The sequence below is a fragment of the Pleuronectes platessa genome, chromosome 6, assembly GCF_947347685.1.
Source record: "Pleuronectes platessa chromosome 6, fPlePla1.1, whole genome shotgun sequence".
Taxonomy (NCBI): domain Eukaryota; kingdom Metazoa; phylum Chordata; class Actinopteri; order Pleuronectiformes; family Pleuronectidae; genus Pleuronectes; species Pleuronectes platessa.
In genome coordinates, this window is record NC_070631.1 from 9,661,117 (window position 1) to 9,720,433 (window position 59,317).

A 59,317-nucleotide genomic window follows, 5' to 3' on the forward strand; every position below is an offset into this window, starting at 1 on the left:
GTGGTGGCTGATCTACATTTAGTGGCTTCTAGATATATAGGCCATCAACCCTAAACATATTTCCTCGCCACCATCATCCATAGTGAACCTACATGTCAGTTTGGGGCTGTATGTGCTGGAACACTGTCATGTCGGCATGGAACAGAGTCTGATAGATGAAGGATGACAATCGCTAATTGTGCAAAGTGGGACTGATTACGATCCGACATGCTTTCTCTTAGCACACATTCATGTCACTCCCATAATGAACTACAGAAGCACACAAAGGGTCACTAGGTGGGGGCCCCTCTGTGTTTGCTCACACACCATAATATTCACTGTACATCCAGTTATGACTGCTCATCGGTCACAGTGATTATGTGCACACAGTTTTTTTTTACAAGTCGTTAAAAAATTTGACATTAAGAGACATGTGATGAGATCGCTGCACGTTGCAAAGAGATTGCACACAATAATAGACGCCTTCCTTCCCTTTGCCTGGATTATGTGTCAGAGTGTGAAGAGAGGCAGCATTTAACAAGTTGAACAAATGTGAGAACGATGAAAACAGAGTATAAGGCCTGTCTGCTGAATTATCACTGGTAATCAAACGTTAGCTTAGGGCTGGGCACTATGGCCAAAGATGTCCAAAATGATCAGGACAAACGTTACAAGTTTAAAGCAAGACATTTTACAAATTTGAGGTAAATCAACTTTGCATTATAACTCCTAGTTGTGTTTACAAATGCATAAGCATTGTATCGATAAATGTTGTACATTTGTGTTACTGTGTTGCTTTTGATGAAAAGGTTATTGCAATAATTATTGATATGGTTTATTGCTTACAGCCGAACTTCAGCTTACTTTAAGAGAAACAGCATGACTTAACAATTCCTTTGATATTGTTGTAGGCTGATACTTTTTAGACAAGCCCTCAGTTTCACAAGAAAATATAACATTGCCGCTGGTGTTTTCATAAAAGATTAATTCCACTACAGCAACCTACAGTAACTACATTACCATATATTTCCGCTACACACTACAAAATATGCTAAACTTTTGTAATAAAGCTGTTGATGAAAATCGTTCTGGGATCATTTCTTTAGCTCACTTTAAAGAAAATCGTACTTCAATTGACACATTTTGTCTATGAAATGCGTTTTTATTTAATGTTAGAACTTTTAAGTAGACACTTTTAGATTAGCCCTCAGTTTGAAAATGTTTACATTGCAGCTGGTTTTTTCATTAAAGATTTATTCTACTACAGCTACCTACAGAAACCACATTACCATACATTTTTGCTAGACACAACAAAACCTGCTGACACCCACTCACATCATCACCCTCATACAATGTGCTGACAGAACAACGTGGAAATAAGTATTTTAGCTCCGCACGTGGCACACTGCCACACTGTGTGTGTGTATGTGTGTCGGTGTGTGTTTGTGTGGTGGCTGGTCTTTCTATAGTTATGAGTGCCAATTATGTTGCATTACCATCATTGCGAGGACATTTTGGGCTGTTGTTTGAGGGTTGAGATTTGCTTTTAGGATTAGGGTTACAATGAGGGTTAGGTTAGGGTTAGGCATTAAGCTGTGTTGGTAAAGGTTGGGGTAAGGGGCTAGAGAAAGCATTACGACACTGATTGTCCTAACAGCTAAAGTAACACACGGGTGCGAGTGCTGGTCTTTCTATTGTTATTAGTGCCAATTATGGTTAAATTCCATCATTGTGAGGACATTTTGGCCAGTGCTCACAAATTCAAAGGGTTGTTTGAGGGTTAGGATTTCCTTTTAGGATTAGGGTTAGAATTAGAGTTAGGTTAGGGTTAGGCATTTACTTGTGATGGTTAAGGTTAAGGTAAGGGGCTAGGGAATGCATTATACCAATGAATTCCCCCAGAACTACAGAAACACGTGTGTGTGTGTGTGTGTGTGTGTGTGTGTGTGTGTGTGTGTGTGTGTGTGTGTGTGTGTGTGTGTGTGTGTGTGTGTGCATACTACAACAAGGTTACAGAGTTCTCTATTTGTGTGGTAAAGAAAAAAAGAAAAGAAAAGCGAGAGTGCTCCACTTTCTCCCCCCTGCTCGGCCACACCTACCTGAACTGTCGGACAGTCCCCCGGCTCTGTGGGGCCCGGTGGCCCCGGGTCACCTCCCACGTGAGGGCGGGAGGTTGGGGGTCAGGAGACGGGCACCTGAGTGGGCGTTTGTCTTCTCCTCCAGCGGTGTGGTGTCACATCTCAATCCCACCTGCTGTGCGTCAAGGAGCGGTCACACCGGGGCAGCCGGTGGCGGAGGGGGGACAGAGAGGAAGTGGACAGCCGTCACCGTCGCCCTGTCCCCCCCCCCTCCACCTCCTCCCGCTCCTGCCCACTCGACGAGGTGGAGGATGAAGGAAGGAAAAAGAGAAATGTCGTCCACGCATGAACAGAAAATCCCGGAGAGTTTTCACCTTATTCCCAGTTTCCAGTCGGCTCGCCCCCTCTGCTCCTCTCCCGCATTAACACGCAACCACCAAAAAAAACCACGAGGTACTTCTTCTTCTCCTTCCTCCTCCTCTTCGTCACCCTCCTCAGTCAGTCTCCTCAAACACTAATGGCCAGAAATCAGCTGGAAACAGCCCCGCGACTCCTTCGGTGGGGGGGTGGAGGGGGGGAATAAAAAAATATTAGAATACGGGACGGTTTATACAGGCAGTGAAGCAAAATGGCGACTTTATTACGAAGGAGGAGTAGTAGTCGGGGGAGAGAGAGCGAGAGAGAGAGAGGAAGAAGAAAAAAAATCCTTGCGCTGGCTGGATCTAAAGGCGGCACGAAGACATGTGAAGTGCGGTCATGTCGACGGCGGACGAGCGGACGGCTGCTCCGAGGCACCGCGGAGGAAGCGAAGGGGGGAATACAAATCCGAAGAGACGCCAGCACACATCCCGCCCGGGTCCGCCTCGGCTCCTCACCTCCGGATTATTTTTTCTTTTTTTTAATACGGATATTATCTCGGCGGCCGTGTACAGTATTACAGTAATGTGTGTTGGGCCGTGCGCGTCATCCACTCCACCTTTGACAGTTGCAACTACAGTCTTTCTGGAGGCAACTTGCAAACTCTCGCGTTATTATTATCGATATGGAGCAGATTAATATTGAGGAGAAGAGGGAGGGAGGAAGGGGGGGGGCTGTCTAATAACCGCTGGCTCCTGTAGAAAGAGGGAGGGGGGGGGGGGATAAAGGGGGTCAGGGTTAAAATTAATTTAGATCAAGTGTTTTAATCTAGTTGATGCTAGGAAAAGACAAAGTCATGCAGATTTAGTAGAGATAACACATAAAGGAAGTTGTCATCCTGGTTGTCAATGCATTACTGTCCAGGCCCCCGCTGTCCTAATATATAAAATCAATGCAATGACAAATATTCCCTAAAATAAATGTCTGCACAACTGAGTGTGCAGCAGCATCACACACACACACACACACACACACACACACACACACACACACACACACAGGCCTAATCCTAACCATGGAGGAAGTTATCATCTTTTTCTTTACTGGTTGTCTTTGCATTACTGCCCAGGCCATAGGCTGTATATAGTATAAACACAATGCAATGACAAATATTCACAGAGATCACACAAAGAGGGAAGTTGTCATCCCGGCTGTCATTGCATTACTGTCCAGCCCCCCCCCCCCGCTGTCCTCATGAATAAAAACAATGACAAATATTCCGAAAGAAAAAGTGCACAGCTGAATGTGCAGCAGCATCACACACACAGGCTCAATAAACAGATTCAGACTTTTGTGATCATGCAAATTCAAGGTCAATACCAAGACACTGTGGATTCCTCCTGTTGATGTCATGGCCAACACAGGGCTTTTAAATTTCTGTAGCTTCTGTAGGTGAACACTGGCTGTGTCCCCACCATAGCTAATAATACATGTTTCACACATGATGTGAAGCCTGCGACTATCTTGTGTCACAGCTCAGTTAATGAATAACCACTGCCACCTCACTCATCCGAGTAGAATCAACACAGGGCCTCTCTCAGTCTTTGATTGGTGCCAGTCATCGTGACCTAATATTTTCCATTAGTGGGAATCATCTGAAACCATGATGTCATGTAAAAAACAAACAGAGCTGTTTTTAACTCTGCCAGTGGAGGGCAGCAGAGCCTCAGATTTATACTGACTTCACTGTGATGTATCAGCCCACAGTAACACAGAGGCTTACAGTTTTTTTCGATTGCTTAAGCACGATTTTCAAAACAGGGCCCGGCGTTTCAAACACTAAACACAATCAGCACAACCACACACCCAATCAGCAGAACACCTCAGATCCTTTGCAAAACTAAACACTCTTGTAAAAACTATACACTTATTTATCAAAACCATATTTTTTTGCCATATGAAACACACACGCTTCATATTACTTAATTCTGCTTTAGCCAGTTAAACACTGCTGTTGCTAACCTTAAACACTTTGAGCAATTCCAGTTCTCAGTGATTAGAGTTCTATAAGTGAAGTACTCTGAGAAAGTGCAAATATACAATAAATTCACCAAACACTACACAAGACCAATGCTGCAGTCCCAGGAAAATTGAATTTATTTCTCTCCATATCCCCAAATCAGTCAACATGTCAACATGGAGAATCACAACAAAACATGTCCCAGTTTTCATGCTACTACAGGAGTGTGCATAACACTGTAAGCTCGACAAATATCAGACAAGCAGAAAATTCTGTATCCAGTACAGTTTCAATGAGGGGTACCTGAGCCTGGGGCCGGAGATCGTAAACCCTCCATCACCATGCCGAGAAAAACTCTTTGATTGGGTTTAGAGACGGAGAGTATGGTGGAAGGTATGGTACTGTAAACTGTGGATGGTGTTGAAACCAGTTCTGGACCAGAGCAGAGCGGTGGAATGACACATTGTCCCAGATGACAATGGATTGCATCTGGTGCCTGTGGTTTACTGCTGTGACGATGTTGTGTAATCGGTCCAAACATTTGAGAATGTGAGGTGTGTTGTAAGGGCCCATGTTGGCGTGACGGAGGAGGACCCCATTCTGTGTAGTGGCAGCACAAAGGGTGATGTCCCCCTCTCACCCTCACTCTTCTTCTTTTTTGAGCTCAAGCTCCGTTTTGGTTGAAAACCGGTGAGCTCAGCTGATGCATTTGTAAAGTGCTTAAACCTGATTGGTGTGTCTACAATTAAGCAATCATGTGTTTGAACACCTGATGGCGTTTAACCAATTGTTTTACCAATTGGCCCATAGGGATGGTCATTTGACAGGCAGTGCTTAGGAATTGCAAGGAAGTGACATCTTGATATACTTCTGTGTTTAATGTATACAAGTGTGTTTAGTGTTTTGCAGATCACTGTGTGTATTGTTATGCAAAAAGTGTGACGCTGACATTGTGCTTATAGTGGTGCAGATCTGGGCCCATGTTTTGCTCGTTGAGTGTCATGTTTGATAATTGTGTTATACTTTTTGTGTTGATTGTACTGAAATTACTGTAAAAAAAAGAAACAATTAATTATTTTTATTATTATTATTATTATTATTACTACCTTCATACTAACTGTATGTAGGTGCTAACATAAAGACTCTCAACATAGGTAAAGAAAAAAAACCTGAAATCTCCAATTACTGAGTTACATCCGAATAAGCCTTCTAGATGAGAGGTGAAGCGTCTTCAAGAAACACAAGTAAGTCCAGTTTCCTTCGTTCTCTTGTAGATGGCTGAAGATCCCTTCAAATAATTGTAATGTCTACTTAAGGTTTGTCTGCATTCGCCTTCCATAAGGGGGCAGTGCTGTTCTGCGCTTGGTGAGGAGCCACTCATAAACCATATGGACACATACAGGGCCCTGCAGCATCTTTGTCACTAATTATATTTGTGTGTTTGTTTTTCATGGCAATGTGGAGCGTGTTGGTACGGACACATGGAGACTGGAGGGGGCACTCAGCTGGTTTATGGCTCTCTGGGCCTGAGGGGTGTTTTCTCCCTCGACTGACTGACAGCCGCCTGTTTCTCCTCAACATTATGTTCCAGCTGGTTAGACTGAAATCTGTGTTCTGCTTTCTTTAATGGCTGCTGATGAGTGGTTCACGTGGGGGCTTGTCTGACCCGTAATTAATCCTTTTACCGTGGCAGTGATTTATGTTCCCACTCCTCCTCTGCTGAGTGAGCAAAAGGCCACTTAATGGTTTTTAAAGCGGGCCAGGTGAAGTGGTGCGTGCCCTAAACGGCTCTCCAAGAGTCCATCCAGCGGCCGATGGTGTCATTTATCTGTTGACCTTTTCAGTGAAAGTTGAGTGAGCACATATGCACTTTTATCATACTGATGTCCTTTGCAGTGGATTGCTGAATATTCATATTTGGGTGCTGGCCAGAAAAATTACAGATTTTAACGGTTTACGCCAGTGAGCAGCTCCAGTGAAGCAGCTGCTGCAGCGAGCTTCTTGATGGGATTGTGTTTCTCATTCAGCTTCAGTGCTGTCAGAGGACTGAGATCCAGATGATCAAAGCCACGGGCACATAACGATAAACAAGCCGGATGGGGAGGCTCGGGTGTTTCACAGAGTAATGACGAAAGACAAGCTTTCAAAAGATGATTTGCGCATCTCCGGACGTCACAGAGAGAGAGAACAGACACTTAACAGTAAACAGTACCCAATTAACTGCACCATCCTTCACGCCATCTGCTCCACGGAGTTCTGGTTCGAGAGGGCCACTGTTCACTGAATCTGCTCATCATACGTGGGCCTTGTTACTAACAGGTGAGATGCTTCATGTCTCCCGGTAATTGGATCACAGTGTGTGTATGTGAGCAGGAGAGCGACAGTGTGTATGTGTGTGTGTGTGTCTCTAGGCAGCCGCCACTGTTTTGCATTCACAGCCTGAGTCGTGACTCTCGGCTCTGACTGATGGGTCAGAGTGCAGCAGGTGCACGTTTGAGACGTACTCACAGACAAGGAGCGTGTATAAACGGGAGCTATAAAATGAAATGAATAAATGAATAGATTCATGGATGAATTGAAAGAAGAATAAATGAGAGAGAGCAAGGGATGGGAGAAACTAAGCGAGGAACAAACATTATGAGGAAAGTGGTAAAGAAGGAAAGAAATCCACAAGAGCTTTGCAGTAATTCTTTATTATGGCCAGATAAAAGATATCTGGCTTCACTCTGGGCCACATAGGTGAATCACTCTTGCACAACTTAAATCAAGGAAGTTGGGTCTCTGTGTTAGTGTGTGTGTGTCAGTGTGTATGTTTGTCATTTTTCTCTCCTCTTTAAGACCTTTTCCAGCATAAACACTGACCTTTTCAGGACCAGCAGACCTTGTGGGGACCAAAGCTTGGTCCTAATCAGGCAAAACATCAATGAGGTTAAGTTTAGGAGTAACATGTGAATTGTTGTTAGGTTAGCAGAAAGGTTTGGCATGAGATGATTTTGGCTAAGGTTAGAGTGAATGTTTTGGTTAGGCTGTGCACAATAAATGGAAGTCAATGCAAAGTGCTAATAAGGATAGGAGTCCTAATAAGCCTGTTCGTGGTTCAGGTATTATTCATGTTGTGGGGACCTAAATCTGTTAACACAGTTACATTATGGGGAGTTGTCTTCCTTATAGGGATAAAAAGCAAGTCCCCATAATGTAAATCATCACATTTTTGGTGACAGGGTAAGTGTAAAGATAAGGAAAGTAGAGTCTCCAGGAAATCAATGTAAGCCAGTGTAAGGTCCTCTAAAGTCATGGAGACACAACTAAGTGTGTGACCTTGTAGTATTTCTGAATACTGTTTTATACCAAAATTGTGAATCCAAAGGTTTCTGTTTCCACATTGTGTGTCAAAGAAGCACAGAAATAAGAAATCAATGATGTTTTGCTGAAGTGGGTATGGGAGTCAGTATTAAACCGAAACTCACACATGCTCTGTAAAGACTGGAACAGCTTAATACCAGTTCAACTTTAAAGTTTTTTTTTTTACTTTGGTCCTGTTTCCAAACAATGCATTCCTTAGTGTTAACTGAAGAATCAACGCAAAACTAAAGACAAAACCCGGACTTTGTTCTCATGTTCAAATTGCCAATGTATATAATCAAATCCTCCACCCCCACAGAAACAGGCTATATTTAGATGTGCAGAGGACGTTTCATCACTTCCTTCTCTTATGGAATCAGCTTTGGGGATGAGACCACACACACATGTATTCTCTCATCAACCCTTCCATCTTCTTCACAAAGAGGTAATAATAACACCATTTTTGATGTGAGAATTCTTCTACAATACCCTCATATTAGATACAGTAGGGATGACTTTTAGTTGCTTTAAATTGAGCTGAGATTCAGATACGACTTGATTCTGGTGTCTTTTTTTAAATGTATTTTTATTTCCTTCTCTATTACTCAATTCTTATTTCATGTTGTTGCTTTCATATTATCTTTGTAATCGTGGATCCGCACCAACATTTAGTGGGTTATTCCTTGACCCATATTACTTTTATATTACTTATCCTTCCATCAAGTTTCATGTCATTTTTCTCACAAACAAACCAACAAGCAAATGGACAAAGTGAAAACATAACCTCCTTGGCACATGGAAAAAATGAAATCAATTCAAGAAATCAGGAGCAAAGCTTAATCTCAGTTAGTTTATTCTAAAAAGACAACTTTCATCATACTCCATACCACATGTCTTCATATCTGTAAAGCAAATAAATATTTTTCTTTCTTTTTTTGCATTTCAAACAGTTCATCAATCATTTGACAAAATGAACTAAAAGTGTGTATATACAGTACATCAGATAATCCCTCAAAACATGTGTTTTACTCCCTCTAACAGTCACTTACTCACTTTAGCCAAAGATTCCTCTTCAAGGGAGAGACAGGAGGATGCTGGGGGGGTTAGGAGTTTATTTATGTATGTAGGCGTTTATTCATTTATTTATGTGACTTTAACGTTGTCATCGTAGATAGCTGTCTGCTGCTGTCGAGGGTGACATCTCAGGTGCTCAATTGAGTCCCGCTGGGAAACTGCGTCACTATCATAGTGTCTTGATTTCGGAGCATTTGAAAATCACAGTGTCACATCAGGGACGGAAACCAGGAGGAATACAACAGAGGCTTGTCCCCTCTCTCCACATATCTGCGTGTGACAGATGACATACACGGTACAGCACACAGAGAAGACAGAAGCTTTGAGGGTTGCCAAATGCTACCACTGTAACAGGAGCAAATCTACAGTATACGTTTCCCTCAGCAGGCTCCATCCCAACGGTGTAAAAAAAAGCGTCCTTGATATTTATCCAAGACAGTGCTATTCCTTTAAGGATTGCAATTATTGCTTTGTCAAGCATCGATAGTCAGTGATTATCACATTAACTCTGTGCCCTCTGGATCAATTTCATTAACAAAAGACTACTGTTACATACACAGATTGAATTCTATGTTATTCTACAACGCTCATACTGTATATATATGTGTGTGTATATTTCCAAACCCCTCACTGACAGCAGATCAGTCACGATACAAAAAGATTGATTGTGGGAATGACATTCAGCTTCAAGCGTTATTGTTGATCCCTCTGAACCCACAGTTCCAAAACTAAAGTCCTGAGGAGAAAATGTAGCGTGAGCGGTGGCCGAGGACTTGATTAGACCGGCATCACTCCAATCCATTTAAGACCAGCTGTAATTTCTTCTGAACAGGCTCCGCGGAGATCGATCCGGTGGTCCAGCGGTGGCACTGCATGTGTATGTGTTTAATCCAAAGAGTCTTCTACGTGGGTTCACAGTCTTGAACCCATACTAAAGAATTATTCATATAATAACCTTTACAGGGGAGAAAAAGAACCCAAAAATTGTGAATCCTCCTTGTGCATGTGTGAAGCTGGTGTCAAAAATAAACCTGCACGCATCCACCAGGTTTCTGATTAAATCGCCCAATCAGTCCAGTCCGACTGAGGCAAGAAACCAAAAGGAGATTTGCCGTGATCAGGCACATACCAGTGACAGGTCTACATCATCACTAGGGTTGTAAATCTTACACATTATCACTATGTTACAGTGGAGTACGTCGGCCGGGAGCTTTGCGGCTTTGTCTCTGTGTCAGTGTCTGTAAACCAGATTGGCTGTGTTGAATGAGAATCCTCCAGACTGGCTGGCATGTCGTCTGTGAGGTTTGTCCTCTCCCCCCCACCCCACCCCTCCCCGTTCACTCATTGATTCTCCGCTCACATATCTTAAGACGGCAGCTCTTCCATGGCTCCTACTGTGACATGGGATGGGGGAGAGGGCTGCCAAATGGATCCAGGGATGAGCTAAGAGAAGTTTCCAAAGGAGGCTGCAGAGAGAGGGGAGAGGAGGGAGAGCATAATTAGGGAGAGCATGGATAGAAAATGGAGCGTTGAGAGTGCAGCGAAAGTTTGTTCTAACAAACCTCTGTGCATCGTTAAAAATTCAGTACATTCCTCTATATTGGTCTTTATTTCTTAATGCATCATGAAGTTGTTTGTCCTTTGTGCTGCGTCTTAAAAACACACTAGTTTCAAAGATCCAGCAAAGCTCAACTATTGGGTTCAAAGCCCCTCTGAATCCGTATGAAACCCCTGACTCCTCCAGACCTACTCTGACCGGTGTGGCCGAGCTCTCACCATGTAACACACGGTATCAATCACAGCACAACAACCTGCAACAAACAATAATTTAGTATGAGGCTCCGGCTGAATTAATAAGTAAGAGGATAATTGCAGTGCATGACAATTACTGCAAAGAGACGAGAACAATGATTTACAAGCTCTGATTAATGAGCAAAGGAGAAAAAAAGGAAATATTCAAAATAACCTAGTTCTAAGTTTTTGTGAGACTTTAAAGTTGGATATCATGAAAACTCCTCAAAAGTAATGCCAAATCATCTCGCAGTATAATATCTGCCTTCACCATGTAAGATCAAGAGCAAAAGAGCAAGATGGCAGCACCTGTATCCGGATTATGTTAGCTTAATATTTCTGAAACAGGAGGAAGTGGGGACGTGTTGTCCATCCTTAAATACAGTCTACAGTTGCAGCGAGTACATTTTCAAATATAAATATATTTTACTATAATATACTTACTCAAATATTACACTGTGGAGCAAGCAGCTATATAAGTCATATATCAAAATGATGACATTAGGTAAAACAGCATGTAATGAGAAGCCTGTTTTCCTTAATGTCATTATCTTTCTCTCTCGCTCTCTCTCTCGAAACAACAGATGTGGCCAGATGGTTTCCCTGACAACTAGCCATCCTGAAATGACACCATGTGTCAGTGGAGGAGCAGACGTTCCTCTGTCAGACTGTTTTCAGCTCTAAAGGCCTCATTTTCTGATCGCCAAAGAAGACACACCACCTGTCTCTAGACACAGACAGACGTAGCGTGGCATCGGAGTGACCCTGGACCAGCAAATGACAGAGAGGCATTGATATGACCAGAAGCTTGTACAGCCAAAGAGGGAACCACCCCTTTGATAGAAGTAATTTTAAATGAGCTCCCTTTGTAGCCTTCAGCGTTAAAGAGATAGTTCACAGAAAAATTAAAGCTCACTCATCATCTACTCACCACTATGCTGATAGAGGGGTGGGTGAAGTGTTTGATTCCAGAAAACCCTTAAGGAGTCTCAGGGGTAAACTTGTGGCAGCCAAATCTGATACAATTGAAGTAATTGAGGCTTAAAACACGGTGTAAATGATGCAGTTTTGATTCCAATATGAATATTGGGGCTTGTGGACACTTGGATGACACCACACGAGCAGTTTGGAGGCATGTTATGTTCTTTCTGTTGTTTTGTTACGTCTGAAGGTAAAGTCGCCGGGTACTTCAATTGTATCGGATTTGGCTGCAACCTAAGTTTACCCCTGAGACTCCTAAAGTGTTTTTTACGGACTCAAACAATTCACCCTTCCCTCCATCGGCATAGTGGTGGGTAGATAATGAGTGAATTTTCATAATTCGGTGAACCATCCCTTTCAGGGCTGATGGGACGAAGGGACAGCTAGAACAGGACAAATTTGTGCTGAACAAAAAATGACATGTTCCTCACGTTGCTCTCTCTGTTACACACAGAGTTTCATTCATATTGTAACTCAAAGCTACGGTTCAGCTGGCGGGCATCACACAGAGCCCTGAATAAAGCTTTTCAAGGGTGGGCACCATCACAAGAGAGTTTCATAGTTGCTAACCAGGCTTACCAAGACAGTGTACCAGGGCAGCCAAAGTGTTGCTGACAAAAGGATGACATTTAATTTCAAGGCTTTCAGGCAGAAAGGTTTTCCCTGGCCTCACCTTTCAGTTGCAGGTTTTGTCTGGTTGAGGCAGGTTTCAGAAAAGGTAATAGTTTGGGTTAAAATAGACCCTTTCAGGAGGCTGAAGGCTTTGAAGCTACACTTCTCCCATGTGTGCTACCTCTTAGAGTCTGAAACCTGGCAGCTTCACAATTGCATTGACCAACTTTGATGAAGTTTCGGTGTGTAGTGAAGGACAGTTTATTATAAATATATACTAACAACCAGCGGCTGACAGGGAAGAGGGCACATCTAAAATCTCCCTCCACAAAGCTCTGCAGATGTTATAACAAACCCCTGCAACCCCTGAGAGAGCTATGGCTCTGGGCTGTGGAAGACATCATCTTTACCTTTCACAGATAACACAGCCTGCTGGAAAAAACATCAAAAATACTGTCGTGTCTAAAAAATACAAGATGTATGTGCTGCACCTTTCCCAAACGTAACAGGGTTGTGTACAAGAGGCATTTTTAACAGACTGAAGTAATGCAATGCACAATAGTGATGGATGAAGATGTGGATGGGACTACATGTATGAACCCTACATGTATGAGTTTTCATTTAACTTTGGAGCTCTGATTTAAATTTCTACACTGTGTGAATTTTTTACTTTACCTCAGGTTGACCCCCCCCCCCCCCCATTCATTCATTCAATATTAAGCAGAAATTAAGTTTTTCTACAGGAATAACTTTGAAAATATTCAGCAGACATGGAGCACACATGCAGAGCGGATTATGCTGCAGGTGCGTAGTTCTTTATCCTTTTTGTTCCACCATGAAACTAACTGTATTTATTGGAGCCCATTTGATCCAACAGGAATTTCACCTCACCACACTCTCTGCTCATGAAGGATGAAAAAGAGTCGAGTGGAGTGTTGAGCATGACTAACTGGTTTTCGTAACCCAGTTTGATGTAACAAAATGTTACCCTTTGCTCAGCACTTTATACAGAAAACATGAGAAAATCATATCAAATTTGTGATAGCTGTGTTATTCCACAGTTGTGGTTTATGTTAATCTATTCAGCTCCTATGTTCATTGAATAAACTGCATTCTTGTACAACATTATTTCACTGCTCTGACTTTCTGAATCAGATTTTTCTGTACTGCGTGTTATAATTCTTCCACAGTAAGCAAAGTAAGAGGAATCTCACTATATATTATAACCTACATGTACAAAAATAAAATGATGGTTATTTATTTATTAACCTCAAGTTCAATGAAAATCTATTTAAGTGTTTTCTGTCATGTTGAGTTACTGTGAATAAATCAAATCACTTGAGAGTTAATCGATTAAATAAATTGTGTGTATGATGTAAATATTTATGTATAACTTGTCTTGAACTTTATTCAACTGAAAAACCAAAACCACGTCACTGTGGAAGTCACCACAGTTAACTCTATCATATAAATTCAGTTCCACTGTTAAATATCTTGAAATGATTTTCTATAAATTGTCAACTTAATGGAATAAATAAAAAGAAACCAAGCTGGAAGCACAACACTGATGCGTTATCACCTCTGAACCTGATATCGTGATGTTGTGGAGAAATGGAGCAACATTAGCATGTATAGGCTCTTTAGCGACTAAATGCAGTATTCACATGATACAATGAGTAAATACTTTTCCAATTCGTATGTTTTTCTATGGACATATCTTGCTTATTGTGTGAACAACAGCATTTTCAACAGTGATTTGCAAACGAAGTAATGTGATTCCATGTTGAGTGTGAAATGTTATTATGGGGCTTTGAGTCTGCCGCAGACAGATTAGCCTGGTGCAGACAGTGGGGCCCCACAGCCAAGGAGTAAACCTGTTACCAGTCCAAGCTTTGTTTCACTCTTTTCAACTCTCATTTCTTTATCTGTGATCTGTAGATTTTATCCACAGTATTTTTAATGCCAGTGACGTCTGGGGCCGGAGGTGTAATGTTTCTGGGTTGTCCGTCCATACGTCCATCTCATTATTTTGAAGCTGATATCTTGGGAGTGCAGTATGTAGATTTCTTGAAATTTGACACAAATGTTCGCTTGTGCTCAAAGAAGAACTGATAACATTTTGTTGGTTGAAGGTTAAAGGTTACTGTGACCACATCCGTTACCTTTTAGTTTTTTTAATTCACCAGTACTTTGCTATCAACATTGCACTTAAGTTATTACAATCATCATAGTTGACTGCTGTTTGCAAGTATGTATTTGGTTTTAATATGTTTAATAATTTGTAATCTGTATATAAATCTTTAAATGTGTGACTTATCCGTGAAGAACGGCATAACAAAACTTTTTCTCGAGAAGTCTTACGCTCATTATGACAACTACCTAAAAAGATGAAATTAAGTTTTACATTCAAAGGTCAAAGGTCAACTTCCCTGTTGTACCACAAAGCTCTGCAAAGACAGTTTACTGGGTATCATTTAATGACACATCACAGGAACAGGAGGGGGTGAAGACTGTTACCATATTTCCTGTTGGCGGACGAGATAAGTCTAGCTTCGTATCTGTGAAGGATCTCAGCTCCCGTCTCAGTTGTCCGTCCTCATCTTTATTACATGTCAGTCGTTCTTTTCTCCACTCTGTCTTTGTCCTTTTAATTATCTCTGTTATCTTAAGATCTTGAGACTTAAAGAACCCACTGGCTTTAAAGGTTTAAGAAATCCCTAATGTGACTAATGTGAGGCTGGCCTTGAGCCAATCACCTGTAGGCTGACAACGTTTAAAATGTTGTCTCCCACTCCTGTCATCAGCTGTCAGTGACCCGCCTCCATCCCTGCACCACCTCAACTGACCGGGTCATCGCCCTTCATCATGCGTCCATGTTTCATTCCTCAGAACCACAACCACGTTCTAGGCTCTGGGGAGGAAAGCTCCTTCTGTCCAAAGCACCTAATTCACAACAACCACCTCCACGGTGCTCTACTTCCTTCTGGGGTCTATAGTATATTCCAACTGTTGACAATATATCTATTTTACTCATTCTCATTTGTTTCTCTTTAAGTCCTTTCTCATTGAACTAGAGCCACCAGCTTGCATTATTAAAATCATGTTTGTAATGCGTGACGTGTTTGGAGAAATAAAGTCGCCAATGGCCCTTTAAGTCGATGGACGTGCATCACCTCTGCAGTGATCTCACCCCACATCACCACCTCATCACACTTCTCATTTCTCTTTTCTCATTTCTCAGCCCCGAAACACCCTGTTATCGCGCCTCCAGTCCAGAGCCCCGGGTGTCCTGCCTCCATCACCTCTGAAAACCCTGTAACCATGTGGACCTCAGGTGTTTTATGAGGCCAACAAATTAGCCTGTCCTTGTCGCCTGTAGAGAGTCAGAGTCTGCTGAACTGGCAAATGACATTTGCATTGCTCTGTCAACACGAGTGTCGAACAGGAGTTTAATTATTTCTCTTTACCAGTCAATTGCGTCCCAAGTCTCTATTTAATACGGTTTAATTCAATTCAACATGCTTCACTGCCATGAATGTCACCACACACTTTGACACTTATAAGTTGAGTTAAAATGAAGCGAGGGAACAATAACTTAGAAAACAAAATAAAGGAGTTATAGCATCCTGGTGGTCAGAAGGGTTGAGGCTTGAGGATTGAGGCTTTTGGTCACATTTCATCATCACTTCCCCTTCCTTCTATTTCTCATCACTCCCTTATTCGTTGAAGCCAAGATATGTTATGACGTTTGTCAAGTTTATGCCTCAAAAAATAGGCTTGTGGATTTGTGGTGCCGGGAACCTCAGTGTGTTTGAGTTCGCGTACGCAGAGAATTCAATAATTATATATATTTTTGATATCTTTATTTTAACTGGAGAGCAGCCAAAATTCAGTCTTGCTTTATTATGTAACTGCTGCCCTTGTTCTTTCGTTGCTGTTGGATAATGACATGGTTCACTGTTCAGGGTTTGCATGGGAATGCTTTTCCTTGGACTGTTTGATGTGCTCTTGTGTTACTCTATGACCTCAGCTGAATTGGGAACATTTCATTTAAGGTTTTAGTCTTTAGAGAACAACCTCTTTTTTTCTCCCTGAAACACGCACACACCACACACTTGTACTTCTATCTTAGTGGGAACACTCATTGGCATAATGCATTTACCCTAACCATCACAACTACATGCCTAACCCTAACCTAAATCCAACCCTTTCCCTAAAACCAAGATTAAACCCTCAAACAAGCCTTTGAAAAAGTGAGAACTCATCATTTTGTCAGGCATGAACCTCAATACTATACATGCTACGATTCCAGCATCTGAAACACCTCCAATGCTGCAAGTGGGGCGGGGATCGGCAAGTACGCAAATATATGTACTGATCCGATGACGCACTTTTATGTATTAGTTTCACTCAGGTAAAATGCAATTTTTTTCCTAACCCAGAAATTACTTTTTCTTCATCGTCCAAAACACTAGTTGCTGTTCGTTATTGGCCTATATGCAAAGGCAGGGACGGAATAAATGACATCAGAACATCTCTATTCAAAACTTATTGTAGTGAGTAAAAACTATTTTTAATAGAAATAACAGCAGCAGTATGAATGGTCAGAGAGCGAATGTGAGCCTCTCATATTACAACAATGACTTCATTTACTTATTTAGATATAGCTGGTGCATAATAAATATTTGATGGCAAAAACAAGGTCATTGTTTGGGCTGAATTCTATTTTGGTCCAAAGCATTTATGCCAACAGAGATTTTTGCATATAGAGCGAATGGTTGTGTAGTTATGTTTTATTTTATTAATAAAGGCTCTGCACCTGGACACTCGGTGAATAAGAGGAGCACGGTAAAAAACATCCAGACACGTGTTCTGCCTCTTGTTTGAGAAGTGAATTACTAGGCAGCACATTGGAAACAACTACAGCAACAAGCAGGCTGCAATTTCACTTAAATACTGCAGATCTCCTCTTATTCTCGGGGAATGAGCGCTGCCAGGATGCTGCTGCTGAATATAGGTCATGATCTTGAATAATGGAGTCCAATGGAAAACCTGAGTGAAATGGCTGGAAGGTGCTCGGTGCCTCTGGCTCGGAATACAAAATCATGGAAAACTGAGGCACTACTCATCCATCAAAAAACTTTGTGCCCTGTGAGCCTTTACTAACACAATTTAGGAGTTTAAAAATATATGTGCATAATATATGTGTCTATATATCTGCATGTTTTACATTGTGGATGACTTTTCATCCAATTGATGGGTATCTATTTTATCCAGGTAGTTACAGGGAATAGTTGAAATCCGCCTCTACAGTGAAACTAAATGTGTTACACTTTGATGCCATAAAAACAGTCCCCAGAACAGGCTTCAGCTGTTGAATCCAGGTCAACAGAGATGCACTGAGCCAGTTTATTGATGGCTGAATAGTAAAAGTGTTAACTGGAGCCCTCATTCAAAAAAGCAGGGCAGCAAATCAACAGTGTCCATCAATAAAACCACACACAGCCACTAGCAATTGCACTCGGATCTCAACCTTCATGTGTGTCATGGAGGACATGCATGGCCTCGGACTGTATACGTCCAATTTAGCCAAACCCACTCCTCACAGAAATGCAGAGAAAACATGTTGACACTCAGACACTCACACACACACACACACACATCTTGTTACTCACTTCTGCTCAGGAGCTGCAGGTTGCGGACCTCCTCTCTGACCTGCAGCTGGAGGACTTGTTGGAGGACCTCCTGCCTCAGCGTCTCCTGCACGATCCCCATTCTCTCCAGCTTCTCGCCGTTTAAGCGCAGCAAAGCCCGTCCTGCCAAGAGGAGGAGGTGTAGAGTGGTTAGGAATTCACTCATCTAGAGAAATAGCCCTCTCTGCACGTCATTAATGTGACCATAAGAGCTGAGGTAATTTGATTTAGCCTGTGGAAATCAATCATTTAAGTCCATCAGATGGGGGAATTATTGCTAACACTTATAACACCACTGTAAGAAGATATAAGACATTTCAAGTGATTATTTATGTATGGTAATTGACGTCAATAATTTAACTATAACTGCATGTTACTCCATTATTAAGTAGTCATTAGATGCATTAGTGTGTTTTAAAGCATTTAGAAATCCACATACTGCTAATAAATGCTAAACTAGAGCGACCTAAAGTGTTCCCATATAATTAAGTAAATTTGTCAGTGCAGTGTGACTGTATATCAAGTGTATGCACAGACACAGATGTGCTCCACAGAACTTTAAAAAAATCATTCAACCAATATCTTCTTAAAATACTAATTCTGTCAGTGATACAAACACTCCCGTATAATGTGTCCAGGTTCAAAACACAGCCCGCTCTCTGAGGAGTTTTCATGTTCCTGCAGGTTTCCTCAAATTCTTCCAACAAGTGCATTCAACACGGAAACAGGACTTCTCATTTCCTCTCATATGCTGAGAATATGTCTGCAACTGTATATTGGATATTTTCAGATGTCTAATTTAGATCTCAGGATGAGGTGTTTATTTTCTGGTGGGCCCGGCGGCCTGGCAGTAAAAGACGGTGGCGTGGGCAGGATTACTCGTGCTGGCTGTTTGCTGTGGCTGAGCCTTGCTACAGAGTTTGGCAGTGAACCCTGTGGGACACCCCCATTTAACATACCATTACCCACAGTAAGCAGCTTTTATAAGCAAGCTGCTCTCACACAAACACAAAGAATATGTGAAAAACTTGAGACATGCATGTGTGGCGACACAGGCGCACAAACACAGGTTACCATGGCTAGGGGAGCTATGTCCTTACCAGTTCAGAGAGAAGAGGAATCCATCATATCAGCAGCCGCTCCGTAAGATGTCCAAATCATAATTAGACTCATTACTCAAGCAGCTCACTCTCTGTACCATTCATTCCCATTTTCTTCTCTTGGACATTAGTACACCCCTCTGTCTGTTGGTTCATCTCTTTATTTCCCTATATGTGCATTATGTATGTGCTGCAGAGGAACAGTCCCCCAAGTAATGAATGCTTTCACATAGTATGTGCTTCATACGCATATTACACACACAAGCACAGAGTTGTTTCTGTTCATTTTTTCATCCACAGCAGCCAATAAGCATTTGAGAGAGGAGAGCAGAGAGAGCAAGAGAAAGAGAGATGACAGACAAGAAAAGAACAGAGTAAAAGAGAAGATGACCAGAAGAACGTTAGTGAAATGAGAAGTCCTTTGTCCTTTGTTCCCTTTTCTGAGCCCATGCAATATAAATGTCCTTAATAGAGAGCTGGCAGTCATATTTTATAAAACAGGTTGGAGGTTGGAGAACAGACTTGAAGTTGTAACAGTGATGGACTCAGGTAGGTTTGTTGTGACCCCCAGTGGTTCCAGGCCTGGGGTAAAGTGCTCTGAAAGCATGTGTATAACAAACTGAGTGACTGCAACAATATCACAGGACTACAACAAACTAGAATTACTGCCCTGTGGTTGTATGCCTCCGCCAACCAGTGCAGGTTCAGTCTACAATTTTTTTTACGAGAGTCCAACTGGTCAAGATTGGTATAAGTTCCCTCAATGGAGACTTTTCTTATGTCCAAGAGGCCAAAATATTTTTGTTGGGTCACCGTGACTGTGACCTTTGAAAACCCAAATCGAATCAGTAAATTTTTCAGTCTAAGTGACCATTGGTGACAGATTTGAGATGATTCTCTTGACGCGTTATAATATAACATATTCACAAGGTAAAAAAGAGCTCTGTGAGTTCACAGAGACCTAAACCTTTGATTCCAAGTGAACAGTAACACAGACTTTAAAGAAATTCCCTCAAGGTGTTCCTGAGCTGCTGCGTTCATCAGACCAAAAAACATGTTGTGTTCACAGTGAGCTTGACCTTTGACCATTGACCCCCATAATTTAATCCTTGAGTCGAACTGACCAAGAAGAACCTTAAAACCTAATGCTTCTGACCACTGTCTTTTTCATCTGCCTGGAGACATCACAATCTTTGGAGTTGTACCACATTGCTCTATAACCTCCATATTCCTCTTTTGGAATAATTTTACCTCAATTATGTGACCAGAGTTCTCGACAGTCTTCCCATGTTTTCAACCGTTTGTCTCAGTTCACTGAACTGCTGACCAATGCACTCTCACAAATCAAAGCTCACGAGGCTCTGTCTGCTCCAATCTTCATTTCCTTCTTTTTATGCAACTCTGACTGTGCAACCTCTGGAGGTAAAACACATTTGATCTCGGTATTGAACGTTTGAGAAATCTTGTACTGAATCCAATCTCTTAGAGTGGCACTGAAGTAGGAGCTAAAGTTTGATTATCGGGACAGAGCTAGAGTCTGTACTTTGACCCCGTTTCTTCAATCAGCAGAGAAGAGGGAACTTTTATCGTTAACAAAGCTTTGTTGAAGTTGAGTGATTGATTCTTTGATGGCAGCAGACAGACATTATATCAGCAAGCAGCAATAATTATGGTTTTCTTCTTCCATCCCATGTCTTTGAGATATGAGACGCAGCTCTCAGTGGAACTAGACAGGCTAAACGAGGACAGAACTGTGAACTAGTCCCTTTACAACCAAAGGGCCTGAACAATGAGCACAAGAGCCACGTCCACTGTGGGCAAGGCATAAAAAAAAAACAGTTAACTCTCATTATGTATTATTGGATGTGTATGTATGTTTGTGTGTGTGTGTTTATTTACTTCTCTTCAGAGTCCAGGTGACCTCTTTTTCTAGCCCATAGAGCTGAACAGTATATTGTGCGAGCACAACTACCTACGCCCTACGGGATACAACAACAATAGTTGTTAATTTATTTTGTGCACAGTTACACAATTCTGTGCACAAACACACTCATCAACCTATTCTTTCCATCCCCGCTATAGTTTTCAAAGGTGTGTCTGCCAATAGAATGCACCAGAAATACCACTGCTGTCAGTCTCTCTCTCTCTCTCTCTCTCTCTCTCTCTCTCTCTCTCTCTCTCTCTCTCTCTCTCTCTCTCTCTCTCTCTCTCTCTCTCTCTCTCTCTCTCGCTGTCTCGCTGTCTCTCTGTGTGTGTACAAGCACCGAAATGAGACAAAGCAGATGAATGGAGCTCAAATCAATTCCCTTCAGACAGACTTAATACAGGTCCTATAATAATTGCCTGCAGATAGGGAAAGAAGTGCTGTCGAAGGAGAGGAAGAAAAAAAAAAGACACAAAACAAAAGCTGTTTCAATAGAGATTGCTTCTCTCAATTTGGCTTCAAAATAAACTGCTTATTAACAATGTCTGTGGGCAAATGGGAAGCAGGCCCGGGAACATAATGACGCTTAAAGGAGGGGGAAAAGCAATCCAAGAGGGAGAAAGGTAAAGGCTTCCTTATAAGAGAACAACCTTTAGATTAAACCTTTGATAGGCCACCAATTCAGTCCCTGCTTTCCCTGAAGGCCTGCATAATGTATCACCTCTCTGTCAGCCTGTATATACAGTAGCACCAAGGTTGAGTGTGTTGCCCTCCAGCTACATTTTGCATGTAACTCACTCCGTTTATTTCACTTCCACTCTGGGTAAATGTATATACTCTATATTCCCTCGATATATCTTCATCCTGTCTGGCTGATTTGGCACACGTGGCATTAAATTGTGACCCGTGTCAGGATACGACCTTCGATAAGATGAATGGAACATTAATGCAAGGTGTGAATTCATGGCGGCCGCAGCTGGACTGTAATTCTATCTGTAAGATCACATCCGAAGGTGGTTTAACCTGCGTTTTTATCAGATCTCAGTCTGTAAACGTACTGACCGGCAGCAGATGACAGTTTATTGACTGACAGCTGAGGTGCTGAAGTCGAACCTGCTGAGCGACTGTATGGCTGCAGTTTCTCATGGCAGAGCGGACGGAATGTGGAGAGCAATAAATAAATTAAATCAGTAGGTGTGAATGCAGTCGTGCCATTATTCAGAGAACCAATCTAGGCACAGACCACATCAATAATACCAGGGGGTATGAATAAACAGGGCTTCTGTCACTAAATCCCATTCACACCATGACCCACCTTTCACTGTCAAGCTTTCATATTGATAAATATACAGAGTTTTATAATTACCAAAATATTTCTATAACTAAAATTACACTAAAATTGGCTGCGGTTGTATTTAGAGAGTTGACTTTAAATGAAACTGGTATCTAAGTTAATTATTTAAATATGAAAAGTTGAACTCAAAAGAAATGAACCCCCCCCCCATTCAAATCACTTCAGTCAGCGTGTTTTCTGCAGCTGCCTCACTTGATCCGATTGGAGCTTTCAGCGGCTTATGATATGCAACTTTTTAAATATGCTAGCTGCAGTGCAATTGCTGTTACTTTACTTTACTAATCTTATCTTATGTTACTGGTAAACTACATTTACATATTTCTGATGATCCTGTAGATCCCAGCTGACACATAGACTGCATTTAAAACCCTGGACAGGTCGCCAGCGCACCAAAGGTTCGACATACAGAGATAAACAACCATTCACATTCACATCTAATGAAATACAATGATTGGACCAACTTCAAACATATCTGGATCACAGGTGTTCTGCAACAGGAAGAGAAGGTGGCATGCTGTGACTCTGCTTATCAGTAAGAAGAGTAAATCACAAGGCAACTAATTTCCTTCACATATATTACTGTGTGGTGAAAATGCCTGGCAGCCAATTTCCTACCCTTGACCACCAGCAGACAGAATTATCTAAATGTAAAATATTTGTAATATAAGAGCCAGTAAAAGTATGAGGAAAGATGAAAGCATGAATTCAATGTAAGAGCTAGAGACACTGAAGAAGCGGCACTGACCTCAGGCAACTTGTTTCACGGTAATGGTGCCCTTACACTGGGAGACTGAGAGAACCACTTTACTATTACTTTTGGGTCAGTAGACAAAGATGATACACAGAGACACACACAGACACACACAGACACACACAGACACACACAGACACACACTCACTCCATGTCTTCACTGCTGCTGAGATCCAACCTCCTTCTTTGTTTGAAAAAGGCAGAGACTTTTATACGGAGAACATTTACTGACAACATAACACATTTCCCCCAAGCCGCTCCCCCTGTGTGTGTGTTTGAAAAGACATAAATAAAAGTGATCACATCAGAGCTGCTCGAACTGTGACGGTGGCAGCGTTGTTAACCCTGAAGCCAGTGTGTGTGTGTGTGTGTGTATATATGTGCCTGTGTGTTTCTGTGTGCATATGCAAATTTGAGTGGTGGCTAACCCCACGGCACAGAACAGCAATCTGTTCTCAGCAAGACACTAAAAAAGAAACTGCTCTACCGTGTGGTCTGTCATGGCCGTCTGAGGGTGTGTGTGAATAATTGTGTGTGTGTGTTATTCTCCCTCGCAAGTGGAATGCATTTGTGTGGGCTCATTCCCAAATAAATGCATGTGTGCATGTGTTAGTGTGTGTGTGACGCTGTTGTTTGAACTTGAAACACGGTAACCTCCCATTTTTTCCGCAGCTTTCCCTTTCTTCTCCAAAAATAGGCCGCACGCCTTTTCGTTACCTCACATGAATGCCTTCTCAATCTCCTTTGGAGAGATTTGGGTGTAAACCTGTTTCCAGTTGAAAAGGCTAAGCCCTGGAACCACAAACCTAAAAATAATACGTGCGTGAGATTTGTTAAGCCTTTTATGGCATTGCCTTGAAATGTCTTAGTCCGCAGGAGAATCACGGAGGTCAATGAGCAAGGTCCTGAAGATATTAAAGGATTCTTTTCTGCGTCAGTCTTACTGTTGATGTGGATCTTGGTGCCTTGGTCTGTGCTGTAAGGTGTGAGGGAGAAACTGCACAGATTTTGCTCGGTTCAAAAAAACGCAGTCCCGTGTTTGAGGCTGGTATGAAACCTCAGTCGTCCCACTGAGCCAAATCAAGTCGCTATATTTAAAAGTTCCCCACTGAGCTGTGACGGACAGACACCTTCTAATGGAGACGTGTGGGTTGTGCTGCCGGTTTTGACTTAATGCTCAAGTGTTACAAAAAAGTGAATGAGAAACACGGTAGAAACTTAGCTGTATGTATGCTGGACAATGAATTTGAGGGTCTAATTCAAATTATCCATCTTAACCACTGGTAGTCACAATCTGATCCTTCCAGAATCTCTCAGGGGAAATCTACAATTTTTGTTTTTTATTCTGTCTAATATGCTTTAGATGAGACAGGAACAAATCCCTGTGTTTTATGGACAAGAAAAAAAACTGGATCGACTCCAAGACATCACAAATATAATCCGAACCCACAGTCAGAGTGGGTTTTTACCTAATTATTTGAGTACCCGCAACAAGTAATTTACGTAATGTTTTTTGCAGGTAGTCTCAGTGAAATACAGATGGCATGTTTGTGTGGCTCGGCATTTTGTCCCCAATTTCTTTTAGACCTATTTTTATGCACATACAGTGCCTTGCATAAGTATTCACCCCCCTTGGACTTTTTCCCATTATGTACTGTTACTAACTGGAATTCAAATAGACTTAAATAAACTTCTTCCCGTTTGATCAACAAAACATGCATAGTACTTTGGAGGTGCAAAATAAATTTTATTGTGACACAAACAATAATGAGAACAAAAAAGTTGGCATCTGTTGGGTGCATAAGTATTCACCCCCCTGTGTCAATACTTGGTAGAACCCCCTTTCGCTGCAATTACAGCTGCAAGTCTTTTGGGGTATGTCTCTACCAGCTTTGCACATCTAGAGATGGAAAGGTTTGTCCATTCTTCTTGGCAAAAAAGATGAAGCTCAGTCAGATTGGATGGAGACCGTCTGTGAACCGCAATCTTCAAGTCTTGCCATAGATTCTCTATTGGATTGAGGTCTGGGCTTTGACTGGGCCATTTTAAGACATTAACATTCTTTAATCCAAACCATTCCTTTGTAGCTCTGGCTGTATGTTTAGGGTCATTGTCCTGCTGGAAGATGAACCTCCGCCCCAGTCTCAAGTCTTTTGCAGACTGCATCAGATTTTCTTCAAGGATTTCCCTGTATTTGGCTCCATCCATCTTTCCCTCTATTCTGACCAGTTTCCCTGTACCTGCTGAAGAGAAGCATCCCCACAGCATGATGCTACCACCACCATGTTTCACTGTTGGGATGGTGTGCTCAGGGTGATGGGCAGTGTTGGGTTTTCGCCACACATAGCGTTTTGCATTGAGGCCAAAAAGTTCAATTTTGGTCTCATCTGACCGGAGCACCTTCTTCCACATGTTTGCTGTGTCTCCCACATGGCTTCTGGCAAACTCCAAACGGCATTTTTTATGGATCCCTTTCAACAATGGCTTTCTTCTTGCCACTCTTCCATAAAGGCCAGATTTGTGGAGTAGACGACTAATAGTTGTCCTGTGGACAGATTCTCCCACCTCAGCTGTGGATCTCTGCAACTTCTCCAGAGTAACCATGGGCCTCCTGGTTGCTTCTCTGATTAATTTTCTCCTTGTCCGACTCTTCAGTTTGGGTGGACGGCCTCCTCTTGGTAGGTTTGCGGTTGTGCCATATTCTTTCCATTTTCTTATGATGGATTTTATGGTGCTCAGAGAGATGTTCAAAGCTCTGGATATTTTGTTATAACCTAACCCTGCTTCATATTTCTCCACAACTTTATCCCTGACCTGTTTGGTGAGCTCCTTGGTCTTCATGATGCTGTTTGTTCAGTAATGATCTCCAACAAACTCTGAGTCCGTCACAGAACAGGTGTATTTATACTGAGATTAAATTGCAGACAGGTGGACCCTATTTACTAATTATGTGACTTGCAAATGTGACTTGTGAATGCAATTGGTCGCACCAGATCTTTGTTAGGGGTTTCACAGTAAAGGGGGTGAATACATATGCACTCAACACTTTTCAGAATTTTATTTGTAAATAATTGTGAAATCCATGTAATATTTCCCCCCACTTCCAAATGATGCACTATTTTGTGTTGGTCCATTACATAAACTCACGATGAAATAAATTTTAATCTGTGGTTATACCATGACAAAATGTAGAAAAGTCCAAAGGGGGTGAATACTTATGCAAGGCACTGTATAACACACAACACATATCAGTGTTAATAAGGTCGATTTGAGATGTTCTAAACCTATATCCCTTAAACCAATCCCAGGTCACTTTCATTTGATTTACACTGTCAAGATTCACTACAACAAACTAAGAAATGATGCTTGACAATGGTCTGTAATCAGCGTGTTGTGTTGTGGACTGTACCTGTGATGGCGTGATGAGAGAAGGCCTCAACGTAGGTCAGGTAGTTGTGAGGACAGTGTTTCTTAAGCCACTTGCAGACGTCCTGCTGAGTCCACAGCACCACAGGTTTGGACAGACTGGAGAGTGTCGGACTGGTGTGATACACAGTGAAGGCTTCACCCGGACGCAGCTACAGAAACACACAGGAAGCAGAGATCATTCCCGGTTAGTGCAGGTACAGTAATAGTCAGACAATGTCAGTAAGTGTGGGTATATGTGTGCGTATTGGCTAGTTCCACATTTTTCAGATAATCACCTTGTAATTGCTCTGTAGCTTTTTTAATTTAAACAACATGCAGAATTGTCTCATTAATGATAAAACTGTTGCAGCGTGTTTTAATGTCACAGTTTGCTAGAAAGTCCCTGTTGGTTGTCAAATAAATCAGTACGACGGAGTGTTAGAGCCACTTAAAGCGAGAATAACGTAATAATAATAATAATATTATGAGAATAAAGATGTATTATAAGGAGAAAAATGTCTAATGGGCTCTTCTTGCTGTTAACAGGTAATAGTTTGGTAATTTCACTTATTTCTTCTCAATTACAACTTTCTTCTCATATTATTACATCATTATTGGTGAAATTTCTAATTTTCTTTTCAAATGAACCAAATACTCATATGTCATATATCAGAAATGGAAGAGTGCATGAAATAAAGTCAGAGGTTACTACAGTATTTTGTAAGTTAAAGTGTTATATCTCTTTTTTATAACAGATACAAGCCAAATCATCACTGTAGTGTTACCTATGTAATAATCTTAAACCTAACCCACTATAACAGTGAATTTAGTGTTGAGGTTTGTAGGCACAGATGGACAAACAGCTGCTGTTCTTCTGATTAAAGGGCTCCCAGATTTCCCCCTTTCAAAGAGAATGAAGTTCCACTGCTTCCTTTTCTCACACATAACATTTTTTAAATCTGTACTACACTCTACTGTCAACAACTCATCTTGATGCGCTATCTACATTCCACTGGTTATTCCCACCACCAGCATGGCTGCAGACGCTGTGTCCTATTGTGTCTGGCACGGTCATTCCCCGGAGGTAATTCACCCAGACAGCAGTGTCTTCATTATGCAGTCTGCATAATATTAGTGGGACTCTTGTCATCTTTATCTTTCAACTTCTCGCCTTTACACCTCTCATCCTCCATTTCTGTCTTTTCTTCTTCACACGCTTCTCCTTCGCGGCCCATCCTCTGTGCTTCAATGTGCGGGGAATTAATACGGACGTTAATAAAGTCACAACCGGTTCAGATGGGCAGAAGACACAACCAGTTGTCCTCTCAGCTATCCCTCTCCCTCTCTCTCTCTCTCTCTCTCTCTCTCTCTCTCTCTCTGTGTTGAGCGACTTAACTCTCATATCTAATCCTTTCATTCAAGCCGTGACTGAGCCAACTCCGCAACAAAGGGCTTGGCTGATTTTCAACAGAGGAACGCTGAAGTGCTGCCAAATGTTCCACATCATAACTGACTGCGTTTAATGGGATTGTGTATGCTGAAATTGTCGCACACACAAACGGAAGATGCACTTTAATTGTGGCTTCAGATCCAAAGTTATCCGCTGTTAACGACACGACGTGTAGCTCCAAACCTCCATATCTCATAATGTGATAGAAGCAGGTTCATAACCATCTTTGCCATCTGCTGTAATGAGACCTCCTCCTGTCGATTTAAGCACCAATCAGCCCCATCAAGTTCTGCTTGGTCCACTCGCTAAGTGTGTTCTGCTTTGTAGGCCGTAATTGGAAACAACTCCATTTTCCCTGCCCCAGTGTGTTTCCTTATTACGCGCATGCAAATACATCCTGACTCGACAGAGCGTTGAGGCCATTTTAATAACCCAAATTTACTGCTCAGCCCCGTCATTAATTGAGATCTAGTTGGGTAAAGGTGTGGAAACGCTCCCTCTCGTGGGTGATTGAGTGTGGACAGGAGCGGGTAAGAATGGTCCCTCATCTTTATGGATAATAACTGACTCCACAGAACCCTGAAGCTGCATCGACCCTGCTGCAAAAAGATCCGTTCATCTTTTCATTCAAAGTTCAGTGAAGCTTAAGTCAGTAGGCAGAGCCCTGAACTGGAGACTTAGATGTCGTTGACGTAAACGTAGGTATACCCACTTATTTTTAAATGTGTATACAGTATAACCACTTCTAAATCGCCTGTGGTGCGCATCATTCAATCGTGCACGTATTCGAAGAAGAAGACTAACCTGCCGTGATGTCATTACTCAGCTCAGCAAGTATGCATGCGAGTACTGGTAAATGCGTATTCGTGTGTAGTTTAATTCTTAGGAGTCACAAATAGAAGTATTTGTGCTGGTGTGTTATCAGCCTGTCTGCCAGTTTCCTCAGTGAACATTTCTTAGCAGACACCATTATTGTTATTCAGTGAATTTCTTTGCATTGGTAAGCCAAGCATAATACCAAGCTTATTCAGAATGAGTTTGTGTTAAATTATTATTTATAAACAGAGGACATTTGTGGATATAACAGCACAAGTTCACTAGTGTTGGTTTGAAGCCTTAACCTCACCTTTAGCAATACACATGCAAGATGTGAAGGTAGTCAGATGTGTGTTCCAATGGTTGATACTGCCAAATAAAATCCTAAATATTTCTATAAAATATGACTTCATCATAAATAAAAGTGGTTGTTGACCGTGTCTTCAGAGTGCAAATTATTTACCAGAAATTTACATTTTCTAGATACAAAACATTGCAGACGTTTTCTGAAGCGGAGACTGTGAATTATTGCTGACAGAGTCTAAGAGGATTGCTTTGTATGAAAAATTGAAATGATGCAAATGGAAATTCATATTTCAACAGTAGAGATACGAAGTAATAGGAAAACACACATGAGGTATTTTGATGTGCATCATCCAAAGATGATACTTCTCAGCTCATCGGGAAAATTCAATATGCACTGTATTAAAGATTAAAGATGTTTGTAAACTCTCAAGAAAAGGAGTATTTTTTACAACCATCATTTACATGTGTGCTGCCTGTATGAAGGAGCTGATGTGTTTCCCTGCTGCCTCTACGACCCATAGTAATAAAATATAAATATAAATTATCACAGTATTGAGTCAAAGAACCGGCAGATTCATAACAATCCAAGGATCTATTTTATATGACAAAATAAATAGAGTATATACTTCTAAAAAGATAACCCAACAATCTGTTGTAATTTATCTTGTATTAGCTTTAATAGCAACAGAGTCATTGCATCATGATAAAAGAATGAGATGTATTTATGAGATTATATAAAAGAAAATAGTTATTAGAGGGGATAATCAATTATTCTCTGAGAGTTTAAAGTCGCAAACTAAATAGAAAAAGTGAATAGAATTGCGTGTTTCTTTTGTGTGAACCATATTGATTTACTTTACACGGTTGGATTTACATCATCACACCACGTTTGCTGCTGTTTTCAGTGTGAAACGCCTGCAGTGAAAGATCTAATCAAATCATACCTTTAAGATCACAGTCAAGAATATGAAAAACGCTTGTTGTCTTTGCTCACAATAATGCGATTGTGACATTGAAGCGACACTGCCGTGAAGCAACGTGCTGATTTGAATAAGTTGAGAGCTTTGTGCATCTGGGACAAAGGCGCAATGGAAATGAAGCTCAGCAAGCAGCTGCTTCTCTGGTGTGATGAGATCGATACAAGCTTTCAAAGTGAAGCACATAGCAGTGTGGTTCCTTAGCAATGACACACTTCTAATATCTGACTTCAATCTCAAAGAATTGTAGATTTTGTTTCGTGAAAATGTATTATTTTATATTCTCCGATTTTTATTCCATCTACATTTTTTTTTCCGTGTCGATTTCCTGGACTGCACAGAACCAAAGAAACATGACAAATACAGAATGAACAAATAACAACAAAAAGAAAGAGACGACAATACACAGGGGAGCGGGGGGGGGCGGATACTCCTTGCATGAGTAATGGCCTTCATCATCAAGAAGCCATACAGCATGGAAATGGAATGATATGTCCCCATCATCCCACCCCCTCTTTTCCTCCTCCCCTGGTTCTCGCGCTGTTCTCTCTGCGGCCATCCATCAGTGTGTCTCCCCTCTGGCTGGCTCTCTTTCGTCCCCGTTCACCCTCTACCAACCCCCCCCCTCCTCCTCTAAAGACCTACTTCTGTCCAGCGGGAGCAGCACCCTCATTCATTACAGGGAGGACGATGAGGGAGAGATGGACCGGAGGAGGGGAGGAAAGGCACAGGCAAAGTGGAGGCTATATGTACATTGGAAGTATTAATAATAGAATGAGGAAGAAGAGGAGGAGGAAGGCGGTTGATGTAAACTGTAGCGAAAACATGAAGGACGCATCTCCCCTTCCTCCCACTGTCCAGAATTGAAGCCAAAATATCCCGAATAGGAACGCTGCCATCTTGCACATTTGGATCCAGAAGATGGAGGTGGAGGGATGGAGCCACGGTAGCGACGTCCCACCGATAAACGCATTCCACATTTAAGTTGTCAATCATGATGTTTCTTTCTAGTTATTACTAAACTTACTGGATACAAATCTACAATTTCACATACATCAGTGTAAAAACAGAAAAATTCCTAAAATGACAGAACCCATCTTTGAGAAATATTTTTGGATGTGAACTTTATGTTTGGTCCAAGTACCATAACACGGAGGAGGCGGGACTTTTGACCTATCGAGATGCTGTAGCTTCCCTATAGGTCCATCTCTACATACTGCCTATGGAAGAGACTGCTCCAAGTGGCTTTTTAACATGTCAGATATTAAATCAAAACTCAAATGGAAGAAAAAACTTGTGATACTTGACATCAGAGTGGGGCTTTTTCTTTAGCTCCCATATCAAATCCTGTTGTCAAAACAAATGTGAGATAATACCACTCTCATGTTTGTCGCTTAATATGAAACTGGTATAGGTCATAAATCCTGCCTCCTCCATGTTAGTGGATGGGGCTCGGACCAAATTAAAAAGGTGGTCCTGTCATTTTCGGTAGTCCTCATCGCAATAGTGTTCCATGGTTAATTTCTCCAGTGAGGGGTTGTCCATTCTCTTTATGCTAAACTATAATCTAATTGGCTAATGGCTAGCTTAATTAATGAGAGGGGGGAAATAAGGCAAAGCTCCCCCGATAAATTATTAACATCATAACAGATGGTTTTAAGGTGTGTCTGTTCCTTAAGACATGTTATTCTGCTGTCCTGCTTCCTCACATCCCATTTCCCGTCCGACTCCACATACTTTCACTTACCTCTCCGCACTTTTCTATCGATCAGTGGGCAGAGCAGCTTATTTGTCCTTACCTTCTTACTTTGTTTTATCACGTCTCTCATCCCCCCTCTGCTCACTCCTCATAGATTTTACCCTGTGCCTCCCTGACTTCTGTGCACTGTGCTATGATTTGGGTGTTTGTGTGTGTTTGTGTGTGTGTGTGTGTGTGCATGCCCTGCCTCACTGTGTAGCTGCTCAGGGATTAGCTGCAAGTCAGGAGAGCGTGGGGAACCCTTACCATTCCCTGTGTGGCCTGTAGCACATCTCTTCTGATCCTTCTGTCTCTGCACATCCAGATCCTGCTTCAGATTCATCAATGACGCTTTGCTAATTAATTGTGAAAATTCCCTGTGTGTGTGTGTGTGTGTGTGTGTGTTTGTTTGTTTGCAGTATATGCTTGCATATTTGGATAACTGACTCTAACATGCATGCCATGAGCTCACACCTGCCTTCCCCACTCAGCTCTGGATCTTTCCGTGCTGTCACTCCATCCCTCTACAGGAAACAGATCGCTCCCCCTCCGTCTCCCTTGTCTGCTCGGCTGTCCCACCTAACAACTCTCCCTTTCCATCTCCACACCTACTGTTCCCATCCATCTTCGTCCCTGCCAGATCAGATCCCCACTCTCCAATCTGCCTCTCCAGTCCCACAGACCCAGACACGTCCTGACATGTGATCCTTCGTGTCTCTTCCACACCTCTGTATCCCTCTTTTCATTTTATCCCATCCTTCACTCTCCTCTGCTCACGTACAACAAACCCTCCTCAGTACCCCGGCTTCTGTTGCATCATTTAACTCCCTTTTGTACGCCACCGCTCTGCGGAGCCTTGTGCGTTTGAGTGTCGTTGTGATTCTTTAACTGTTGACGTGCAAGATTTTGTGAGTGTCTGCTCGAATGTTCCTGTGCAAGTGAGTGTGTGAACTGTCAACCCCTGTTAGCGTCGCACAACTGTGTCTTCAGTTGTCCTCAGGACTCTGAGTGCGAAGACGTCTTACACTCATGTGAATATGAGCGGGCTCTCAGTGGGTGGACAAAAGGCCAGATGGGATGTTTCACAAAGCTCTTGATTTTGAATGAGTCAAACATGTGTCTTGGTAAGAACGACACGTCCCTGAGTGGCCGGACGAGGACGGTACAGAGTGAAGCCTTTCTGCCTCCCTGCACAGCCGCTCTGTGTCGCTCTGCTGTGTCTCTAAAACCAAAAGACTACCCTGCATCAGTATACCAGCACATCTACTGACTGAGGGCATGCTTCATAACAAATCCTCAAACCTAAACCACAGACTGTAAAGAAAAACTGCTAAGTATTTACTGGGTCAAAATTCAATATGAGAACTCTCTGATCAGAGGCTCTTATCAGCAGGATGATGTTGGTCTGTGCCCGTCAAAAATGACCCACAATTACATTAAAATTCATACGAGGACTTGATCTGCCACCTTTATCGGTAAACTTTAGGCAATTAAAGTTCTAGGTCAAAGTTACAGATGGCCCGGGTCCCAGGATACGAACGTGAGCCCAGTGCAGTCTGCTGCAAGGAGGTGTGACGCAAGCTGCTGCTTATGGTATCGAAGGCACATAGTATAAACATCCACCCCATGTCTCCTCATTCTGAGGTTTTGGAGCAATATACAAACATCATTATCGTCATCATAATGTCAATACTGTATGTTCACCATGTTCACCATCTTACTTTATATCTTAGCGTTTTAACGTGTTAATAATCAGCACAGAGCAAAAAGCTGAAGACCACACAATGGCAATGTGCTCGAGGATTCTCTATATTTGTTTTCAAAAGTGATAGTATTGAGTTTTGGGGGATGATGGCAATACAGATATTCGGGAATACATATTTTTTAGCAATACTGATCTATACATTATATATATTTAAATCAAAAAATATGTCGGTATCAATACCTTAAGACAAAGAAATGAAAGTGAGATTTGGTATTTTGCAGTTAAACCTAACTAAGACATAAGTAGCTAAAAATCTAATTACAAACAAACATATAGAGCTTGAATTTAGAAAATAAACATATTTTAATGTACAATATAAAGATAAATACACAAGTTTTCATATCCGCATGCATTGGCTAACAAATGCTGATATATATATTATTTTTTTACGAAAGGCTCACATCTATTCCATCATATATCCAAGGCTTTTGAATTCCTAAATGACACTGGGCTCATGTCATTGTCTGACTCCAGAGCAGAGCAGGACAACAGCTGCAGTTTCTCATGAACTCTACATGTGAATCCATAAAATAATGAGCTTGACCGGAGACAACCACCTTAAAAATGTAGGGTGAGTCTCAGTGGTTCTGTTGAAAGCGTTTGTCGAAGCTAGAAAGTTTCTGGTTGTACAGACTTTTTTTTTCCTTCTCTCCTTACTTCACCGCTTTGTGTCTGTGTCAGCTGAGGTCGGCCACTGTGTTTTCTAACGAGGAGGGAAAGAGCATCATCCGACTGCTCCTTCTCATTCGCCCACCCAGAAAACTCACTTCCTGAAACAGGGGGTAGCCGGGGCCTGATATGCAAATGTCCTTCCAGTATTGTGTCTCTGTTATTCCACCTATTCCCCGGTCTCATCTAAAGGTTCATCCACAAGCTGAGTGTGTCTGAGATCCAACCACTAACCCCCCCTTCCCCCCATCTGGCTACCCAAACGACAGCCAATCGGAGGCCACAGGAGATGAGCCAGCTATGACTCATTATTTGGAAAAATCCTACCAGCAGATAGGTCTGCACATATAGGTCCACCTTCTGCAGTGTGACCACACAGATGAGTGTATAGCCTCCATTTTAACAGTTCAGTTAAGCTGTTACTGGGTCAGCAGCAGCTACTGGGTGACATAACACATAATTACACTGTTTCCAGAACAGTCTATTTTGAAGAAAGATCCAAAAAGAAAAAAAAATCTTCATGGAGGCAGAAGCGTTTCAAAGTGAGGTTTCAGAGTTTTTGGAAGCTGAGGGAGTGGAACTCAGGCGAGCACAGTATCTCCTTACTGGTCATTTTTATACATTTCTTTTTCAGAATTTTTTTTGTAATCATTATTATGACTTTTTTGTAGAAATCTCTTTTTCCTCCAAAACGGCCCCAACGCTGCCCTGTAGATGTAGTTATCCTCTATGGTTGGTATTTTTGAATGTTGAGATTTTATATATATATTTGATTTACCTATTTTACAGCGTACTTTGAGAAAGTCTGTACACAGAGTGGTGCAGGGTGGCGGCTTGTATAGCAGCACATAATGTGTTTCTACCGGCTATATTAAAATGATAAGGACGATTCCCCAAGTGCCACATTATATATCTATATATATATATATAAAGAAGCTGAGCTCTCTTTCACTTAACTCCCTCATTACAGCTGATGTGTGCACAACTAGTGCAATGAAGAGAAATCTAAACATCACTCCTGAGAGAACTGGATGTGCACACACACACACACACACACACATACACACACACATACACACACACACACACACACACACACACACACACACAGACACACTCACACACATGCACACACACACACACACACCTGAGGGAACTGGACTGCTCTCCCATTTGTTGAATTATGCATAAAGAGGCTTGTTGCCACAAGGAAATGATAAGCCTTACTTCTCATGGTATGGAGGAGGTTTAATTATCCAGTCTCTGTGATATCACATGGAAGCAGCTTCCCACTCGTCTTTTATTAAGTCTTTTATAGCTGTTATAGCTGAGGGGGCACTCATTTATGAATTATTGAAACAATCTTATGCAGCGCACACGTTCATCTTAGAGCAGCAAACTTTTTTTTTGGAAGCAGCAGGAAGTCTAAACAAATGACCTCCACTGGGCTGTGTGCTCTTTGTCATGTGAGGAGTAGGAGCCAGGAGGGAGGTGGATGTGTAATGGGCTGTTCTACTGTGGGTCAGACACAGGCAGAATTCCTTAAAAATACATCACCCCCCCCCCCTCCCCCTTTGTTTTGCCTCTCTGTGGTGATGCACAGATGGGATGCTATTTTGCACAAGAGCGATATGTGGAAGTAAACGATGCTCTTATACTACTGAGTCATTGAGCCACCAACCAGAGAGCACTGGAAGCACTTCCATATCCGGCGTGGACATCAGGCGCAAACATCTGTGGGATAAATGGCAATTTTACACTATTAACTGTAAATTCCAGAGAGTCTATTTTCTGCGTTCCCTCGGACTGAACGAGCACAGTTACATCACAGGCCACAGTTCCTTGTACCGCTCTTCTCTTACGTAACCACTTCCTCTCTGGTTGTGTCTGCCACAGGCTCCGGTGAGACCAGCCGACATCGTGTACAAGAGAAAACAATTAGAACTTCATTCACCGCTGAGCTTCGACAGCTCCAGATGCAGCCCTGATGCGTTTTCTCTCGTCTCTCTTATGATAACAGATTATCTGCCATGTTGCATTCACAGTATGAATTTTCTCCACCAACGTTAGAACAGTTTCCTTCCGCCAATCAGACGCCGCTTTGAAAACACACAGCTTTTATGAGTCACCAGTTAATTCACACTGGACGATATTGAATTACGGAAAAGCTCCCCCCAAGGGAAATAATGTTTTCTTTAAAAAAAGTTCAAACTACTTCATTAAAATATTTAATCCACTAATAAGATGTAATTTAATAAAATAGTGAACCGTGATATTTGACTTATTACAACATGAAATAGGACATGTTGTACTTGAAATATTGACAGTGAAATATTGAGCTACTATGTTGCCCAAACAACTGCCTGTCTTTCCTATACTATATCTCAGATACAGAAATCCCTTGAGATATTTAAAAGACATCTTCACCATTGATGATTGAGCTGCTAACCTACGATCACACAGCATTTACACTTCACTTTATATCAGTTTGGCATATTTGTAGTGTTGGAGTGTTAGACAATAATATCTGTGTGAATGGAAAGAACCATCATAAAAGATGATGCTTCACAGATGTGTGAAGGAGATTTGCATAAAGCCAAACAAACATTGAGGAGAGTGAACGTGACACAGAAGTTGTGAATTCTGATAAGGAGCAGGGCAAAAGGAGCAAATACGTTAAAGCAGGGCTGTCTCGTGCATTGGATTTGGGTAAGAGAAGAGTCTATTGGACCAGGAAACTGTACTCATGCAAACACACCAATCCCCAACAAACTCAAAAGACCACTGACCTCTGACCCTCTATGCAAACTGAATCAGGTCAAAGCGTACGGATCAAGTCTATGGATTTATTGAATTAGAGCAGTCAAGAGCTCAAGGGAACATCCCAACTCAAATACTGCAGGAAGAATTTGTCTGCGACAGAAAAAAACTAAATATCTGATGGCTTCTGTTTCAACTTACATGTCAAAAGACATGGCACCAAATATACATGGTTGAGAAAAGGTAGTGATGGGTAGGAATGTAAAGTAATGGGATATGAGAGTTTGGTCAAATCACATAACCCCACGTTCATCATCACGTTTCTTCAGAAAGTTCTGTTTCATCCCAATGGATAGAAATACGTTTTAATTTCCTTCAATGTCTCTAAAAGCGGATCTCAGATGAAAGAAATCCTAAAACTTAAAGCTTGAATATGAAAAAATACACTATGTCCTTCATATATCAATTCCGCTTATAAATTATCCTTTTAAATAACCATTAAATGCGTCATTGGATGAACTCACTGACCCCGAACTGAAGGGATTAGTGGGAAATATTAAAATACTGCTTTTTTTGATTTTGGCAAAAAAATATATGTTTATATCAATTATGTAAATGATAAACACAAATTGCCGGGGTCTGAATTTATTCCTTTTGAAAAATTCAAAAAAACAGATTGTGCCTAAATCATTTTCCTTCCCCAGTGGCAGTCAAACACTTTCTCTTTAAATGTTTACTGAGGCCAAACCCTCATGATTCTGAACCGTCCCTTGTTGCTTGAACCTACTTTATCTACTTGATCTGTGATTTGATTTTCATACAAGATATCTGGTTGTATATCCTTCTAATCCAGTTGTTTGTCTTTATACCTGGATGCCCTCTGTGCCGGGCTGCTGCAGTAGCTTGACGGTGCGTGTGTGTGCCGTCTTCTGGCCGCGGCCGTCGTGCCAGGTCAGGTTGCTGCCTCCGGCGCGACGCGGCAGCTGGTAGCTCAGCTCCTCAGCAGACAGCGTGTGCTCCAGGGAGGCACGGCAAAAACTGAAGCTGGACGCCGCTGAGAGGAGAGAGACAGAGACAGAGAGAGAGAGAGAGAGGGAGAGTAGGAAGAAGACGAGGGGAGACAAGCAGGAAGAGAAGAACTGATTAACTATCACTTTGTATGGTCTTTGTTTAAGGGGTTGGAAAACACGTTGTCTGTGAACTGAGCCACAGGAACACCAAAAAGAAAACAACAGAATAAATGATTGATAATCCTCAAAGAGCTTAAAAGGCTGCGCTCACTCCCGGTTACTCGCTTTGTGTGCTGACAGAGCTGCAAACAGATGGCTGTTTTGGTGATGCTGGTGGGCAGCAGTGTTACTCCACTGTGATCTCCAATTATGCTGAGTGCACATTCACAGAGGCATGCAGGGTTTTTGGGAGCTGTCTCCCATGTCAGATTAATCCTTGATTATTGAAATCCCGCATATAAATATTTGATTCTTTTTTTTCTTCCCCCTGTGTGTTTATCAGTCTCTCATTTCCGCTAAGGATTAAGTTTTTCTAAAGGATCTGTAGTTCAAATACAGTCACTGGTCCTCAGAGCTTGTCCACACTCCACTGCAAAGCTTGAGGATGATTCACCACAATCATACTTTAAATATACAGCACCGCTCCTGGTTGAAACTGTGATGAAGGAGAAATCAGATCACCAAGCTGCTGCCAGTAAATGAAGGGTTGCAGTACTTTGTGATTTCCATCTGAAATTCCCCAGTTTTGTGTGAGTGCATGTAAACAGTGTCATTGAGACAAAGACAAAATCGTTAATGATGGTTGTAAAAGCGGAAGGAATGATAAATGTTTGCAAAAAAAAAAAAAACTGTCTCTTCACAATGTCAGAGTGTTAGTTTGGAAAAGCTTCAGTTCATCTCCCAACAATGATTCTTAATTTATGTTTCCTGTTCCTCCAAAAAAAGATCGGATTGAACTTTAGTTTCATTGCATTCAGATACTGAGACGAAAAACTGCAGTTTAGCATCGAAACAGAAATGCAGAAAGCAGCAAAGTGCAAAGTAATATATATAAATAAATAAATGACAATGAGGGATAATATCTGTACATGAGTATGCTTAGATATATCTCTATATAAATGGCCTATAAGAGTAATATATAATAAGTAATACTAACTTTTCACTTTTACTCCAAAACATGTATCAGCAAATATGTGTACTCTCTACTCAGCCAAATTTTGTATATACATTTGTTACATATTCACATTGGGTTTTTATTTCATTTTACTAATCAATAACAAGAGGGGAATTAATCCAATCTGAGAGGGCGGCTAATATTAGACCAGCCGAGACTCCGCCCTAATGATGTAGTAGAGTAGACTGTTGCATTAGGGAATAGGATGGGACAGGTATATAAAGCGAGAATGACTATAGGGTATTTACAGTATGTTTATCTATTTGTCCCTTTTTAGATGAATTTGGACCCTGTGATTTAGGTCCATATTCCAATAAAAGATCGGAAGATAAAATAAGTGAAACATAAAACAGAGGTAACAACGAAACTCATAGATAAAACCTCAAACCAAAGAATCCCTCCTGGACTGTTCCCATTTTAGAATTGCACAACGGACCACTGAGACCTGCTGTAGGACAGCAAAGGCTTGTGGGAAAAACCCGGTTGCAGATGAAAGAAGTGGGAGAGAAAAACCCCAGGTCTGAACGAGCAAGCAGCAGAGTTCGCGCGGCCATGATGAAGGAATGAAAAAGATGGTGAAGCTGAAAAAGAAGAAAGGCCTGTCAGGAACCACTGGTGTGTAGCGTGTTCTGCTTCCCTCCCCTCGTACACCAGTGTCTCTCTTGTCGGGCGCTTCACTCCTGCTTGTCTCATGTCCATACGTTGCTGCTTTTTGTATCTTCTTACGCAGCAGCATCCTCCTTATACCTTCGTTTCTCTCGGGCTGTCACGTCTTCGGGGTCGTCCGGATAAACTAGGCCCGGCCCCGATGTAATTACTGTCAGTCTCACTGAGGGGGAGGAGACAGGAGGAAGAAACGTGGGAGGCTGAGTGCCTCGCAGCCCTAAAGACCTGCCAATCGCACAGGAAGAGACAAGAGAGAGACCCAAAAAGCGAGACAGACACGAAAGCGAGGCGGGAGAGCGGCGCTGTAAATTAGCTCTCTGATCCATGCAAACCGACAGTAACCTGATCAAACTGTGTTGAGGTAAAGGAGCCCGGGGACGAGGCGGGGGAGACGCATTAACAGACCACGAAACAACTTCATTTCACAAGCTGTTAAAGACGGAGCTCTCCAGTTATTAGACAGAGACCACCCGGCACTTTATAGACATCACTTTGAAAATGAATAAGCGAGGCATCATGACTTCCCCGCGACACTGAAATCTCAATCTCTGCCACATCGCCAGACCCTGACACCCCCAAGCAGTCATAAAACGAAGACAAAGCACCCGTCCTGCCCCGCTTTAATGGACCCAGTCAGCTTAACCTCCTGGCACAGGATACGGCTCTGAATTTAGAATCAGCCAAAAGCAATTAAATATCCATAGATTCCCACTGACCTCTTTTTTGAAATGACATTGCAACGTGTGCCTCTGCTGGTCGCGACAAGAAAAACCCAGAGCCTGGATGAAAGGATCTTGCTCAATGTCCTTAAAAGCATTATTTGTGATCAGGGATGATTATTACCATCCTTACCAATCAGCACAGATGGGGGGGGGGGGTGGATATATCTGTCACCTTCCCTCGTCTCCCTCAACGTGCACTTGATCAGCCCGGACCAGATCTCCTGTGTCCTATTTATCACCAAGTGCTGTTGTATTATCTCTGGCTGCCCTTGCCGGCGACTTTTATCACCTCCAGTCGACGGAGGGGAGAAGAGAAGGGATGATGGAGGGTGGCCGTAAGGAGGCAGGATGAGAAGTGAGAAAGCCTGCTATGTATCTTCTGAGCTACATGCAGTGAAAGGAAGTTCAGATTCACATAAAGAGGAGAAAGGTAGAAGAAAGAGGAAGAGAGAGAGAAGTGGTAGAGGTGCAAAAAAGAAAAGAAAAAGGAAGACATTTGAGGGTCTGTGTTTACTTGAGTTCCTATATCTGTGGGGACCAGTTTGGCCCTTACACCTTACATAAGTGTGAAATGGTGTGAGTGAGGATCTTCTCATCCTCACTTTCTGACACTCCTTCAAAGGGCTGTCTAAGGTCTTTTTCACCCTCTGTGACAGGGCACACAAAAGCCGTTTTCAGACACGACCTCGGGGCAAAATCTGGAGAGTTGGCTCCAGAGTTTACCCCAGTTTGCCTTTCACTCATGCACAATGCAGTGAGAGGTTCACTGCACGGACATGTTCACAAACGGGAAACATAAAAAGAGACAAAAAGATGAACATACGTTTTTCAGAATAATTTCTATTTGCTGCATTTTTCACATCCTTTAAAAGCGTTCCAGGGATGTTTGAGTTGCTCGAGATCAATAGGTTCATGGAAATTGGGTTTTCTTCTATTGAATATGCGATCTCAGTGGTGGTAGTGTATCAAACTGGACCGCTGACTTCCTGAAATAGACTTGGAAGCCATCTGGATAATTTTGCATTTCTTTGATGAGATGAAATTGTTCCTGACGGCTTCTCAGGATTGGATGGACCCAATGATGCCTTTCTTTTTTATCTAAGAAGTGAAAGGACCAGAAAATCCTCCTCACTGCTCTACCTCATTTAATCTCCTACTGAAAATATTCAGAACAAACAGAATAATAAAACACATTGGACTCCTATGCGGAACTCAAGAAACTTGGTGAACTTGGTGTGCAAAGACTTGAAAGCAGAAAAAATCCTTGTTAATATTACATATAAAATATAAAATGCTTTTGTTCAATTTGTAAAAATTGGAATGTTTCTGCTTTGTGAGATTCTTATGACAAAAATGTTCCGCGGTACCAAGAAATGTAGAAAAACACTGGTCTAAGGGTTAGGACTTGTTTTGAAGGTCAGGGTTAGGCCTCTAGTCGTGATGGATAAGGGTTGGGTTAAGGGGCCATGAAATGCACAGCGTCCTTACCAAAATAGAAGTACAAGTGTGGTGTATGTGTGTGTGTGTATGTGTGGAGGTCAGGTAGGTCAATAAGACTCGAGCCCAGTCGAGTGTGACCTCATATCAACTCCTCTTGACTGAGCCACATATCTGCTGTGCCGAGTGGCTGCTAAATCTCCGAGGTATTCCCCTCTGAAAAAAGGTAATTAAGCTGTTAGGTGCGTCTCCTGGAAGGTCGTTCCAAGCCAAATCCCACAATAGATTAACATGACATCACTGGACATCACTCATTTGACACCCAAAGAGAGCATCTCAATTAGCCTATGTGAACTATTTTGCTGTGTGGGCTTTTTCGCAGAAGTTTGATCTTTGCACAACCTTGGCATCAACTTCAGGGCTTTGTGTGTGTGTGTGTGTTTGTGTGTGTTAGTGTGTGTGTGTGTGTTTGTGTGTGCCTCATCCTCTCATGAGGAAAGTGGTCTGGTTAATCCACCAGGGTGCCATCCATGGTGCATTTCCCTTCCGACACCAACCGCCTCTTATTCAACTCAAAGATAAAAATGTATATTTGGAGTGCAAGTGTTATATGAAAGAAAAAAGATAATTCTCACTCCTCTGTAATCTGCAAGAGGAGGAAACTTCATCATGGAGATTTCATGCATCCGTAATGTACCTTAAAACCCGGAGTCCAACTGTAGCATCAAACGGACTAATGCTGCCAGCACCGACAATACACCTCCCAGTGAGACAGATTTGTTGCTCCTGTGGTATGTTGGGGCTGAAGCGAAGGCCTATTTACAACGCTTCCTCTCCACCAGACCTGGTCCTCACCTCAGGAATGAGCCTTGAAATTACTCAATTTTTAAAAGAGCATGGGGGGGCTGGAAAGAAGAATTTGGTTGCAGCTTTAAAAATAAATCTAAAACCCAGGACCCCCGGGCTTTTTCCCATGATGCATTGCGGTCCATTATCCACTCTGACATGAGACATTGTCGCCGAGGTTGGAGCTGAGGTTTACCTTTCACAAACTATCAGTGTCATCGGAGGCGCGGTGATAGGGAAATGGGAGTGAACTTTGGGCATCCACCACGCAGGCTGATTGAAGATAACAACACACCACCTCTCATCAGGACACAGACGGGGGAAATGCATGCTAAAACTGTGTGTCATTGTGTGTGTGTTTGTGTGTGTGTGTGTGTGTTTGTGTAACTGAACACTGGCACGCTCATGCATACGTGAATGTAACAGCATGAGGACTTGCATATCCACACATCTGTATAATTCCTGTCTGCAGTGGTTTGGGAGAGTGGACCTGAATAAAGCTGCAAGAGTCTGTAGCTGTGTCTCAATTCGAAATCATGCTCGTAGACCGATTACGTCACAGCGGCGAGAAAGACTATTCCAATTCGTAGGCTCCTCCAGATGTGTCCTTCCACCCCTGACCACCGGGTGGATCCCTCCCAGCTCAACATATCCCATGATTCATTGCGCTTCTGAGACAAACGATAATGTTGAGGCGAAAATGTCAGAAGAATTTATTTTTAAATGTCACTACTTAACCGAACAGCTAACGGCACATGTGTTTATATTCAACCGAATAACGTTTTCCTTTGTAGCTTTGTTGCTACAGCGATGGGCGGCTCTAAGGGCGGGACAAGCTGGTGATGCAACAGGAAGACAAGACGGTCTCATTTTTGGTTTTGAAGACTGGGGTCGGCCGGTTCTTCGAAGGATGCGGCCACTGAATTGAGACACAGCTTGTATGTGGACGGAGGTTGAATTCTGGGTTTTAGCTGCAGGGTAATTATGGCTTTCTATCTTTTGGACCTGACAGAAGAGAACAACACAGGCTGGTCGGAGAACAGCCAAAACCGACCTTGGCCTCCTCTCATTAGGCGGTGCTGTGACAACAACGACTAAAAACAAACTGGAAGGTCAAGCGCTGAGGACAGGACGACTTTTACCATCTCCACTCTGGTCCCCACTTCTCCTCCACAGAGACAGACAGAACTATTGATTATCCATCACCATGTGTGCGAACATACAATTACAGATCACTTAAGATAAAACACACACACACACACACACACACACACACACACAGTCGCACACAGACAGACACCATCTACCCAACTCCTCCACCCGAGGCCACTGGCTGTCACATCCACTCCGGCTCAGAGGATCTCATACACGTTTCACACAAAAGAAGGAAACGGAAGGATGACACAAAAGAGGAGATGGAACACAGAGGTCTAACGTGGTCACGCCCTCTTGAGGGGATGAAAGAATTAAGCCCAGGGTGAATGTCGGAATAGAGACATGTAGAAATAAATGAGATGACATGTCACAAAAAGGGAAGAAAGCTGAAAAATGATGCTTCAGAATAGAACAATGCTATTATTTGCATCAGGAAATGAAGGGTAAAGAAAGAGGGAGCGCAAGGAGAGGAGAAGAGTTTATGGAAATCGTGCGCTTCTGCCATTTTCTACCCTTCACAGTCAAGTCTCCCTATGGTGATACGGGACAGATTACATTTCACTGACAATCGATAATTCAGCGCAAATGGCAGACAAGAAGGAGGAGGAAGAGGAGGAGGAGGAAGAGGAGGAGTGAGACAAGGTCGACTAACAGGATGTGAGGTGTGATCGGGCTGGGGAACTAGAGAACGGACAAGATCGATGAGTCCCTCTGTGTCCGAGACAGACAGGAGGAGAGAGGTATGAAAGAGAGACAGAGACAGGTAAGAGAGGTCTGAGAGAGAAACAGGTAAGAGAGAGGGGTGAGAGAGAGAGAGAGAGAGAGACAGGTAGGAGGAGCTAGACACTGGAGGGAGGGACAAGGATGACAGACAGACAGACAAGTAGGAGAGAGTTATGAAAGAGAGACAGAGACAGGTAAGAGAGGTTGGAGAGAGAGACAGGTAAGAGAGAGGGATGAGAGAGAGAGAGAGACAGACAGGTAGGAGAGCGTGAGGAGCTAGACACTGTGGAGGGAGGGACAAGGTAGACAGACAGACTAGTAGGAGAGAGGTATGAAAGAGAGACAGAGGCAGGTAAGAGAGACATTTGAGAGAGTGCTGAGAGAGAGAGAGAGAGAGAGAGAGAGAGAGAGAGACAGGCAGGAGCGAGTGATTAGGGAGGTGGAGAGAATGGTTTGGAGAATGAGGGGAGGAGAGAGACAGGTGGAAGGGATGGAGGAGATAGACAGGTGCATTATGTACAGTATGTGAGGGTTCGGTCAGATTTCACCCACCATTGCTGTGAGGTGTTGATAAGTGTTGTGGGGAGGAAAGACTTCCTGTACATGTATTAATGCTGACTGTTTACTACCCTGCCTTGTGAAGGTGCTGTGCAGAGGGTGACTTACCCTGCAGCTAAGTCCAGCTCCGCTCCAACCAGAGCCAGCTTTTCTCACCAGCCTTCCCAGTTGCATAACCTCCCTGACGACTGGTATAGAACATGAGCTACTGCTCTGGTTTGTGTAGTATTCTACGTATCCTTTTTTTTTTCGAAGAAGGCTGTGTTTGCTGCATGGCTCAAATACGTACTGAAAATGGAGAATCTAATGAGACCTGATGTAATGAGGGCTGCATGCTGAAGTTAAATTTAAAATCTTAATTTGGATCCGCAATAATTGTGTCGTCCCTTTCACTTTCATTACAGATGGGAAAGCTAAACCCTGCTGAAGTTCAGGCAGCAAACAACAAACAGTGTTCATCCTCATCTGCTGAGGCAACTAGAGACCTTCACATTGTTATGATCATATAGAATAAACTCTGTCTCACGTTCCATAGCAACTATAGTAGAGGAATATTTCATGTTCTTCACAAGTTGCCCATTTAAAAAAATCAGGTTTAAGTATTTTTTCTCCCTCACAGAATATTTCATGGATCTTTGATCACTGTAATCAAAGTTAAAGGGACTGATCCTTGTTAGTGTGTGGAATTTGGGATCCACTACATTTAAAGTGTTGGGCCTTGGCGGAGGTATAATGATTCTAATGAGTTCCCTGGAGACAAACACCCTCACAACTGTCTTCACATATTTGAAACAATGCTAAAAGATGTAAAACCCTGAATGGTTCACCAGACACACACAGAGTCATCGTTTCCCAGCTTCAATCCGGTAAGGAGAGCACATTTCAACTTTAGCAGCAAATGCTAGCATCACTCATCTGACAATCTAAGAATTTGTTTTGGTTTCAGAGAGGAGCAAAAATCTCCACACTTATTTAAAACCCTGGTTAGCATTTTTCGCATGGAGGTGGTGGAATTAAAAAAATGCACATGCAAAACTTTGACCCTGAAGACTGTGTTCTGGTCCAAATACTGAAAAGCAACACGAGCATTTGCATAAATAATTTATAATATAATCATGACAGTGGACCCAAGGCCTCCGTGTTTCGGGGCTTCAAGGACATGTGCTATCTGTGTTTATTTGCATGATCTTGTACGCGAGATATTAAATTATAATAAACCAGCCAGCCTGAGTGGACAGGTAATAGGATGATTAATCTGTCCCCACACAGCCACTACACTGTTATCACTATTATGGAAACCTTTGACAAATCCATCCAAATTAACCTGGTTAGGAATTCAAAAAGGGGTCGAGGCATCAGATAGGATGGAGCAAATTGCATTAAAAAGGTGGAGCAGGCCGAGCATGACTTTCTGCATGTTGAGGTGTTTTAAATTCCCACAGCAGTGACATCCACAGGCAGCCAGGAGAAAGGTTATAAGCCGAATAGTAACAGGTTTGACTGGTTGTATCTTTTAATACCGGGAAAGGTCAAATGCAACAAGTAAAATTATCAAACTAGTTTATTTCCTTTGTTGTCCTTGTTTTTGATTGATTCAAAAATTACTTTAGATCCTGTCTAAAACTTTATATTTCAAAGTTTAAGATGTCTGATGTTTCTGACGGGTATTTAAACTGAGGGAAGAGCTGCCATTATGTTCAGTTACAGTCCTTTTCCGCTGTCCCATAAAAATAACTTTTTATTTTTTCAGCTTTCAAATCTCAGTACGTGCTGTGATCTAGAAAGCCTTCATAGTTTGTCGTGCAGACCATCCCCCACGGTATTATCCTGGAAAGAATCCAAGACCATGTGGGGAATGAGACGAACACAGGCACGTAACTTCTCAGCTTAGGCAAGACTGGCTTTTTAAATATTTAGTGTTTGTTTACAGCTGTTCCCCTGACTGGCAAAACGCTGTGTCTGAGTGGGTTAACCAACGTTTGGGCACAAAGTATTAAAGCTCCATTTCCATCTCAGCACAATGGCCTTGATAAAGTCATAAACTGAATTAAAAGCCAGGAAATTAGTCATTTAGCAGGCTCACCACAAAAACAAAGTCAGCATGAATTTCAATATCAAAATTCAAGTTCAATTTAAGCATTTGAAACATCAATCTACGAGTCTGCAAATCAGGCCAAAAGTAGCTGAAGCCATAAGACAAACAGATTTTACCACTGAAATCAAACATCCACTTTTCACGAGTAAACAGCGGCTCCTTGACTTCACAGCACAAATACCTTCAGTGAGAGCCTGCAGGGCCGGCCAGCAGGGATCCTCCACGCTCCCCTTGCCGAACATAGGGAAAACCAACTCCATGTAGGCTCGAGTTAACGCTTTGCAATTTGCACGAGAGGAGGGACGGCGGCCATCTGCAGAGTTTCAACTTCCCAGAGTGACTGAGGATGTGTGCAAGTTGGCACTCGCGCATGCAAACACACGTACGCTGGCCTGCGGTGACGAGAACGGACTCCAGTTCATTGGGACCATGTGGTCTGTAAATCGATGCGGTGCACTGGCGCTGTGGCCTGGTGAGAGAGCGAGATGTGGCCGGGTTCAGCACTCAATACTTCATTGAGCGTCCTCGAGGCCGTGACTATCACACGAGTAGCCTACTTTGTTTGTGCATGTGTGTGTCATCGCTCGTAAACCTCTGTGACATATTAGAGAAGAAATGTCGGGGCAATGTAGTGTGTCAACAATAACAACCAGTCGATGGCACAAAGCGTGCACACACACACACACACACACACACACACACACACACACACACACACAAACAAAGGTTACTGAGCACCGAGGGGTTTGCAAACAATGAAGTGAATAAATGACCGTTGTGAGAGTTAGTTGGTAATCTGCTCTACAGCATCCCTGCATCCTCACAAAGAGACCAGGATGAGGGGATAAAATAAGATAAATGGGGATGAAAGAGGAGGAAATAGGATTATAGAATGGGCGGGGAGCTGGTGGAGGGAAAAAAATAGATAAAAGTTAATGCTCCACAGACGCAGAGAGGTAAACAGAGAGAGAGAGAGAAAAACCGAAAAGGGCCAATGAATTTGAAGCTGAGATAGAGGGAGAAAATGAAAACTGCAGACGGGGAGTAAGGTGGTAGTTTTGTGGGTAGTGGTAGCGGTGGCGCTGGCAGCAGCGATGGTGCCACTTCTGTCCTGTCAGCCGGCAGAAGAATGAGAGTTTTTTAAAGTTTGCTGTAAAAGAGGAGAGGAAGGAAAGAAGGAAAGAAAGAAAAGACAAACAGCAAGAAAGAAAGAAACTAAGAAAGGCAAGAACAGAAAAAAGACAAATTGAGAAAGCAGGGAAGAAAAAAGAAAGACAAAAAGACAGAAAGAAAGCAAGACAGCAAGAAAGAAGCAAAGCGAGGGCCATACCGAGTCAATACTACTGAGACAGGTGAGTTGCAGGAGATTTGCAGATCTAACTAAGTTCCACAGGCTTTATCTTACAAACCAACAGATGTTAACCTGGCACTTCCCCTGCTCTCTACATCTCTTCAAAGTCTGCACCCTGAGTTTGAAAAATACTTTTTTTTCCAGATGGAGCGTCAGCAGCATCAGCAGGTGTCGTCTGTGGATGGCGTGCGTGCACATCCCAGTCAGCCATGTTCGATACCAGCCCTTCAGGAGCCTCCTTGTTTCCAGTCTAACAGCGAGACAAATGAGCTCACACACCTGGGGGCACTCGCCCGCTCCCCCTCTGTGCGTACTCACTCTCCACAGGCCTCCCTCTCTCTCTCTGGGCTGCAGCAGAATGCTGTGCTGATTGGGGGTCTAGCTCTCTCTGCTTAATTACTGTGTTCTCCAGTCCACTCCTGCACTGCCCAGGACTTTCCGTCAGATGGACATGCCAATTACCTCTCCTCCTCCACACACACACACACATCATCATGCACACACACGCACACACACACACACACACACACACACACACACACACACACACACACACACACACACATGCTCATTCACTAGGTTTCGTGAGGCTGCGCGCTGTCAGACAGCAGCTAGTACAAAGTAGACAGTTTGGGATGAAACGGGAAAGAGAATCAAAGCTCTTTGTCGTTCTTATCGGTACACACACACACACACACACACACACACACACACACAAACACACACACACACACAAAGACACACAGTCCCAGTAGGAGTTTCTTGTCCAGGCCAGAAGATCTCAAGGGAACTTTTTCTACTTTAATTTCTGTCTTGATCCTTTACTCTAAACACACACATGCACACAACACATTCTCTCATTCATCTCTCTTTTTATTCTGAACACACTCGTTATCTGTTTGCTCATGGGTTTGTTACCGTTTCATTTCAACGTTGAAATTGACACTTGTTTCAGTGCAGTAAAGAATCTAGAGCCTGCAGGTGATTCTGCTTAACTTAGACAGGAAGCAGAGGGAAATATACACTGGCTCAAAGGTTAAAAAAAAGAAACAAAGAGAATATATTACATCGTGTTTATTTAATCCAATAGAAAAAAACAAAATGTAAAATTAGAGTTTTTGGAACTATTTATTGTTTGTGTTTTGTTCAGAATATATAAATAAGGTTAGTATATAAATTGATTAGTGAGCTTCAGTGAAATATCCCGTCTGCATTTATCACCATTTTCTGATTTTTATTAACTGGATTATTCATTATTTTAAAACAGTCAAGGATAAATTGTTGTTGAAATCAAACCACACCCCGAGCACACAGCAGGATTAAGGTCTTATCTGAAGGGCGCTCAGACAGCACATACCAACAGTCCTCTTATGAAACAGAAATGATGAGATCCAGATGGTTTTTTGGATGTGCACCAAATTGCAAACACTCATAAATATCAGGCCAAACAAACGCTGATGAACACGTAACCTCCCTGGCAGGGGTAACAAGCCTCTCATGAACGTGTCTCTGCCTGTTTCTCTGTGAACTCCATCACTTAATTATGGGACTTAATCGAACCATCCGTGGCCACAATAGTAAATCTCTTAACAAGTAATCCCCACAGTGATGGTGAATGTAATTCTGTGATTTACAAGCAAATTCCTCTTCCGATGTTCAGTGGTAAACACATCACAGCGGATGATAAATGTCAGGTTTTCAAACGCTGCTGGATTTCTATTGATAAAACCCTGAAAACGCTGATCTCTAATAACGCCAGATGTCTCATAGATTCTATAGAGACCCACTTATTAATCAACATCAGTGTGTGTGTGTGTGCGCTCTGGTTGTTGACACTGACACTGCCACCACTCATGGTCTCTCGGTGATTTCAGTAATTCTGGTCCAACACGGCAGCAGCCAACCAGCTCTCATTCCAACCCCCTCTTCTCTTCCACTCCACTAACGATTCCCCTATTATCACTCGGCTACTCAGACAATCGCACTCGCACACAAACACACACACACATGCACGCACACACTTAAACACACTCCAATTATCCCACAGACACATCATGTTAACAATGGGGCATTAATAGCACATGCAACCCCCGCTTTTCTTCTTCCTGTATCACACACACACACACACAATATTGTACATCTATCTTAGAGAGGACATTCATTGACATAGTGCATTCCCTAGGCCCTAACCCTAACCTTAACCATTCAAATTAAACGCCTAACCCTAAACCTAATTTAACCCAAACCCTAAAAACAAGTCTTAACCGTCAAACAGGCCATTAAAGGTGGGTCAAAAGGTGAGGACTGGCCAAAATGTCCTCACTCTGAAGGTTGGATAGGCTCAAAATGGTCCTCACAAAGATATCTGTGCTAGTACCCACACACATATCTGTGCAAGTACCCATATCTGTGCAATTGCATCTACTCGTATGAATGTGCTGTCTGATTGTGGAGCATTTTCACTTTAGATGAGAGAAAAGCTTTATTATACAACGCTTAATTATTTCACTTTAAGCCAAATTAGGTGCAGCTCGAGCTCAAACCACCCAATTTCCCTAAGTACAGTGACTGTGCTCATATCCGTTATGCATTGCCTCCTAAAGCTGGATACCATAAAACCTTGTATGACCAGTTAATTGAAATCTGTCTCATCACTGGTGAGCCATCCTGAAAAGCTTTGATTACCTCCATTGAAAACACAAAGGTTAGCCTGCGAGCTAAATACGTGACATGTATCTGCTGAAACATCTTCCTCTTTGCTGACCCGACAGCGCCAGGGCAAATGTACGTGCACACGAGGGCAGAGTACATATACGTAACTTGAGCTACGTGTTCAGAAGTATTTGTGTCGTTGTGTGTTATTGCTTCAACCGAGACCCAAAGCCTGCAGAGCACCAGTGACCCGGTATGTAGGGCGAGACCGGGAGGCTGGTATGACAGTTCAGAGCCCACCCCCACTAACTCTGAGTGACAGCCCTGTAACCTCGGCTGCCTCCCGCGACAATAGTTTGCTCCGGCTTTCTTTTTAACGTCTGTCATTCCGGGTTCAATAAAAACAACTCCGTCTGGGGCAAAGTTCCATTAAAGCATTGCGAGAGGACTGGAGGATAAAACAAATGGAATGAGGTGGAATAACTGCTTTCAAGACGATACACTGGGACTCTGGCAAACCGATGGCTGTTTATCAGCAGGAGTCTTGCCATGCCCCAGGTGGTTGTAAAGAGGCAAGAGAAACGACATGTCTATACATGTATCCCTGCAGGATCCTTTGTGACCATTGCAGCATTTAGGCAACTACATCCCGCTGACTCTTACCGGACAAATCCCTCCTAATCTACGGATAAGGTACAACAGTCGCATGTCTCACAGGATTTCATCGAAAATCAGGTCAAAAGGGTGCAGCCGCACAAACGAGCATTGTGGCACACACACACACACATACACACACACTGCACCGAGCCACAGCCAGCTTTCACTCCATTTGATGTGAAGGAAGCAAAAGACAAAGGGATTAATACAACCACCAATCCAAAGAAAACTAGGGTAAAAGGAAAACCAATGATCTCGGTAAAGAGGGAATTTAAGAAGATTTCAGCTATGCTTACTCACACTTGAAGCCAGATTAAATTGGACATTTTTTAAATATATAAAGATTCTCAAGAGCCTGTCTTTGCCATCATGGCCGCAATCTCTTTCTTAGAATGAATCATTCAATAAGGAGTCCGGAGAAGGGCACATGAGGCAGCGGGTTCCACTGAGGCTAAAAGGGATCTCTTCAGTTCAGCCTCCAGGACATTTCCTGGGCTGCGACATTCAGAAAATCACAGTCGGGTCTTATTTAAGGCAAAAAATCTGTTAACATCCAAAAAAAAACATGTCACATTAAACTTGACAGAAAGTAGAAATATCCACATTAACTGAGCGTGATATAAATCTCTGCAATATGTATTTCCCCCCCCCCCCTCCCCGATGTTGATGGTGCCATATGGCTTTTATATATGCGTAAACCAGAGCTTCCCCCATGGGTTCCGTGAGTGTGAGAGTTAAAAGAAGACTGTGAGGTGAAAATCTCAGTTAAATGTTCAGTGAGCATGCAGAGGACTGTGGGATTTGCATTATCAGTGGTGAGGGCTTTTTTTCCTTTAATGCAACTCCAGTGAGCTACCAAAGAGGGGGAAGAGCGCGAGAGAAATTAATGTGGTGATGAGATGAAAGTGGGAATAAACTGCAGTTGAGATGAAACCTGGAAAAACGGACAACGAATGCAGGCAAGAGAGAATATTAGTTCCAGGGGGTTAGTCACACAGTTGACCTGCATTTTGACAACTCTTCCTCCCCACCTCAGCCGCGGAGCTGACACGCTGACACTTGGCTGCCTATTGACATAGCAAATTGAGGGGCCATTTGAGAAGCACTGTGACAGCCAGAGGAGGCCACAGACAGGGCTGTATATCCACAGGAAGCAGGTTCAACACACACCAGGGGCACGGGAGTGGGAACGGAGAGAGAGAGGAAGACAGCGGAATATGGATGGAGGGGAAGGAATGCGACAGAAGGTGGTGGCAGCGGTGGTAAGGTGATTTTAAAAAAAGGGTGAAATGGGGTGGAGCAGCGCAAGGAGGAGCAGCGAGAATGGGAACAGCTAGAAGGCTGATAAGAGGCAAAGCAATTGTATGATTTCTATTTTTCTGAGGACAATAGACCAATGATTGGGATGAGTCGAAAACATGTTCAATTCAAAAACTCACAAACACACACACATACTTGGATCGTTCTGAAATTTGCATTAAAAAACAACAACACACTATCTGAAACGCAGAGCCGACCTGTCAGAGATCATGCTACGAGATTGAGAGTGGCAGTGTAATTGCTTTTTTTCGAGTGCACGGACGTGACTTGTGCTCGCGAGTGTGCAAGGATGGAGGCCTTGTTAGGGCGTACCTGCAGCCATTAGCCATTTGGTTTAATGGGTAATCTGTACCGCGGGGGCCCCTGACCCCCAGCACTTGGTAGGAGGAGCGGGGGGCCAGCTTATTAACGACGAGTGAAAATCTCCAAGCTCACCCGATCGCACAAGGCCACACTTAATTAGACTGTTTGTTCAGCGGACTCTAATGGGAAGGATAGAGCGTGTGTGTATGTGTATGTGGGGGGGGGGGAGGTTGACTGCTCTCCTTGAAAGTGCCGGCTGAAAGACATCTGGCCAAGGATGAGATGGAGGACACAAGATATTAGTGGAACGTGGCCTCATCATTAAGCGCTATCTCGTTTTCCCGGGACAGATGGTAATGATGGGGAGCAACAATGAGCGATGTTTATAAATGGTGAATTAAAATCATTACAATTGCACAAACATATAGTCTGAAGTAGCCGGATGCCAAAACTTCATCTAAGCAAGGCGGAGGGGAAATACAGCGAGGAGCAGAGACAGTGATGGACTTTGTGTGTTTTAAGTCAGTAAGTGACAACAGTGCGATACTTGAGGAACACAACCCCTGTGTCAAAATATAGCTAATTAGTGTGATTCTTCAGAAAAATTACATCTCTCCTTTTCATCCACCCTTTCAGCCCCTCTGCCCGTGCTGAAGGTTAATTAGAAGAAGAGAAATTGGATATGGGCCTGTGCGTACTCTAATTCAGAGAGAAGGAAGGCGAGAGGGAGGGCAGGGGGGGAGGGGAAGTCGGACCTGGGACAAGGGCACTGGATCAGAACGGTGAGGCCTTATCATTTCTGGACGTATTAAAGGGGATGGCGAGGTTAGCAGTGAACGAAACGGTCCGAGTGTGACGCTTCAGGACAGAGTCCAAAAAGAAATCCCCCACACTCTGCTAATTTTCATCCACTGCTGATTTATACTGAAGTCCGCCTTTACCACTTCATCAGTCAGAGAGTCGATGAAGATCTACTGAACTGTCCTCTGCTCAGCCCACTTCAACACAGAGGGGTTAGAGGTCGAAGCACTTGGCGGCGGATCTGAGAGGACCACTTGAAAAATCCATCAGATCAATATCTCACTGAAAATGTTTTCCTCCCTTAACAACAACTCTCCCATAGCTGTTAGAGTTTGACAAAAATGGATTATTGCATTACTGCTACAATGAGAAGTCCAAGCACTGTTACCACCGAGATACAGTGTGATACATCCGAGCTCTTTCAACTTGGGTCTCATTTCCATAGGATTGTCCATCTTTCTTATTGCCACTTATATAACCTTGTTCTCACCAGTGTAATAACTGAGAACTGGGAACGTGATCATATTGTCAAACTGAAGAAGCACATACCTCGACCGAGGCCCCAACAGTTCCCTTAAATTCGAATACGTCCTTTTTGCTTCAGCATAGTTCTAAAGCTATTGAAGATGCATATAAGTCGTTGATTCCTTCTGAATCCACATTATCTCACCATCATATTGGCGGCAGTTCAAGGGTAGTGGCTGGAAAAAACTTTCCTCTCTAAAGAAAAACAACATCTAAAATCCGTTAGATATGGATTTTTATTTGGATTCAAACCAGATTGCACAAACTCATATACGTATGTCGGTCCCCTAAATATACCTCCATCGAGAACCGTGCATTATTCCGTGCGAAATAGTTGAAAAACACGCTCTTGCAATCTCGGATCTGTGCCAGAATGTAATGGGTGGTTTCTTGGCTCAGGTTCCATCCTTTCACCAAGTCCGAGGCAAGTCCATTTCGTTTTTGGGGGGTGATACTGCTGACAAACAAACAACCCACTGACAGACATGGGGGGAAGCATAACCTTGGTGGAGGTAAACAATCAGATTGTGTGAGGAATGTATAAGCAGACCTATGATCATACAGGTTTCAGAGAAGATTCCAGTTTCACCAAACTTACTTGGCGGAGAAAATAAATAATAACCCAAAGTCCTTCTTAAAAAAAGAAGAAGACAGATAACAAGATATATTGTCTTGTTTAAACTTTAACTAAGCTCTCTTGTCGTTAACTCAATGTAAAGTGGTTCAGATAAAGTAAAAGCAAAACATCCTCTAAGATGTTGATTAACTGACCGATCAATGAGAGCACTTTTCAAAATCCCCTGATTATGCAACGTGCTAACTTCAGACAGACTCCACTAGATTATACAAAGACATTCTTCTCTGTCTCCTCTCTCCCTCTGTCCACTTTGTCTTTGCCGGAATCCACAGGCTCAGACCAGGTGCAGCTGCGGAGCTGCGGTGGATCAGAGACTTGATGATGGATGACAGGAGGGTGTGTGTGTGTGTGCGTGTGTGCTCAGGAGGATGCTCCATGAATTAAACTGAGTGACACACTGCCTGCTGCGAGGAAGCAGGGGATGATGATGGACAGGGGAAAGAGGTCAACAGCTTGCATGCTCTCCGTGACACACACACACGCACTCAGAAGCGCACACACAAACACACACACCCACACAGCTGTATAACCCCCACCGTTCCACTGTAACTGAGAGGGTTAACACACTAACACCATATTACTTTACTAGAGGCCAGAAAACACATATGGCTCCAAACACCAAATGCGCCAAATGGACGCCGTCTCCAGCAGGCGACGAAACACACGCCACAAAAACAACAAAGGGTGTATTTGTCAGTGTAAAGCTAACACTCAACACCCTCGCCCCCCCCCTACCAACACACCCACTGAGGTGCCGGCTCCCCCTCTGCTTCATCTGCATGCAGACACACACAAACATAAACACCCACATGGACCAAAACACAGATTGAAATCCTTTGGTATATCCGGAGCGCCCCACTGGAAATGGGCAGTTATTTCACAGTTGAATGAGCACGCGACTGTGTGACCTGATCGGAAGGGAAGGGCGGGTTTGTGTGCTGTTGGAGGTTTTGAGAGAATGGTTCCCTGTAACCGTTCCCAAGCTTAAGAAGACAGACAGCTGCTTTATTTCTCAGCTAGTTAGTGATAAATTGATGGTTGTTACTGGGATTACTGGCATTAAATTCATCATAAATGGTCCGTGGTGAATATGTGTAATTTCAGTGTCCTTTGAGGAGGAAAATCCTATTAGATCGTATTTTATTGAAAGACTTTCGCTTTTGCTCCACATTCGTTAGCCCTCTTCTGCTCACACGTCCATCACTAAGGCAGCACAGACACACCATCACCCCTCGTACAGTGGTGTGTCTACACAAGCTCATAGAGACATGGGGGTTGAGATAAAAACAAAGGTTGCTTTTGGACTGAGATCCAGCTGTGGGCTCGTCTCGTTGTGGGTCTGTCAGAATGACGGTGGGCACGGCAGCTCCATTTGCTTTTTGCTTTTTGTGCATATGTCCAGCAGTATATGGATGGATAGATGGAATCCACCTTGGCGTCCTCAGCACCAGTTCAAGTCTTTGTATGCCCAACATGCAGATCTTAGTATGCCTCTGTCACCCTGCACTCCTAGCTTCTCTTGAGAGGAAAAAATGAAAAAATCCCTGCATCTGGAGGTTCACTGATCCAGGAGCATCAATTTGTGTGGCTATCTCAGATATGCCAATACAGCCGGAGGTCCTGGGCGATTTAAGCAAACATGTGATGAATTTCATCTACTCTGAATAGGCTAACACTGAGGGAAACATAATTATAGAGCGAAACTCGCTGAGCGGCAGACAATGTAATTCTCTCAGAATGTATGAATATGAGGTAAAAATGTCAATTATACCTTTTAAAATGCAGATCAGCCCTTGTAAATGATACAGTCACAGGCCTGTAGCTGAGAACCCACCTAACAATCAAAGAGCGGCCCACTGACAATTGGAAATCAGGGTAAAATTTACTAAATCAACTCAGCCATTGTCCTGTGCAACAGTTAAACAGGGATCAGAGATGTACAGCTTCAAACCTCCCCTGGGTTTTCTGAGGATGAAGGATCGTGTGTCTAGTATTTAATCACAGATTTGACTTAAATCTTAGGGATTTGTGTTCCTCATCATCTCCCCTGGTTGTCAATTCAGCCCTCAGTGTGTGTGTATGTGTGTGTGTGTGTGTGTGTGTGTGTGTGTGTGTGTGTGTGTGCGTGTGTGTGTGTGTGTGTGTGAGTGTGTGTGTGTGTGTGTTCGCGCTTAAACAATGCAACAGTCTATCCGGACCAACATTCATTAAAGTTTAAGTGGCACAGCACACTGTCAGGGTGGTGTCCGTGCCCAGGGCATTGGGTAAATTAATGATGCTTAAGTAAACTGTGGATTAATTATAGATAGCTCAATGTGTCACTAGGCATATATGCATATCTGACTGAGTGTCTTACCTGCAGCTATGCTAATGAGGAGCTAACCTGCTTCAGCGGACCTGGGGCAGATGGGAAACACACTTGGCACTACGCTGATGCTCTCACACACATTATTGCCCTTGAGCAGAGAGAGGTTCTGATTATGCTTCACTTAGGTCAGTTAGCCCCGGAGCAAACACCAACCAGCGAAGCACGGGGAAGAGAACGAGGCAGGAGAACAACAGGACCAACTAAAATGCCGAAGAGATTCTCATGCACGGTATAGTTTAAAGAAAATAATTGGTTTTGTCCACTGAAGCTTGAAAAGCATGGGGAAGAGGACGAAAACAAGATATTTGTTAAAAGCCAAGGATGAATAAAATGTGGACTCTTCCAAAGATGTTTGATCATTTCCAACGTGTCCTCACAGAAATTGGGAGGTGATACCGGGAGGGATATTGTCCAATTCTTATGTAGACCTATTCCTCTTTCTTTAGGGCGTGTTGGATTTATTTAAAGGGGCAGCGCGGCGGAGGAAAGTCTCCCGAAGTCTGAAAACATGCAGGTTCGGTTAACTGGTGAAAATGCCCCATATAGGTGTGAATGTGATGGCGAAAGGCTGTTTATCTCTGTATGTCAGCGCTGTGATAGAGTGGCAACCTGTGCAGGGTGTACCTTATCGGCTGGGATTGGCTCCAGCACCACCACAACAAGTGACCCTGCAAAACGATGTATGGCTGTATGGAGTGATGGATGTTTGTGCTTTTATTTAGATTACTTTTCATTGCATGCATAGCAGAGGTATTTTATGTTCTATTTATACCATGGTCTCGCCATCATGAGTCAAAGTAAATAGTGATGAACAAAGACGGCTGCCTCACTGTTAAATATTCCAGAAGTGAAAACTGTCTCCCAGATGAACAATGTGCCGGCCCGCACACACAGAACAGGAGAACTTATAGTTTCAGGCTGCTTAGCTGCAATGAATCTTAAAATGTTCCAAAACAAGAGAACACTACTTGACTATAAAGGATGAGTCGACTGATTCGTCTCTAAGTGGATTGGGTTTTCAACCTTTCAGGGAAAAAAAGATCCATCCACACGTTGACACCATCTACAAATGGGTTAGGGTTGTGACGCAACTTTGAAATTGTAAATTTAATGTCTATATGGCTGCTTTTAATGCAGCTTTCAGCGTAACGGCTCATCACAAACTCATTATAAGGCAGCAGAAGCAAAGGTCCACATGGAAATATTGTTTAAATATATATCTATATACTAACATAAGATTTTAGGATATAAAAAGTACATTAACATTAGTATCAACTCGCTCTTACATTTCAAAATAAGGACAGATGGAAGTATTCCATAAAATGTTTCTATGATCTAATAAGAGATTTCAAAATAAAGCAGTAAAATAAGA

At 42.7% G+C, this 59,317-nt stretch overlaps 2 protein-coding genes across 5 annotated transcripts in view; both read right to left on the bottom strand.

Moving 5' to 3' along the window:
- znf512b (zinc finger protein 512B) overlaps positions 1-2,195 on the bottom strand; it is a 28,442-nt gene extending 26,247 nt beyond the window's left edge. For all 4 annotated transcript variants that reach the window (XM_053424513.1, XM_053424509.1, XM_053424510.1 and 1 more), the window contains exon 1: positions 2,079-2,195. The gene's annotated coding sequence lies outside the window, so the exon portion shown is untranslated. The remainder of the gene's footprint in view (positions 1-2,078) is intronic.
- Positions 2,196-10,293: 8,098 nt separating this feature from the next.
- On the bottom strand, positions 10,294-47,591 carry samd10b (sterile alpha motif domain containing 10b). The gene is made up of 5 exons (XM_053424062.1): positions 47,513-47,591; positions 37,815-37,999; positions 26,466-26,634; positions 17,910-18,050; positions 10,294-10,316 (listed from the first exon to the last, which is right to left on the bottom strand). The coding sequence occupies exons 1-5, from the start codon at positions 47,589-47,591 to the stop codon at positions 10,294-10,296; spliced, it is 597 nt and encodes a 198-aa protein (XP_053280037.1).
- Between the last annotated feature and the right edge of the window lie 11,726 nt (positions 47,592-59,317).

Bases quoted from the DNA above. Each gene is read 5' to 3' on its own strand.
- samd10b (XM_053424062.1), bottom strand. From the start codon at position 47,591: ATGGAGTTGGTTTTCCCTATGTTCGGCAAGGGGAGCGTGGAGGATCCC. The intron at 38,000-47,512 runs GTATTTGTGCTG...CTCTCCTCTCAG, and splicing joins CCTGCAGGCTCTCACTGAAG to CGGCGTCCAGCTTCAGTTTT. The intron at 18,051-26,465 runs GTACAGTCCACA...TCCTCTTGGCAG, and splicing joins CTCTCATCACGCCATCACAG to GACGGGCTTTGCTGCGCTTA.